The sequence below is a fragment of the Ovis canadensis genome, chromosome 17 (genome assembly GCF_042477335.2).
Source record: "Ovis canadensis isolate MfBH-ARS-UI-01 breed Bighorn chromosome 17, ARS-UI_OviCan_v2, whole genome shotgun sequence".
Lineage (NCBI taxonomy): Eukaryota > Metazoa > Chordata > Mammalia > Artiodactyla > Bovidae > Ovis > Ovis canadensis.
Window position 1 is genome coordinate 5788534 of NC_091261.1, and position 69904 is coordinate 5858437.

Here is a 69904-nt window from a genome sequence, read left to right on the forward strand (position 1 = left end):
ATGGTTTTCCCTCGAGTCTTTCCCACAGGCTTTTCCACGAGGCTTTCCCACAGGGCTGTCCCACGTGCACACGTGGTGGGAGTCGATCCTCAGCTTGAACGTCAAGGCAGTGCAGGGAAAACAGGTTCCTCTGGAATGGACTGACACATCCGGGGGACTCTTGGAATGGTGGCACGACCCTGGAGTTCCTCTCGCCTTTCCTGTGGAGAGCGCCTCCTCTTGAGATGCGACGGGAACGCCGGGAATTCTTTCCCTACGAAACAGGGAAAGGATCCCTCATCTCGAGCTAGGAGGCGGAAACGGGTCTCCCCTGGATGTGTGCGGGACCCCACGTACTTCCTCTCGAGTGGAGACGGGTATGTCGCGGAACTGCTTGAGTTGCAGCAAGTGTGTGAAGGACTCTTTGGAAGTTCCAGTGGTTAGATGTGATTGGCCTCGAGAAGCCTCAGCGGAAATGGGCCTCATCTCGCCTGGAGGGCAAAACCTCCTGGATTTTCTCGAGATGCGGTAGGTGCTCTCGAATTACGACGGGGACCTCAGGGATCCGCTCTGGTGGCCTCAGGAAAGGCCAGTCCCCATGCGAGTTCCTCGGGGGCCTCTCGGGATTCCTCTCCCTTCGATGCCGGGGCCTAAGACCTTGTGTGGAGTCGGGGCCGGAACCTGAGGATTCCTCTCCAGTGCTGACATGGATCTTGGGGTACTTCTGGAGTCTCCCCAGGGGAGTCAGTCCTCGTCTCGAATGCGGGCATGCACTTGCGCTTTCCTCCAGAGCGGTAGCAGCAGTGTCACGCAGTCCGCCGCGTGGATCAAAGGATCTATGGTTTTCCCTCGAGTCATTCCCACGAGGCTTTCCCACGAGGCTTTCCCACAGGGCTGTCCCACGTGCACACGTGGTGGGAGTCGATCCTCGGCTTGAACGTCATGGCAGTGCAGGGAAAACAGGTTCCTCTGGAATGGACTGACACATCTGGGGGTCTCTTGGAATGGTGGCACGACCCTGGAGATCCTCTCGCCTTTCCTGTGGAGAGCGCCCCCTCTTGAGATGCGACGGGAACGCCGGGAATTCTTTCCCTACGAAACAGGGAAAGGATCCCTCATCTCGAGCTAGGAGGCGGAAACGGGGCTCCCCTGGATGTGTGCGGGACCCTCGTGCTTCCTCTCGAGTGGAGACGGGTATGTCGGGGAACTTATTGAGTTGCAGCAAGGGTGTGAAGGACCCATTGGAAGTTCCAGTGGTTAGATGTGATTAGCCTCGAGAAACCTCAGCGGAAATGGGCCTCATCTCGCCTGGAGGGCAAAACCTCCTGGATTTTCTCGAGACGCGGCAGATGCTCCCGACTTACGACGGGGACCTCAGGGACCCTCTCTGGTGGCCTCAGGAAAGGCCAGTCCCTATGCGAATTCCTCGGGGGCCTCTCGGGATTCCTCTCCCGTCGATGCCGGGGCCTAAGACCTTGTGTGGAGTCGGGGCCGGAACCTGAGGATTCCTCTCCAGAGCTGACATGGATCTTGGGGTACTTCTGGAGTCTCCCCAGGGGAGTCAGTCCTCGTCTCGAATGCGGGCATGCACTTGCGCTTTCCTCCAGAGCCGTAGCAGCAGTGTCACGGAGTCCGCCCCGTGGATCAAAGGATCTATGGTTTTCCCTCGAGTCTTTCCCACGAGGCTTTTCCACGAGGCTTTCCCACAGGGCTGTCCCACGTGCACACGTGGTGGGAGTCGATCCTCGGCTTGAACGTCAAGGCAGTGCAGGGAAAACAGGTTCCTCTGGAATGGACTGACACATCTAGGGGACTCTTGGAATGGTGGCACGACCCTGGAGTTCCTCTCGCCTTTCCTGTGGAGAGCGCCTCCTCTTGAGATGCGACGGGAACGCCGAGAATTCTGTCCCTACGAAACAGGGAAAGGATCCCTCATCTCGAGCTAGGAGGCGGAAACGGGGCTCGCCTGGATGTGTGCGGGAACCTCCTGCTTCCTCTCGAGTGGAGACGGTTATGTCGGGGAACTTCTTGAGTTGCAGCAAGGGGGTGAAGGACCCTTTGGAAGTTCCAGTGGTTAGATGTGATTAGCCTCGAGAAGCCTCAGTGGAAATGGGCCTCATCTCGCCTGGAGGGCAAACCTCCTGGATTTTCTCGAGTTGCGGTAGGTGCTCTCGACTTACGACGGGGACCTCAGGGACCCGCTCTGGTGGCCTCAGGAAAGGCCAGTCCCCATGCGAGTTCCTCGGGGGCCTCTCGGGATTCCTCTCCCGTCGATGCCAGGGCCTAAGACCTTGTGTGGAGTCAGGGCCGGAACCTGAGGATTCCTCTCCAGTGCTGACATGGATCTTGGGGTACTTCTGGAGTCTCCCCAGGGGAGTCAGTCCTCGTCTCGAATGCGGGCATGCACGTGCGCTTTCCTCCAGAGCGGTAGAAGCAGTGTCACGCAGTCCGCCGCGTTGATCAAAGGATCTATGGTTTTCCCTCGAGTCTTTCCCACGAGGCTGTCCCACAGGGCTGTCCCACGTCCACACGTGGTGGGAGTCGATCCTCGGCTTGAACGTCAAGGCAGTGCAGGGAAAAGAGGTTCCTCTGCAATGGACTGACACATCTGGGAGTCTCTTGGAATGGTGGCACGACTCTGGAGTTCCTCTTCCCTTTCCTGTGGAGAGCGCCTCCTCTTGAGATGCGACGGGAACGCCGGGGATTCTTTTCCTACGAAGCAGGGAAAGGATCCCTCATCTCGAGCTATGAGGCGGAAACGGGGCTCCCCTGGATGTGTGCTGGACCACACGTGCTTCCTCTCGAGTGGAGACGGGTATGTCAGGGAAATTCTTGAGTTGCAGCAAGGGTGTGAAGGACCCTTTGGAAGTTGCAGTGCTTAGACGTGATTAGCCTCGAGAAGCCTCAGCGGAAATGGGCCTCATCTCGCCTGGAGGGAAAAACCTCCTGGATTTTCTCGAGTTGCGGCAGGTGCTCTCGACTTACGACGGGGACCAAAGGAACCCGCTCTGGTGGCCTCAGGAAAGGCCAGTCCCCATGCGAGTTCCTCGGGGGCCTCTCGGGATTCCTCTCCCGTCGATGCCGGGGCCTAAGACCTTGTGTGGAGTCGGGGCCGGAACCTGAGGATTCCTCTCCAGTGCTGACATGGATCTTGGGGTACTTCTGGAGTCTCCCCAGGGGAGTCAGTCCTCGTCTCGAATGCGGGCATGCACTTGCGCTTTCCCCCTGAGCGGTAGCAGCAGTGTCACGCAATCCGCCGCGTGGATCAAAGGATCTATGGTTTTCCCTCGAGTCTTTCCCACGAGGCTTTCCCACGAGGCTTTCCCAGAGGGCTGTCCCACGTGCACACGTGGTGGGAGTCGATCCTCGGCTTGAACGTCAAGGCAGTGCAGGGAAAACAGGTTCCTCTGGAATGGACTGACACATCTGGGGGTCTCTTGGAATGGTGGCACGACCCTGGAGTTCCTCTCGCCTTTCCTGTGGAGAGCGCCTCCTCTTGAGATGCGACGGGAACGCCGGGAATTCTTTCCCTACGAAACAGGGAAAGGATCCCTCATCTCGAGCTAGGAGGCGGAATCGGGGCTCCCCTGAATGTGTGCGGGACCCTCGTGCTTCCTCTCGAGTGGAGACGGGTATGTCGGGGAACTTCTTGAGTTGCAGCAAGGGTGTGAAGGACCCTTTGGAAGTTCCAGTGGTTAGATGTGATTAGCCTCGAGAAACCTCAGCGGAAATGGGCCTCATCTCTCCTGGAGGGCAAAACCTCCTGGATTTTCTCGAGTCGCGGCAGGTGCTCTCGACGTAAGACGGGGACCTCAGGGACCCGCTCTGGTGGCCTCAGGAAAGGCCAGTCCCTATGCGAATTCCTCGGGGGCCTCTCGGGATTCCTCTCCCATCGATGCCGGGGCCTAAGACCTTGTGTGGAGTCGGGGCCGGAACCTGAGGATTCCTCTCCAGAGCTGACATGGATCTTGGGGTACTTCTGGAGTCTCCCCAGGGGAGTCAGTGCTCGTCTCGAATGCGGGCATGCACTTGCGCTTTCCTCCAGAGCGGTAGCAGCAGTGTCACGCAGTCCGCCACAGGGATCAAAGGATCTATGGTTTTCCCTCGAGTCTTTCCCACGAGGCTTTCCCACGAGGCTTTCCCACAGGGCTGTCCCACGTGCACGTGTGGTGGGAGTCGATCCTCGGCTTGAACGTCAAGGCAGTGCAGGGAAAAGAGGTTCCTCTGTAATGGACTGACACATCTGTGGGTCTCTTGGAATGGTGGCACGACTCTGGAGATCCTCTCCCCTTTCCTGTTGAGAGCGCCTCCTCTTGAGATGCGACGGGAACGCGGGGAATTCTTTCCCTACGAAACAGGGAAAGGATCCCTCATCTCGAGCTAGCAGGCGGAAACGGGGTTCCCCTGGATGTGTGCTGGACCCCACGTGCTTCCTCTCGAGTGGAGACGGGTACGTCGGGGAACTTCTTGAGTTGCAGCAAGGGTGAGAAGGACCCTTTGGAAGTTCCAGGGGTTAGACGTGATTAGCATCGAGAAGCCTCAGCGTAAATGGGCCTCATCTCGCCTGGAGGGTAAAACCTCCTGGATTTTCTCGAGTTGCGGCAGGTGCTCTCGACTTACGACGGGGACCTCAGGGACCCGCTCTGGTGGCCTCAGGAAAGGCCAGTCCCCATGCGAGTTCCTCGGGGGCCTCTCGGGATTCCTCTCCCGTCGATGCCGGTGCCTAAGACCTTGTGTGGAGTCGGGGCCGGAACCTGAGGATTCCTCTCCAGTGCTGACATTGATTTTGGGGTACTTCTGGAGTCTCCCCAGGGGAGTCAGCCCTCGTCTCGAATGCGGGCATGCACTTGCGCTTTCCTCCAGAGCGGTAGCAGCAGTGTCACACATTCCGCCCCGTGGATCAAAGGATCTATGGTTTTCCCTCGAGTCTTTCCCACGAATCTTTTCCACGAGGCCTTCCCACAGGGCTGTCCCACGTGCACACGTGGTGGGAGTCGATCCTCGGCTTGAACGTCAAGGCAATGCAGGGAAAACATGTTCCTCTGGAATGGACTGACACATCTGGGGGACTCTTGGAATGGTGGCACGACCCTGGAGTTCCTCTCGCCTTTCCTGTGGAGAGCGCCTCCTCTTGAGATGCGACGGGAACGCCGGGAATTCTTTCCCTACGAAACAGGGAATGGATCCCTCATCTCGAGCTAGGAGGCGGAAACGGGGCTCCCCTGGATGTGTGCTCTACCCTCGTGCTTCCTCTCGAGTGGAGACGGGAATGTCGGGGAACTTCTTGAGTTGCAGCAAGGGTGTGAAGGACCCTTTGAAAGTTCCAGTGGTTAGATGTGATTAGCCTCGAGATGCCTCAGTGGAAATGGGCCTCATCTCGCCTGGAGGGCAAACCTCCTGGATTTTTTCGAGTTGCGGCAGGTGCTCTCGACTTACGACGGGGACCTCAGGGACCCGCTCTGGTGGCCTCAGGAAAGGCCAGTCCCCATGCGAGTTCCTCGGGGGCCTCTCGGGATTCCTCTCCCGTCGATGCCGGGGCCTAAGATCTTGTGTGGAGTCAGGGCCGGAACCTGAGGATTCCTCTCCAGTGCTGACATGGATCTTGGGGTACTTCTGGAGTCTCCCCAGGGGAGTCAGTCCTCGTCTCGAATGCGGCCATGCACTTGCGCTTTCCTCCAGAGCGGTAGCAGCAGTGTCACGCAGTCCGCCGCGTGGATCAAAGGATCTATGGTTTTCCCTCGAGTCTTTCCCACGAGGCTGTCCCACAGGGCTGTCCCACGTGCACACGTGGTGGGAGTCGATCCTCGGCTTGAACGTCAAGGCAGTGCAGGGAAAACAGGTTCCTCTGGAATGGACTGACACATCTGGGGGACTCTTGGAATGGTGGCACGACCCTGGAGTTTCTCTCGCCTTTCCTGTGGAGAGCGCCTCCTCTTGAGATGCGACGGGAACGCCGGGAATTCTTTCCCTACGAAACAGGGAAAGGATCCCTCATCTGGAGCTAGGAGGCGGAAACGGGTTCTCCCCTGGATGTGTGCGGGACCCCACGTGCTTCCTCTCGAGTGGAGACGGGTATGTCGGGGAACTTCTTGAGTTGCAGCAAGGGTGTGAAGGACCCTTTGGAAGTTCCAGTGGTTAGACGTGATTAGCCTCGAGAAGCCTCAGCGGATATGGGCCTCATCTCGCCAGGAGGGCAAAACCTCCTGGAATTTCTCGAGATGCGGCAGGTGCTCTCGACTTACGACGGGGACCTCAGGGACCCGCTCTGGTGGCCTCATGAAAGGCCAGTCCCCATGCGAGTTCCTCGGGGGCGTCTCGGGATTCCTCTCCCGTCGATGCCGGGGCCTAAGACGTTGTGTGGAGTCGGGGCCGGAACCTGAGGATTCCTCTCCAGTGCTGACATGGACCTTGGGGTACTTCTGGAGTCTCACCAGGGGAGTCAGTCCTCGTCTCGAATGCGGGCATGCACTTGCGCTTTTCTCCAGAGCGGTATCAGCAGTGTCACGCAGTCCGCCGCGTGGATCAAAGGATCTATGGTTTTCCCTCGAGTCTTTCCCACGAGGCTTTCCCACGAGGCTTTCCCAGAGGGCTGTAGCACGTGCACACGTGGTGGGAGTCGATCCTCGGCTTGAACGTCAAGGCAGTGCAGGGAAAATAGGTTCTTCTGCAATGGACTGACACATTTGGGAGTCTCTTGGAATGGTGGCACGACTCTGGAGTTCCTCTTCCCTTTCCTGTGGAGAGCGCCTCCTCTTGAGATGCGACGGGAACGCCGGGGATTCTTTTCCTACGAAGCAGGGAAAGGATCCCTCATCTCGAGCTATGAGGCGGAAACGGGGCTCCCCTGGATGTGTGCTGGACCACACGTGCTTCCTCTCGAGTGGAGACGGGTATGTCGGGGAACTTCTTGAGTTGCAGCAAGGGTGTGAAGGACCCTTTGGAAGTTCCAGTGGTTAGACGTGATTAGCCTCGAGAAGCCTCAGCGGAAATGGGCCTCATCTCGCCTGGAGGGCAAAACCTCCTGGATTTTCTCGAGTTGCGGCAGGTGCTCTCGACTTACGACGGGGACCTCAGGGACCCGCTCTGGTGGCCTCAGGAAAGGCCAGTCCCCATGCGAGTTCCTCGGGGGCCTCTCGGGATTCCTTTCCCGTCGATGCCGGGGCCTAAGACCTTGTGTGGAGTCGGCGCCGGAACCTGAGGATTCCTCTCCAGTGCTGACATGGATCTTGGGGTACTTCTGGAGTCTCCATAGGGGAGTCAGTCCTCGTCTCGAATGCGGCCATGCACTTGCGCTTTCCTCCAGAGCGGTAGCAGCAGTGTCACGCAGTCCGCCGCGTGGATCAAAGGATCTATGGTTTTCCCTCGAGTCTTTCCCACAGGCTTTCCCATGAGGCTTTCCCACAGGGCTGTCCCACGTGCACACGTGGTGTGAGTCGATCCTCAGCTTGAACGTCAAGGCAGTGCAGGGAAAACAGGTTCCTCTGGAATGGACTGACACATCCGGGGGACTCTTGGAATGGTGGCACGACCCTGGAGTTCCTCTCGCCTTTCCTGTGGAGAGCGCCTCCTCTTGAGATGCGACGGGAACGCCGGGAATTCTTTCCCTACGAAACAGGGAAAGGATCCCTCATCTCGAGCTAGGAGGCGGAAACGGGGCTCCCCTGGATGTGTGCGGGAACCTCGTGCTTCCTCTCGGGTGGAGACGGTTATGTCGGGGAACTTCTTGAGTTGCAGCAAGGGTGTGAAGGACCCTTTGGAAGTTCCAGTGGTTAGATATGATTAGCCTCGAGAAGCCTCAGCGGAAATGGGCCTCATCTCGCCTGGAGGGCAAAACCTCCTGGATTTTCTCGAGTTGCGGCAGGTGCTCTCGACTTACGACCGGGACCTCAGGGACCCGCTCTGGTGGCCTCAGGAAAGGCCAGTCCCCATGCAAGTTCCTCGGGGGCCTCACGGGATTCCTCTCCCGTCGATGCCGGGGCCTAAGACCTTGTGTGGAGTCGGGGCCGGAACCTGAGGATTCCTCTCCAGTGCTGACATGGATCTTGGGGTACTTCTGGAGTCTCCCCAGGGGAGTCAGTCCTCGTCTCGAATGCGGGCATGCACTTGCGCTTTCCCCCTGAGCGGTAGCAGCAGTGTCACGCAATCCGCCGCGTGGATCAAAGGATCTATGGTTTTCCCTCGAGTCTTTCCCAGGAGGCTTTCCCACGAGGCTTTCCCAGAGGGCTGTCCCACGTGCACACGTGGTGGGAGTCGATCCTCGGCTTGAACGTCAAGGCAGTGCAGGGAAAACAGGTTCCTCTGGAATGGACTGACACATCTGGGGGGCTCTTGGAATGGTGGCACGACCCTGGAGTTCCTCTCGCCTTTCCTGTGGAGAGCGCCTCCTCTTGAGATGCGACGGGAACGCCGGGAATTCTTTCCCTACGAAACAGGGAAAGGATCCCTCATCTCGAGCTATGAGGCGGAAACGGGGTTCCCCTGGATGTGTGCGGGAACCTCGTGCTTCCTCTCGAGTGGAGACGGGTATGTCGGGGAACTTCTTGAGTTGCAGCAAGGGTGTGAAGGACCCTTTGGAAGTTCCAGTGGTTAGATGTGATTAGCCACGAGAAGCCTCAGTGGAAATGGGCCTCATCTCGCCTGGAGGGCAACCCTCCTGGATTTTCTCGAGTTGCGGCAGGTGCTCTCGACTTACGACGGGGACCTCAGGGACCCGCTCTGGTGGCCTCAGGAAAGGCCAGTCCCCATGCGAGTTCCTCGGGGGCCTCTCGGGATTCCTCTCCCGTCGATGCCGGGGCCTAACACCTTGTGTGGAGTCAGGGCCGGAACCTGAGTATTCCTCTCCAGTGCTGACATGGATCTTGGGGTACTTCTGGAGTCTCCCCAGGGGAGTCAGTCCTCGTCTCGAATGCGGGCATGCACTTGCGCTTTCCTCCAGAGCGGCAGCAGCAGTGTCACGCAGTCCGCCGCGTGGATCAAAGGATCTATGGTTTTCCCTCGAGTCTTTCCCACGAGGCTTTCCCACGAGGCTTTCCCACAGGGCTGTCCCACGTGCACACGTGGTGGGACTCGATCCTCGGCTTGAACGTCAGGCAGTGCAGGGAAAAGAGGTTCCTCTGCAATGGACTGACACATCTGGGAGTCTCTTGGAATGGTGGCACGACTCTGGAGTTCCTCTTCCCTTTCCTGTGTAGAGCGCCTCCTCTTGAGATGCGACGGGAACGCCGGGGATTCTTTTCCTACGAAGCAGGGAAAGGATCCCTCATCTCGAGCTAGGAGGCGGAAACGGGTCTCCCCTGGATGTGTGCGGGACCCCACGTACTTCCTCTCGAGTGGAGACGGGTATGTCGCGGAACTGCTTGAGTTGCAGCAAGGGTGTGAAGGACCCTTTGGAAGTTCCAGTGGTTAGATGTGATTGGCATCGAGAAGCCTCAGCGGAAATGGGCCTCATCTCGCCTGGAGGGCAAAACCTCCTGGATTTTCTCGAGATGCGGTAGGTGCTCTCGAATTACGACGGGGACCTCAGGGACCCGCTCTGGTGGCCTCAGGAAAGGCCAGTCCCCATGCGAGTTCCTCGGGGGCCTCTCCGGATTCCTCTCCCTTCGATGCCGGGGCCTAAGACCTTGTGTGGAGTCGGGGCCGGAACCTGAGGATTCCTCTCCAGTGCTGACATGGATCTTGGGGTACTTCTGGAGTCTCCCCAGGGGAGTCAGTCCTCGTCTCGAATGCGGGCATGCACTTGCGCTTTCCTCCAGAGCGGTAGCAGCAGTGTCACGCAGTCCGCCGCGTGGATCAAAGGATCTATGGTTTTCCCTCGAGTCTTTCCCACGAGGCTTTCCCACGAGGCTTTCCCAGAGGGCTGTCCCACGTGCACACGTGGTGGGAGTCGATCCTCGGCTTGAACGTCATGGCAGTGCAGGGAAAACAGGTTCCTCTGGAATGGACTGACACATCTGGGGGTCTCTTGGAATGGTGGCACGACCCTGGAGTTCCTCTCGCCTTTCCTGTGGAGAGCGCCCCCTCTTGAGATGCGACGGGAACGCCTGGAATTCTTTCCCTACGAAACAGGGAAAGGATCCCTCATCTCGAGCTAGGAGGCGGAAACGGGGCTCCCCTGGATGTGTGCGGGACCCTCGTGCTTCCTCTCGAGTGGAGACGGGTATGTCGGGGAACTTATTGAGTTGCAGCAAGGGTGTGAAGGACCCATTGGAAGTTCCAGTGGTTAGATGTGATTAGCCTCGAGAAACCTCAGCGGAAATGGGCCTCATCTCGCCTGGAGGGCAAAACCTCCTGGATTTTCTCGAGTCGCGGCAGATGCTCCCGACTTACGACGGGGACCTCAGGGACCCGCTCTGGTGGCCTCAGGAAAGGCCAGTCCCTATGCGAATTCCTCGGGGGCCTCTCGGGATTCCTCTCCCGTCGATGCCGGGGCCTAAGACCTTGTGTGGAGTCGGGGCCGGAACCTGAGGATTCCTCTCCAGAGCTGACATGGATCTTGGGGTACTTCTGGAGTCTCCCCAGGGGAGTCAGTGCTCGTCTCGAATGCGGGCATGCACTTGCGCTTTCCTCCAGAGCGGTAGCAGCAGTATCACGCAGTCCGCCCCGTGGATCAAAGGATCTATGGTTTTCCCTCGAGTCTTTCACACGAGGCTTTTCCACGAGGTTTTCCCACAGGGCTGTCCCACGTGCACACGTGGTGGGAGTCGATCCTCGGCTTGAACGTCAAGGCAGTGCAGGGAAAACAGGTTCCTCTGGAATGGACTGACACATCTAGGGGACTCTTGGAATGGTGGCACGACCCTGGAGTTCCTCTCGCCTTTCCTGTGGAGAGCGCCTCCTCTTGAGATGCGACGGGAACGCCGGGAATTCTTTCCCTACGAAACAGGGAAAGGATCCCTCATCTCGAGCTAGGAGGCGGAAACGGGGCTCGCCTGGATGTGTGCGGGAACCTCCTGCTTCCTCTCGAGTGGAGACGGTTATGTCGGGGAACTTCTTGAGTTGCAGCAAGGGGGTGAAGGACCCTTTGGAAGTTCCAGTGGTTAGATGTGATTTGCCTCGAGAAGCCTCAGTGGAAATGGGCCTCATCTCGCCTAGAGGGCAAACCTCCTGGATTTTCTCGAGTTGCGGCAGGTGCTCTCGACTTACGACGGGGACCTCAGGGACCCGCTCTGGTGGCCTCAGGAAAGGCCAGTCCCCATGCGAGTTCCTCGGGGGCCTCTCGGGATTCCTCTCCCGTCGATGCCGGGGCCTAAGACGTTGTGTGGAGTCGGGGCCGGAACCTGAGGATTCCTCTCCAGTGCTGACATGGACCTTGGGGTACTTCTGGAGTCTCCCCAGGGGAGTCAGTCCTCGTCTCGAATGCGGTCATGCACTTGCGCTTTTCTCCAGAGCGGTAGCAGCAGTGTCACGCAGTCCGCCGCGTGGATCAAAGGATCTATGGTTTTCCCTCGAGTCTTTCCCACGAGGCTTTCCCACGAGGCTTTCCCACAGGGCTGTCCCACGTGCACACGTGGTGGGAGTCGATCCTCGGCTTGAACGTCAGGCAGTGCAGGGAAAAGAGGTTCCTCTGCAATGGACTGACACATCTGGGAGTCTCTTGGAATGGTGGCACGACTCTGGAGTTCCTCTTCCCTTTCCTGTGGAGAGCGCCTCCTCTTGAGATGCGACGGGAACGCCGGGGATTCTTTTCCTACGAAGCAGGGAAAGGATCCCTCATCTCGAGCTATGAGGCGGAAACGGGGCTCCCCTGGATGTGTGCTGGACCACACGTGCTTCCTCTCGAGTGGAGACGGGTATGTCAGGGAACTTCTTGAGTTGCAGCAAGGGTGTGAAGGACCCTTTGGAAGTTCCAGTGGTTAGACGTGATTAGCCTCGAGAAGCCTCAGCGGAAATGGGCCTCATCTCGCCTGGAGGGAAAAACCTCCTGGATTTTCTCGAGTTGCGGCAGGTGCTCTCGACTTACGACGGGGACCAAAGGAACCCGCTCTGGTGGCCTCAGGAAAGGCCAGTCCCCATGCGAGTTCCTCGGGGGCCTCTCGGGATTCCTCTCCCGTCGATGCCGGGGCCTAAGACCTTGTGTGGAGTCGGGGCCGGAACCTGAGGATTCCTCTCCAGTGCTGACATGGATCTTGGGGTACTTCTGGAGTCTCCCCAGGGGAGTCAGTCCTCGTCTCGAATGCGGCCATGCACTTGCGCTTTCCTCCAGAGCGGTAGCAGCAGTATCACGCAGTCCGCCGCGTGGATCAAAGGATCTATGGTTTTCCCTCGAGTCTTTCCCACAGGCTTTCCCACGAGGCTTTCCCACAGGGCTGTCCCACGTGCACACGTGGTGGGAGTCGATCCTCGGCTTGAACGTCAAGGCAGTGCAGGGAAAACAGCTTCCTCTGGAATGGACTGACACATCCGGGGGACTCTTGGAATGGTGGCACGACCCTGGAGTTCCTCTCGCCTTTCCTGTGGAGAGCGCCTCCTCTTGAGATCTGACGGGAACGCCGGGAATTCTTTCCCTACGAAACAGGGAAAGGATCCCTCATCTCGAGCTAGGAGGCGGAAACGGGTCTCCCCTGGATGTGTGCGGGACCCCACGTGCTTCCTCTCGAGTGGAGACGGGTATGTCGGGGAACTGCTTGAGTTGCAGCAAGTGTGTGAAGGACCCTTTGGAAGTTCCAGTGGTTAGATGTGATTGGCCTCGAAAAGCCTCAGCGGAAATGGGCCTCATCTCGCCTGGAGGGCAAAACCTCCTGGATTTTCTCGAGTTGCGGCAGGTGCTCTCGACTTACGACGGGGACCTCAGGGACTCGCTCTGGTGGCCTCAGGAAAGGCCAGTCCCCATGCGAGTTCCTCGGGGGCCTCTCGGGATTCCTCTCCCTTCAATGCCGGGGACTAAGACATTGTGTGGAGTCGGGCCCGGCACCTGAGGATACCTCTCCAGTGTTGACATGGATCTTGGGGTATTTCTGGAGTCTCCCCAGGGGAGTCAGTCCTCGTCTCGAATGCGGGCATGCACTTGCGCTTTCCTCCAGAGGGGTAGCAGCAGTGTCACGCAGTCCGCCGCGTGGATCAAAGGATCTATGGTTTTCCCTCGAGTCTTTCCCACGAGGCTTTCCCACGAGGCTTTCCCACAGGGCTGTCCCACGTGCACACGTGGTGGGAGTCGATCCTCGGCTTGAACGTCAAGGCAGTGCAGGGAAAACAGCTTCCTCTCTAATGGACTGACACATCTGGGGGATTCGTGGAATGGTGGCACGACCCTGGAGTTCCTCTCGCCTTTCCTGTGGAGAGCGCCTCCTCTTGAGATGCGACGGGAACCCCGGGAATTCTTTCCCTACGAAACAGGGAAAGGATCCCTTATCTCGAGATAGGAGGCCGAAACGGGGCTCCCCTGGATGTGTGCGGGACCCTCCTGCTTCCTCTCGAGTGGAGACGGGTATGTCGGGGAACTTCTTGAGTTGCAGCAAGGGTGTGAAGGACCCTTTGAAAGTTCCAGTGCTTAGATGTGATTAGCCTCGAGAAGCCTCAGCAGAAATGGGCCTCATCTCGCCTGGAGGGCAAAATCTCCTGGATTTTCTCGAGTTGCGGCGGGTGCTCTCGACTTACGACGGGGACCTCAGGGACCAGCTCAGGTGGCCTCAGGAAAGGCCAGTCCCCATGCGAGTTCCTCGGGGGGGTCTCGGGATTCCTCTCCCGTCGATGCCGGGGCCTAAGACCTTGTGTGGAATCGGGGCCGGAACCTGAGGATTCCTCTCCAGTGCTGACATGGATCTTGGGGTAATTCTGGAGTCTCCCCAGGGTAGTCAGTCCTCGTCTCGAATGCGGGTATGCACTTGCGCTTTCCTCCAGAGCGGTAGCAGCAGTGTCACGCAGTCCGCCGCGTGGATCATAGGATCTATGGTTTTCCCTCGAGTCTTTCCCACGAGGCTTTCCCACGAGGCTTTCCCACAGGGCTGTCCAACGTGCACACGTGGTGGTAGTCGATCCTCGGCTTGAACGTCAAGGCAGTGCAGGGAAAACAGGTTCCTCTAGAATGGACTGACACATCTGGGGGACTCTTGGAATGGTGGCACGACCCTGGAGTTCCTCTCGCCTTTCCTGTGGAGAGCGCCTCCTCTTGAGATGCGACGGGAACGCCGGGAATTCTTTCCCTACGAAACAGGGAAAGGATCCCTCATCTCGAGCTAGGAGGCGGAAACGGGTCTCCCCTGGATGTGTGTTTGACCCTCGTGCTTCCTCTCGAGTGGAGACGGGTATGTCGGGGAACTTCTTGAGTTGCAGCAAGGGTGTGAAGGACCCTTTGGAAGTTCCAGTGGTTAGAAGTGATTAGCCTCGAGAAGCCTCAGCGGAAATGGACCTCATCTTGCCTGGAGGGCAAAACCTCCTGGATTTTCTCGAGTTGCGGCAGGTGCTCTCGACTTACGACGGGGACCTCAGGGACCCGCTCTGGTGGCCTCAGGAAAGGCCAGTCCCCATGCGAGTTCCTCGGGGGCCTCTCGGGATTCCTCTCCCGTCGATGCCGGGGCCTAAGACCTTGTGTGGAGTCGGGGCCGGAAACTTAGGATTCCTCTCCAGTGCTGACATGGATCTTGGGGTACTTCTGGAGTCTCCCCAGGGGAGTCAGTCCTCGTCTCGAATGCGGGCATGCACTTGCGCTTTCCTCCAGAGCGGTAGCAGCAGTGTCACGCAGTCCTCCGCGTGGATCAAAGGATCTATGGTTTTCCCTCGAGTCTTTCCCACGAGTCTTTCCCACGAGGCTTTCCCACAGGGCTGTCCCACGTGCACACGTGGTGGGAGTCGATCCTCGGCTTGAACGTCAAGGCAGTGCAGGGAAAACAGGTTCCTCTGGAATGGACTGACCCATCTGGGGGACTCTTAGAATGGTGGCACGACCCTGGAGGTCCTCTCGCCTTTCCTGTGGAGAGCGCCTCCTCTTGAGTTGCGACGGGAACGCCGGGAATTCTTTCCCTACGAAACAGGGAAAGGATCCCTCATCTCGAGCTAGGAGGTGGAAACGGGGCTCCCCTGGATGTGTGCGGGAACCCACGTGATTCCTCTCGAGTGGAGACGGTTATGTCGGGTAAATTCTTGAGTTGCAGCAAGGGTGTGAAGGACCCTTTGGAAGTTCCAGTGGTGAGATGTGATTAGCCTCGAGAAGCCTCAGCGGAAATGGGCCTCATCTCGCATGGAGGGCAAAACCTCCTGGATTTTCTGGAGTTGCGGCAGGTGCTCTCGACTTACGATGGGGACCTTAGGGACCCGCTCTGGTGGCCTCAGGAAAGGCCAGTCCCCATGCGAGTTCCTCGGGGGCCTCTCGGGATTCCTGTTCCGTTGATGCCAGGGCGTAAGACCTTGTGTGGAGTAGGGGCCGGAACCTAAGGATTCCTCTCCAGTGCTGACATGGATCTTGGGTACTTCTGGAGTCTCCCCAGGGGAGTCAGTCCTCGTCTCGAATGCGGGCATGCACTTGCGCTTTCCTCCAGAGCGGTAGCAGCAGTGTCACGCAGTCCGCCGCGTGGATCAAAGGATCTATGGTTTTCCCTCGAGTCTTTCCCACGAGGCTTTCCCACGAGGCTTTCCCACAGGGCTATCCCACGTGCACACGTGGTGGGGGTCGATCCTCGGCTTGAACGTCATGGCAGTGCAGGGAAAACAGGTTCCTCTGGAATGGACTGACCCATCTGGGGGACTCTTGGAATGGTAGCACGACCCTGGAGTTCCTCTCGCCTTTCCTGTGGAGAGCGCCTCCTCTTGAGTTGCGACGGGAACGCCGGGAATTCTTTCCCTACGAAACAGGGAAAGGATCCCTCATCTCGAGCTAGGAGGCGGAAACGGGGCTCCCCTGGATGTGTGCTTGACCCTCGTGCTTCCTCTCGAGTGGAGACGGGTATGTCGCGGAACTGCTTGAGTTGCAGCAAGGGTGTGAAGGACCCTTTGGAAGGTCCAGTGGTTAGATGTGATTAGCCTCGAGAAGCCTCAGCGGAAATGGGCCTCATCTCGCCTGGAGGGCAAAACCTCCTGGATTTTCTCGAGTTGCGGCAGGTGCTCTCGACTTAAGACGGGGACCTCAGGGACCCGCTCTGGTGGCCTCAGGAAAGGCCAGTCCCCATGCGAGTTCCTCGGGGGCCTCTCGGGATTCCTCTCCCGTCGATGCCGGGGCCTAAGACCTTGTGTGGAGTCGGGGCCGGAACCTGAGGATTCCTCTCCAGTGCTGACATGGATCTTGGGGTACTTCTGGAGTCTCCCCAGGGGAGTCAGTCCTCGTCTCGAATGCGGGCATGCACTTGCGCTTTCCTCCAGAGCGGTAGCAGCAGTGTCACGCAGTCCGCCGCGTGGATCAAAGGATCTATGGTTTTCCCTCGAGTCTTTCCCATGAGGCTTTCCCACGAGGCTTTCCCACAGGGCTGTCCCACGTGCACACGTGGTGGGAGTCGATCCTCGGCTTGAACGTCAAGGCAGTGCAGGGAAAACAGGTTCCTCTGGAATGGACTGACACATCTGGGGGACTCTTGGAATGGTGGCACGACCCTGGAGTTCCTCTCGCCTTTCCTGTGGAGAGCGCCTCCTCTTGAGATGCCACGGGAACACCGGGAATTCTTTCCCTACGAAACAGGGAAAGGATCCCTCATCTCGAGCTAGGAGGCGGAAACGGGGCTCCCCTGGATGTGTGCGGGACCCTCGTGCTTCCTCTCGAGTGGAGACGGGTATGTCGGGGAACTTCTTGAGTTGAAGCAAGGGTGTGAAGGACCCTTGGGAAGTTCCAGTGGTTAGATGTGATTAGCCTAGAGAAGCCTCAGCGGAAATGGGCCTCATCTCGCCTGGAGGGCAAAACCTCCTGGATTTTCTCGAGTTGCGCAGGTGCTCTCGACTTATGACGGGGACCTCAGGGACCCGCTCTTGTGGCCTCAGGAAAGGCCAGTCCACATGCGAGTTCCTCGGGGGCCTCTCGGGATTCCTCTCCCGTCGATTCCGGGGCCTAAGACCTTGTGTGGAGTCGGGGCCGGAACCTGAGGATTCCTCTCCAGTGCTGACATGGATCTTGGGGTACTTCTGGGGTCTCCCCAGGGGAGTCAGTCCTCGTCTCGAATGCGGGCATGCACTTGCGCTTTCCTCCAGAGCGGTAGCAGCAGTGTCACGAAGTCCACCGCGTGGATCAAAGGATCTATGGTTTTCCCTCGAGTCTTTCCCACGAGGCTTTCCCACGAGGCTATCCCACAGGGCTGTCCCACGTGCACACGTGGTGGGACTCGATCTTCGGCTTGAACGTCAAGGCAGTGCAGGGAAAACATGTTCCTATTGAATGGACTGTCACATCTGGGGGACTCTGGAATGGTGGCACGACCCTGGAGTTCCTCTCGCCTTTCCTGTGGAGAGCGCCTCCTCCTGAGATGCGACGGGAACGCCGGGAATTCTTTCCCTACGAAACAGGGAAAGGATCCCTCATCTCGAGCTAGGAGGCGGAAACGGGGCTCCCCTGGATGTGTGCCGGACCCCACGAGCTTCCTCTCGAGTGGAGACGGGTATGTCGGGGAACTTCTTGAGTTGCAGCAAGGGTGTGAAGGACCCTTTGGAAGTTCCAGTGGTTAGATGTGATTAGCCTCGAGAAGCCTCAGCCGAAATGGGCCTCATCTCGCCTGGAGGGCAAAACCTCCTGTATTTTCTCGAGTTGCGGCAGGTGCTCTCGACTTACGACGGCGACCTCAGGGACCGGCTCTGGTGGCCTCAGAAAAGGCCAGTCCCCATGCGAGTTCCTCGGGGGCCTCTCGGGATTCCTCTCCCGTGGATGCCGGGGCCTAAGACCTTGTGTGGAGTCGGGGCCGGAACCTGAGGATTCCTCTCCAGTGCTGACATGGATCTTGGGGTACTTCTGGAGTCTCCCCAGGGGAGTCAGTCCTCGTCTCGAATGCGGGCATGCACTTGCGCTTTCCTCCAGAGGGGTAGCAGCAGTGTCACGCAGTCCGCCGCGTGGATCAAAGGATCTATGGTTTTCCCTCGAGTCTTTCCCACGAGTCTTTCCCACGAGGCTTTCCCACAGGGCTGTCCCACGTGCACACGTGGTGGGAGTCGATCCTCGGCTTGAACGTCAAGGCAGTGCAGGGAAAACAGGTTCCTCTGGAATGGACTGACACATCTGGGGGACTCGTGGAATGGTGGCACGACCCTGGAGTTCCTCTGGCCTTTCCTGTGGAGAGCGCCTCCTCTTGAGATGCGACGGGAACGCCCGGAATTCTTTCCCTACGAAACAGGGAAAGGATCCCTCATCTCGAGCTAGGAGGCGGAAACGGGGCTCCCCTGGATGTGTGCGGGACCCTCGTGCTTCCTCTCGAGTGGAGACGGGTATGTCGGGTTACTTCTTGAGTTGCAGCAAGGGTGTGAAGGATCCTTTGAAAGTTCCAGTGGTTAGATGTGATTAGCCTCGAGAAGCCTCAGCGGAAATGGGCCTCATCTCGCCTGGAGGGCAAAACCTCCTGGATATTCTCGAGTTGCGGCAGGTGCTCTCGACTTACGACGGGGACTTCAGGGACCCGCTCTGGTGGCCTCAGGAAAGGCCAGTCCCCATGCGACTTCCTCGGGGGCCTCCCGGGATTCCTCTCCCGTCGATGCCGGGGCCTAAGACCTTGTGTGGAGTCGGGGCCGGAACCTGAGGATTCCTCTCCAGTGCTGACATGGATCTTGGGGTACTTCTGGAGTCTCCCCAGGTGAGTCAGTCCTCGTCTCAAATGCGGGCATGCACTTGCGCTTTCCTCCAGAGCGGTAGCAGCAGTGTCACGCAGTCCGCCACGTGGATCAAAGGATCTATGGTTTTCCCTCGAGTCTTTCCCACGAGGCTTTCCTACGAGGCTTTCCCACAGGGCTGTCCCACGTGCACACGTGGTGGGAGTCTATCTTCGGCTTGAACGTCAAGGCAGTACATGGAAAACAGGTTCCTCTGGAATGGACTGACACATCTGTGGTCTCTTGGAATGGTTGCACGACCCTGGAGTTCCTCTCGCCTTTCCTGTGGAGAGCGCCTCCTCCTGAGATGCGACGGGAACGCCGGGAATTCTTTCCCTACGAAACAAGGAAAGGATCCCTCATCTCGAGCTAGGAGGCGGAAACGGGGCTCCCCTGGATGTGTGCGGGACCCTCGTGCTTCCTCTCGATTGGAGACGGGTATGTTGGGGAACTTCTTGAGTTGCAGCAAGGGTGTGTAGGACCCTTTGGAAGTTCCATTGGTTTGATGTGATTAGCCTCGAGAAGCCTCAGCGGAAATGGGCCTCATCTCGCCTGGAGGGAAAAACCTCCTGGATTTTCTCGAGTTGCGGCAGGTGCTCTCGACTTACGACGGGGACCTCAGGGACCCGCTCTGGTGGCCTCAGGAAAGGCCAGTCCCCATGCGAGTTCCTCGGGGGCCTCTCGGGATTCCTCTCCCGTCGATGCCGGGGCCTAAGACCTTGTGTGGAGTCGGGGCCGGAACCTGAGGATTCCTCTCCAGTGCTGACATGGATCTTGGGGTACTTCTGGAGTCTCCCCAGGGGAGTCAGTCCTCGTCTCGAATGCGGGCATGCACTTGCGCTTTCCTCCAGAGCGGTAGCAGCAGTGTCACGCAGTCCGCCGCGTGGATCAAAGGATCTATGGTTTTCCCTCGAGTCTTTCCCACGAGGCTTTCCCACGAGGCTTTCCCACAGGGCTGTCCCACGTGCACACGTGGTGGGAGTCGATCCTAGGCTTGAACGTCAAGGCAGTGCAGGGAAAACAGGTTCCTCTGGAATGGACTGACACATCTGGGGGACTCCTGGAATGGTGGCACGACCCTGGAGTTCCTCTCGCCTTTCCTGTGGAGAGCGCCTCCTCTTGAGATGCGACGGGAACGCCGGGAATTCTTTCCCTACGAAACAAGGAAAGGATCCCTCATCTCGAGCCAGGAGGCGGAAACGGGGCTCCCCTGGATGTGTGCGGGACCCCACGTGCTTCCTCTAGAGTGGAGACGGGTATGTCGCGGAACTTCTTGAGTTGCAGCAAGGGTGTGAAGGACCCTTTGGAAGTTCCAGTGGTTAGATGTGATTAGCCTCGAGAAGCCTCAGCGGAAATGGGCCTCATCTCGCCTGGAGGGCAAAACCTCCTGGATTTTCTCGAGTTGCGGCAGGTGCTCTCGACTTACGACGGGGACCTCAGGGACCCGCTCTGGTGGCCTCAGGAAAGGCCAGTCCCCATGCGAGTTCCTCCGGGGCCTCTCGGGATTCATCTCCGGTCGATGCCGGGGCCTAGGACCTAGTGTGGAGTCGGGGCCGGAACCTGAGGATTCCTCTCCAGTGCTGACATGGATCTTGGGGTACTTCTGGAGTCTCCCCAGGGGAGTCAGTCCTCGTCTCGAATGCGGGCATGCACTTGTGCTTTCCTTCAGAGCGGTAGCAGCAGTGTCACGCAGTCCGCCGCGTGGATCAAAGGATCTATGGTTTTCCCTCGAGTCTTTCCCACGAGGCTTTCCCACGAGGCTTTCCCACAGGGCTGTCCCACGTGCACACGTGGTGGGAGTCGATCCTCGGCTTGAACGTCAAGGAAGTGCAGGGAAAACAGGTTCCTCTGGAATGGACTGACACATCTGGGGGACTCTTGGAATGGTGGCACGACCCTGGAGTTCCTCTCGCCTTTCCTGTGGAGAGCGCCTCCTCTTGAGATGCGACGGGAACGCCGGGAATTCTTTCCCTACGAAACAGGGAAAGGATCCCTCATTTCGAGCTAGGAGGCGGAAACAGGGCTCCTCTGGATGTGCGCGGGACCCTCGTGCTTCCTCTCGAGTGGAGACGGGTATGTCGGGTTACTTCTTGAGTTGCAGCAAGGGTGTGAAGGACCCTTTGGAAGTTATAGTTGTTAGATGTGATTAGCCTCGAGAAGCCTCAGCGGAAATGGACCTCATCTCGCCTGGAGCGCAAAACCTCCTGGATTTTCTCGAGTTGCGGCAGGTGCTCTCGACTTACGACGGGGACCTCAGGGACCCGCTCTGGTGGCCTCAGGAAAGGCCAGTCCCCATGCGAGTTCCTCGGGGGCCTCTCGGGATTCCTCTCCCGTCGATGCCGGGGCCTAAAACCTTGTGTGGAGTCGGGGCCGGAACCTGAGGATTCCTCTCCAGTGCTGACATGGATCTTGGGGTACTTCTGGAGTCTCCCCAGGGGAGTCAGTCCTCGTCTCGAATGCGGGCATGCACTTGCGCTTTCCTCCAGAGCGGTAGCAGCAGTGTCACGCAGTCCGCCGGGTGGATCAAAGGATCTATGGTTTTCCCTCGAGTCTTTCCCATGAGGCTTTCCTACGAGGCTTTCCCACAGGGCTGTCCCACGTGCACACGTGGTGGGAGTCTATCTTCGGCTTGAACGTCAAGGCAGTACATGGAAAACAGGTTCCTCTGGAATGGACTGACACATCTGGGGTCTCTTGGAATGGTGGCACGACCCTGGAGTTCCTCTCGCCTTTCCTGTGGAGAGCGCCTCCTCTTGAGATGCGACGGGAACGCCGGGAATTCTTTCCCTACGAAACAAGGAAAGGATCCCTCATCTCGAGCTAGGAGGCAGAAACGGGGCTCCCCTGGATGTGTGCGGGACCCTCGTGCTTCCTCTCGAGTGGAGACGGGTATGTTGGGGAACTTCTTGAGTTGCAGCAAGGGTGTGAAGGACTCTTTGGAAGTTGCATTGGTTAGATGTGATTAGCCTCGAGAAGCCTCAGCGGAAATGGGCCTCATCTCGCCTGGAAGGCAAAACCTCCTGGATTTTCTCGAGTTGCGGGAGGTGCTCTCGACTTACGACGGGGACCTCAGGGACCCGCTCTGGTGGCCTCAGGAAAGGCCAGTCCCCATGCGAGTTCCTCGGGGGCCTCTCGGGATTCCTCTCCCGTCGATGCCGGTCCCTAAGACCTTGTGTGCAGTCGGGGCCGGAACCTGAGGATTCCTCTCCAGTGCTGACATGGATCTTGGGGTACTTCTGGAGTCCCCCAGGGGAGTCAGTCCTCGTCTCGAATGCGGGCATGCACTTGCGCTTTCCTCCAGACCAGTAGCAGCAGTGTCACGCAGTCCGCCGCGTGGATCAAAGGATCTATGGTTTTCCCTCGAGTCTTTCCCACGAGGCTTTCCCACGAGGCTTTCCCACAGGGCTGTCCCACGTGCACACGTGGTGGGAGTCGATCCTCGGCTTGAACGTCAAGGCAGTGCAGGGAAAACAGGTTCCTCTGGAATGGACTGACACATCTGGGGGACTCCTCGAATGGTGGCACGACCCTGGAGTTCCTCTCGCCTTTCCTGTGGAGAGCGCCTCCTCTTGAGATGCGACGGGAACGCCGGGAAATCTTTCCCTACGAAACAAGGAAAGGATCCCTCATCTCGAGCCAGGAGGCGGAAACGGGGCTCCCCTGGATGTGTGCGGGACCCCACGTGCTTCCTCTAGAGTGGAGACGGGTATGTCGCGGAACTTCTTGAGTTGCAGCAAGGGTGTGAAGGACCCTTTGGAAGTTCCAGTGGTTAGATGTGATTAGCCTCGAGAAGCCTCAGCGGAAATGGGCCTCATCTCGCCTGGAGGGCAAAACCTCCTGGATTTTCTCGAGTTGCGGCAGGTGCTCTCGACTTACGACGGGGACCTCAGGGACCCGCTCTGGTGGCCTCAGGAAAGGCCAGTCCCCATGCGAGTTCCTCCGGGGCCTCTCGGGATTCCTCTCCCGTCGATGCCGGGGCCTAAGACCTTGTGTGGAGTCGGGGCCGGAACCTGAGGATTCCTCTCCAGTGCTGACATGGATCTTGGGGTACTTCTGGAGTCTCCCCAGGGGAGTCAGTCCTCGTCTCGAATGCGGGCATGCACTTGTGCTTTCCTTCAGAGCGGTAGCAGCAGTGTCACGCAGTCCGCCGCGTGGATCAAAGGATCTATGGTTTTCCCTCGAGTCTTTCCCACGAGGCTTTCCCACGAGGCTTTCCTACAGGGCTGTCCCACGTGCACACGTGGTGGGAGTCGATCCTCGGCTTGAACGTCAAGGAAGTGCAGGGAAAACAGGTTCCTCTGGAATGGACTGACACATCTGGGGGGCTCTTGGAATGGTGGCACGACCCTGGAGTTCCTCTCGCCTTTCCTGTGGAGAGCGCCTCCTCTTGAGATGCGACCGGAACGCCGGGAATTCTTTCCCTACGAAACAGGGAAAGGATCCCTCATTTCGAGCTAGGAGGCGGAAACAGGGCTCCTCTGGATGTGTGCGGGACCCTCGTGCTTCCTCTCGAGTGGAGACGGGTATGTCGGGGAACTTCTTGAGTTGCAGCAAGGGTGTGAAGGACCCTTTGGAAGTTATAGTTGTTAGATGTGATTAGCCTCGAGAAGCCTCAGCGGAAATGGACCTCATCTCGCCTGGAGCGCAAAACCTCCTGGATTTTCTCGAGTTGCGGCAGGTGCTCTCGACTTACGACGGGGACCTCAGGGACCCGCTCTGGTGGCCTCAGGAAAGGCCAGTCCCCATGCGAGTTCCTCGGGGGCCTCTCGGGATTCCTCTCCCGTCGATGCCGGGGCCTAAAACCTTGTGTGGAGTCGGGGCCGGAACCTGAGGATTCCTCTCCAGTGCTGACATGGATCTTGGGGTACTTCTGGAGTCTCCCCAGGGGAGTCAGTCCTCGTCTAGAATGCGGGCATGCACTTGCGCTTTCCTCCAGTGCGGTAGCAGCAGTGTCACGCAGTCCGCCGGGTGGATCAAAGGATCTATGGTTTTCCCTCGAGTCTTTCCCATGAGGCTTTCCTACGAGGCTTTCCCACAGGGCTGTCCCACGTGCACACGTGGTGGGAGTCTATCTTCGGCTTGAACGTCAAGGCAGTACATGGAAAACAGGTTCCTCTGGAATGGACTGACACATCTGGGGTCTCTTGGAATGGTGGCACGACCCTGGAGTTCCTCTCGCCTTTCCTGTGGAGAGCGCCTCCTCTTGAGATGCGACGGGAACGCCGGGAATTCTTTCCCTACGAAACAAGGAAAGGATCCCTCATCTCGAGCTAGGAGGCAGAAACGGGGCTCCCCTGGATGTGTGCGGGACCCTCGTGCTTCCTCTCGAGTGGAGACGGGTATGTTGGGGAACTTCTTGAGTTGCAGCAAGGGTGTGAAGGACCCTTTGGAAGTTCCATTGGTTAGATGTGATTAGCCTCGAGAAGCCTCAGCGGAAATGGGCCTCATCTCGCCTGGAAGGCAAAACCTCCTGGATTTTCTCGAGTTGCGGGAGGTGCTCTCGACTTACGACGGGGACCTCAGGGACCCGCTCTGGTGGCCTCAGGAAAGGCCAGTCCCCATGCGAGTTCCTCGGGGGCCTCTCGGGATTCCTCTCCCGTCGATGCCGGTCCCTAAGACCTTGTGTGCAGTCGGGGCCGGAACCTGAGGATTCCTCTCCAGTGCTGACATGGATCTTGGGGTACTTCTGGAGTCTCCCCAGGGGAGTCAGTCCTCGTCTCGAATGCGGGCATGCACTTGCGCTTTCCTCCAGACCAGTAGCAGCAGTGTCACGCAGTCCGCCGCGTGGATCAAAGGATCTATGGTTTTCCCTCGAGTCTTTCCCACGAGGCTTTCCCACGAGGCTTTCCCACAGGGCTGTCCCACGTGCACACGTGGTGGGAGTCGATCGTCGGCTTGAACGTCAAGGCAGTGCAGGGAAAACAGGTTCCTCTGGAATGGACTGACCCATCTGGGGGACTCTTGGAATGGTGGCACGACCCTGGAGTTCCTCTCGCCTTTCCTGTGGAGAGAGCCTCCTCTTGAGATGCGACGGGAACGCCGGGAATTCTTTCCCTACGGAAGAGGGAAAGGATCCCTCATCTCGAGCTAGGAGGCGGAAACGGGGCTCCCCTGGATGTGTGCGGGACCCCACGTGCTTCCTCTCGAGTGGAGACGGGTATGTCGCGGAAATTCTTGTGTTGCAGCAAGGGTGTGAAGGACCCATTGGAAGTTCCAGTGGTTAGATATGATTAGCCTCGAGAAGCCTCAGCGGAAATGGGCCTCATCTCGCCTGGAAGGCAAAACCTACTGGATTTTCTCGAGTTGCAGGAGGTGCTCTCGACTTACGACGGGGACCTCAGGGACCCGCTCTGGTGGCCTCAGGAAAGGCCAGTCCCCATGCGAGTTCCTCGGGGGCCTCTCGGGATTCCTCTCCCGTCGATGCCGGGGCCTAAGACCTTGTGTTGAGTCGGGTCCGGAAGCTGAGGATTCCTCTCCAGTGCTGACATGGATCTTGGGGTACTTCTGGAGTCTCCCCAGGGGAGTCAGTGCTCGTCTCGAATGCGGGCATGCACTTGTGCTTTCCTCCAGAGCGGTAGCAGCAGTGTCACGGAGTCCGCCGCGTGGATCAAAGGATCTATGGTTTTCCCTCGAGTCTTTCCCACGAGGCTTTCCCACGGGGCTTTCCCACAGGGCTGTCCCACGTGCACACGTGGTGGGAGTCGATCGTCGGCTTGAACGTCAAGGCAGTGCAGGGAAAACAGGCTCCTCTGGAATGGACTGACACATCTGGGGGACTCTTGGAATGGTGGCACGACCCTGGAGTTCCTCTCCCCTTTCCTGTGGAGAGCACCTCCTCTTGAGATTCGACGGGAACACCGGGAATTCTTTCCCTACGAAACAGGGAAAGGATCCCTCATCTCGAGCTAGGAGGCGGAAACGGGGCTCCCCTGGATGTGTGCGGGACCCCACGTGCTTCCCCTCGAGTGGAGTCGGGTATGTTGGGGAACTTCTTGAGTTGCAGCAAGGGTGTGAAGGACCCTTAGGAAGTTCCAGTGGTTAGATGTGATTAGCCTCGAGAAGCCTCAGCTGAAATGGGCCTCATCTCGCCTGGAGGGCAAAACCTCCTGGAATTTCTCGAGTTGCGTCAGGTGCACTCAACTTACGACAGGGACCTCAGGGACCCGCTCTGGTGGCCTCAGGAAAGGCCAGTCCCCATGCGAGTTCCTCGGGGGCCTCTCGGGATTCCTCTCCCGTCGATTCCGGGGCCTAAGACTTTGTGTGGAGTCGGGGCCGGAACATGAGGATTCCTCTCCAGTGCTGACATGGAATTCGGGGTACTTCTGGAGTCTCCCCAGGGGAGTCAGTCCTCGTCTCGAATGCGGGCATGCACTTGCGCTTTCCTCCAGAGCGGTAGCAGCAGTGTCACGCAGTCCGCCACGTGGATCAAAGGATCTATGGTTTTCCCTCGAGTCTTTCCCACGAGTCTTTCCCACGAGGCTTTCCCACAGGGCTGTCCCTCGTGCACACGTGGTGGGAGTCGATCCTCGGCTTGAACGTCAAGGCAGTGCAGGGAAAACAGGTTCCTCTGGAATGGACTGACACATCTGGGGGACTCTTGGAATGGTGGCACGACCCTGGAGTTCCTCTCGCCTTTCCTGTGGAGAGCGCCTCCTCTTGATATGCGACGGGAATGCGGGAATTCTTTCCCTACGAAACAAGGAAAGGATCCCTCATCTCGAGCTAGGAGGCGGAAACGGGGCTCCCCTGGATGTGTGCGGGACCCAACGTGCTTCCTCTCGAGTGGAGACGGGTATGTAGCGGAACTGCTTGAGTTTCAGCAAGGGTGTGAAAGACCCTTTGGAAGTTAAGTTGTTAGATGTGATTAGCCTCGAGAAGCCTCAGCGGAAATGGACCTCATCTCGCCTGGAGCGCAAAACCTCCTGGATTTTCTCGAGTTGCGGCAGGTGCTCTCGACTTACGACGGGGACCTCAGGGACCCGCTCTGGTGGCCTCAGGAAAGGCCAGTCCGCATGCGAGTTCCTCGGGGGCCTCTCGGGATTCCTCTCCCGTCGATGCCGGGGCCTAAGACCTTGTGTGGAGTCGGGGCCGGAACCTGAGGATTCCTCTCCAGTGCTGACATGGATCTTGGGGTACTTCTGGAGTCTCCCCAGGTGAGTCAGTCCTCGTCTCGAATGCGGGCATGCACTTGCGCTTTCCTCCAGATCGGTAGCAGCAGTGTCACGCAGTCCGCCGCGTGGATCAAAGGATCTATGGTTTTCCCTCGAGTCTTTCCCACGAGTCTTTCCCACGAGGCTTTCCCACAGGGCTGTCCCTCGTGCACACGTGGTGGGAGTCGATCCTCGGCTTGAACGTCAAGGCAGTGCAGGGAAAACAGGTTCCTCTGGAATGGACTGACACATCTGGGGGACTCTTGGAATGGTGGCACGACCCTGGAGTTCCTCTCGCCTTTCCTGTGGAGAGCGCCTCCTCTTGATATGCGACGGGAATGCGGGAATTCTTTCCCTACGAAACAAGGAAAGGATCCCTCATCTCGAGCTAGGAGGCGGAAACGGGGCTCCCCTGGATGTGTGCGGGACCCAACGTGCTTCCTCTCGAGTGGAGACGGGTATGTCGCGGAACTGCTTGAGTTGCAGCAAGGGTGTGAAAGACCCTTTGGAAGTTAAGTTGTTAGATGTGATTAGCCTCGAGAAGCCTCAGCGGAAATGGGCCTCGTCTCGCCTGGAGGGCAAAACCTCCTGAATTTTCTCGAATTGCGGCAGGTGCTCTTGACTTACGACCGGGACCTCAGGGACCCGCTCTGGAGGCCTCAGGAAAGGCCAGTCCCCATGCGAGTTCCTCGGGGGCCGCTCGGGATTCCTCTCCCGTCGATGCCGGGGCCTAAGACCTTGTTTGGAGTCAGGGCCGGAACCTGAGGATTCCTCTCCAGTGCTGATATGGATCTTGGGGTACTTCTGGTGTCTCCCCAGGGGAGTCAGTCTTCGTCTCGAATGCGGGCATGCACTTGCGCTTTCCTCCAGAGCGGTAGCAGCAGTGTCATGCAGTCCGCCGCGTGGATCAAAGGATCTATGGTTTTCCCTCCAGTCTTTCCCACGTAGCTTTCCCACGAGGCTTTCCCACGAGGCTTTCCCACAGGGCTGTCCCACGTGCACACGTGGTGGGAGTCGATCCTCGACTTGAACGTCAAGGCAGTGCAGGGAAAACAGGTTCCTCTGGAATGGACTGACACATCAGGGGGACTCTTGGAATGGTGGCACGACCCTGGAGTTCCTCTCGTCTTTCCTGTGGAGAGCGCCTCCTCTTGAGATGCGACGGAAAGGCCGGGAATTCTTTCCCTACGAAACAGGGAAAGGATCCCTCATCTCGAGCTAGGAGGCGGAAACGGGGCTCCCCTGGATGTGTGCGTGACCCTCGTGCTTCCTCTCGTGAGAAGACGGGTATGTCGGGGAACTTCTTGAGTTGCAGCAAGGGTGTGAAGGACCCTTTGGAAGTTCCGGTGGTTAGATGTGATTAGAGTCGAGAAGCCTCAGCGGAAATGGGCCTCATCTCGCCTGGAGGGCAAAAACTCCTGGATTTTCTCGAGTTGCGGCAGGTGCTCTTGACTTACGACGGGGACCTCAGGGACCCGCTCTGGTGGCCTCAGGAAAGGCCAGTCCCCATGCGAGTTCCTAGAGGGCCTCTCGGGATTCCTCTCCCGTCGATCCCGGGGCCTAAGACCTTGTGTGGAGTCGGGGCCGGAACCTGAGGATTCCTCTCCAGTGCTGACATGGATCTTGGGGTACTTCTGGAGTCTCCCCAGGGGAGTCAGTCCTCGTCTCGAATGCGGGCATGCACTTGCGCTTTCCTCCAGAGCGGTAGCAGCAGTGTCAGGCAGTCCGCCGCGTGGATCAAAGGATCTATGGTTTTCCCTCGAGTCTTTCCCACGAGGCTTTCCCATGAGGCTTTCCCACAGGGCTGTCCCACGTGCACACGTGGTGGGAGTCGATCCTCGGCTTGAACGTCAAGGCAGTGCAGGGTAAACAGGTCCCTCTGGAATGGACTGACACATCTGGGGGACTCTTGGAATGGTGGCACGACCCTGGAGTTCCTCTCGCCTTTCCTGTGGAGAGCGCCTCCTCTTGAGATGCGACGGGAACGCCGGGAATTCTTTCCCTACGAAACAGGGAAAGGATCCCTCATCTCGAGCTAGGAGGTGGAAACGGGACTCCCCTGGATGTGTGCGGGACCCTCGTGCTTCCTCTCGAGTGGAGACGGGTGTGTCGGGGAACTTCTTGAGTTGCAGAAAGGGTGTGTAGGACCCTTTGGAAGTTCCAGTGGTTAGATGCGATTAGCCTGGAGAAGCCTCAGCGGAAATGGGCCTCATCTCGCCTGGAGGGCAAAACCTCCTGGATTTTTCGAGTTGCGGCAGGTGCTATCGACTTATGACGGTGACCTCAGGGACCCGCTCTGGTGGCCTCAGGAAAGGCCAGTCCCCATGCGAGGTCCTCGGTGGCCTCTCGGGATTCCTCTCCCGTCGATGCCGGTGCCTAAGACCTTGTGTGGAGTCGGGGCCGGAACCTGAGGATTCCTCTCCAGTGCTGACATGGATCTTGGGGTACTTCTTGAGTCTCCCCAGGGGAGTCAGTCCTGGTCTCGAATGAGGGCATGTACTTGCGTTTTCCTCCAGAGCGGTAGCAGCAGTGTCACGCAGTCCGCCGCGTGGATCAAAGGATCTATGTTTTTCCCTCGAGTCTTTCACACGAGTCTTTCCCACGAGGCTTTCCCACAGGGTTGTCCCACGTGCACACGTGGTGGGAGTCGATCCTCGGCTTGAACGTCAAGGCAGTGCAGGGAAAACAGTTTCCTCTGGAATGGACTGACATATCAGGGGAACTCTTGGAATGGTAGCACGACCCTGGAGTTCCTCTCGCCTTTCCTGTGGAGAGCGCCTCCTCTTGAGATGCGACGGGAATGCCGGGAATTCTTTCCCTACGAATCAGGGATAGGATCCCTCATCTCGAGCTAGGAGGCGGAAACGGGTCTCCCATGGAAGTGTGCGGGACCCTCGTGCTTCCTCTCTAGTGGAGACGGCTATATCGGGGAACTTCTTGTGTTGCAGCAAGGGTGTGAAGGACCCTTGGGAAGTTCCAGTGGTTAGATGTGATTAGCCTCGGGAAGCCTCAGCGGAAATGGGCCTCATCTCGCCTGGAGGGCAAAACCTCATGGATTTACTCAAGTTGCGGCAGGTGCTCTCGACTTACGACGGGGACCTCAGGGACCCGCTCTGGTGGCCTCAGGAAAGGCCAGTCCCCATGCGAGTTCCTCGGGGGCCTCTCAGGTTTCCTCTCCCGGCGATGCCGGGGCCTAAGACCTTGTGTGGAGACGGGGCCGGAACCTGAGGATTCCTCTCCAGTGCTGACATGGATCTTGGGGTACTTTTGGAGTCTCCCCAGGGGAGTCAGTCCTCGTCTCGAATGCGGGCATGCACTTGCGCTTTCCCCCAGAGCGGTAGCAGCAGTTTCACGCAGTCCGCCGCCTGGATCAATGGATCTATGGTTTTCCCTCGAGTCTTTCCCACGAGGCTTTCCCACGAGGCTTTCCCACAGGGCTGTCCCACGTGCACACGTGGTGGGAGTCGATCCTCGGCTTGAACGTCAAGGCAGCGCAGGGAAAACAGGTTCCTCAGGAATGGACTGACACATCTGGGGGACTCTTGGAATGGTGACACGACCCTGGAGTTCCTCTCGCCTTTCCTGTGGAGAGCGCCTCCTCTTGAGATGCGACGGTAATGCCGGGAATTCTTTCCCTAAGAAACAGGGAAAGGATCCCTCATCTCGAGCTAGGAGGCGGAAACGGGGCTCCCCTGGATGTGTGCGGGACCCTCGTGCTTCCTCTCGAGTGGAGACGGGTATGTCGGGGAACTTCTTGAGTTGCAGCAAGGGTGTGAAGGACCCTTTGGAAGTTCCAGTGGTTAGATGTGATTAGCCTGGAGAAGCCTCAGCGGAAATGGGCCTCATCTCGCCTCGAGGGCAAAACCTCTTGGAATTTCTCGAGTTGCGGCAGGTGCTCTGGACTTACGACAGGGACTTCCGGGACACGCTCTAGAGGCTGCAGGAAAGGCCAGTCCCCATGCGAGTTCCTCGGGGGCCTCTAGGGATTCCTCTCCCGTCGATGCCGGGGCCTAAGACCTTGTGTGGCTCGGGGCCGGAACCTGAGGATTCCTCTCCAGTGCTGACATGGATCTTGGGCTACTTCTGGAGTCTCCCCAGGGGAGTCAATCCTCGTCTCGAATGTGGGCATGCACTTGCGCTTTCCTCCAGAGCGGTAGCAGCAGTGTCACGCAGTCCGCCGTGTGGATCAAAGGATCTATGGATTTCCCTCGAGTCTTTCCCACGAGGCTTTCCCACGAGGCTTTCCCACAGGGCTTTCCACGTGCACACGTGGTGGGAGTCGATCCTCGGCTTGAACGTCAAGGCAGTGCAGGGAAACAGGTTCCTCTCGAATGGACTGACACATCTGGGCGTCTCTTGGAATGGTGGCACGACCCTGGAGTTCCTCTCCCCTTTCCTGTGGAGAGCGCCTCCTCTTGAGATGCGACGGGAATGCCGGGAATTCTTTCCCTACGAAACAGGGAAAGGATCCCTCATCTCGAGCTAGGAGTCGGAAACGGGGCTCCCCTGGATGTGTGCGGGACCCTCGTGCTTCCTCTCGAGTGGAGACGGTTATGTCGGGGAACTTCTTGAGTTGCAGCAAGGGTGTGAGGGACCCTTGGGAAGTTCCAGTGGTTAGATGTGATTAGCCTCAAGAAGCCTCAGCGGAAATGGGCCTCATCTCGCCTGGAGGGCAAAAACTCCTGGAATTTCTCGAGTTGCGGCAGGTGCTCTCGACTTACGACGGGGAATTCGGGGAGACGCTCTGGAGGCTGCAGGAAAGGCCAGTCCCCATGCGAGTTCCTCGGGGGCCTCTCGGGATTCCTCTCCCGTCGATGCCGGGGCCTAAGACCTTGTGTGGAGTCGGGGCCGGAACCTGAGAATTCCTCTCCAGTGCTGACATGGATCTTGGGGTACTTCTGGAGTCTCCCCAGGGGAGTCAGTCCTCGTCTCGAATGCGGGCATGCACTTGCGCTTTCCTCCAGAGCGGAGCAGCAGTGTTACCCAGTCCGCCGCGTGGATCAAAGGATCTATGGTTTTCCCTCGAGTCTTTCCCACGAGGCTTTCCCACTAGGCTTTCCCACAGGGCTGTCCCACGTGCACACGTGGTGGAAGTCGATCCTCGGCTTGAACGTCAAGGCAGTGCAGGGAAAACAGGTTCCTCTGGAATGGACTGACACATCTGGGGGACTCTTGGAATGGTGGCCCGACCCTGGAGTTCCTCTCGCCTTTTCTGTGGAGAGCGCTTCATCTTGAGATGCGACGGGAACGCCGGGAATTCTTTCCCTACGAAACAGGGAAAGGATCCCTCATCTCGAGCTAGGAGGCGGAAACGGGGCTCCCCTGGATGTGTGTGGGACCCTCGTGCATCCTCTCGAGTGGAGACGGGTATGTCGGGGAACTTCTTGAGTTGCAGCAAGGGTGTGAAGGACCCTTTGGAAGGTCCAGTGGTTAGATCTGATTAGCCTCGAGAAGCCTCAGTGGAAATGGGCCTCATCTCGCGTGGAGAGCAAAATCTCCTGGATTTTCTCGAGTTGCGTCAGGTTCTCTCGGCTTACGACGGGGACCTCGGGGACCCGCTCTGGTGGCCTCAGGAAAGGCCAGTCCCCATGCGATTTCCTCGGGGGCCTCTCGGGATTCCTCTCCGGTCGATGCCGGGGCCTAAGACCTTGTGTGGAGTCGGGGCCGGAACCTGAGGATTCCTCTCCAGTGCTGACATGGATCTTGGGGGTCTTCTGGAGTCTCCCCAGGAGAGTCAGTCCTCGTCTCGAATGTGGGCATGCACTTGCGCTTTCCCCCAGAGCGGTAGCAGCAGTGTCACGCAGTCCTTCGCCTGGATCAAAGGATCTATGGTTTTCCCTCGAGTCTTTCCCACGAGGCTTTCCCACGAGGCTTTCCCACAGGGCTGTCCCACGTGCACACGTGGTGGGAGTCGATCCTCGGCTTGAACGGCAAGGCAGTGCAGGGAAAACAGTTTCCTCTGGAATGGAATGAAACATCTGGGGGACTCTTGGAATGGTGGCACGTCCCTGGAGTTCCTCTCGCCTTTCCTGTGGAGAGCACCTCCTCTTGAGATGCGACGGGAATGCCGGGAATTCTTTCCCTTCGGAACAGGGAAAGGATCCCTCATCTCGAGCTAGGAGGCGGAAACGGGGCTCCCCTGGATGTGTGCGGGACCCTCGTGCATCCTCTCGAGTGGAGACGGTTATGTCGGGGAACTTCTTGAGTTGCAGCAAGGGTGTGAAGGACCCTTTGGAAGTTCCAGTGGTTAGATGTGATTAGCCTCGGGAAGCCTCAGCGGAAATGGGCCTCATCTTGCCTGGAGGGCAAAACCTCCTGGAATTTCTCGAGTTGCGGCAGGTGCTCTCGACTTACGACGGGGACTTCGGGGACACGCTCTGGAGGCTGCAGGAAAGGCCAGTCCCCATGCGAGTTCCTCGGGGGCCTCTCGGGATTCCTCTCCCGTCGATGCCGGGGCGTAAGACCTTGTGTGGAGTCGGGGCCGGAACCTGAGTATTCCTCTCCAGTGCTGACATGGATCTTGGGGTACTTCTGGAGTCTCCCCAGGGGAGTCAGTCCTCGTCTCGAATGCGGGCATGCACATGCGCTTTCCTCCAGAGCGGTAGCAGCAGTGTCACCCAGTCCGCCGCCTGGATCAAAGGATCTATGGTTTTCCCTCGAGTCTTTCCCACGAGGCTTTCCCACGAGGCTTTCCCACAGGGCTGTCCCACGTGCACACGTGGTGGGAGTCGATCCTCGGCTTGAACGTCAAGGCAGTGCAGGGAAAACATGTTCCTCTGGAATGGACTGACACATCTGGGGGCTCTTGGAATGGTGGCACGACCTTTGAGTTCCTCTCGCCTTTTCTGTGGAGAGCGCTTCATCTTGAGATGCGACGGGAACGCCGGGAATTCTTTCCCAACGAAACAGGGAAAGGATCCCTCATCTCGAGCTATTAGGTGGAAACGGGGCTCCCCTGGATGTGTGCGGGATCCTCATGCTTCCTCTCGAGTGGAGACGGGTATGTCGGGGAACTTCTTGAGTTGCAGCAAGGGTGTGAAGGACCCTTTGGAAGTTCCAGTGGTTAGATGTGATTAGCAACGAGAAGCCTCATAGGAAATGGGCCTCATCTCGCCTGGAGGGCAAAACCTCCTGGATTTTCTCGAGTTGCGGCAGGTGATCTCGACTTACGACGGGGACTTCGGGGACCCGCTCTGGTGGCCTCAGGAAAGGCCAGTCCCCATGCGAGTTCCTCGGGGGCCTCTCGGGATTCCTCTCCCGTCGATGCCGGGGCCTAAGACCTAGTGTGGAGTCGGGGCCGGAACCTGAGGATTCCTCTCCAGTGCTGACATGGATCTTGGGATATTTCTGGAGTCTCCCCAGGGGAGTCAGTCCTCGTCTCGAATGCGGGCATGAACTTGCACATTCCCACAGAGCGGTAGCAGCAGTGTCACGCAGTCCGCCGCGTGGATCAAAGGATCTATGGTTTTCCCTCGAGTCTTTCCCACGAGGCTTTCCCACGAGGCTTTCCCACAGGGGTGTCCCACGTGCACACGTGGTGGGAGTCGATCCTCGGCTTGAACGGCAAGGCAGTGCATGGAAAACAGGTTCCTCTCGAATGGACTGTCACATCTGGGGGACTCTTGGAATGGTGGCACGACCCTGGAGTTCCTCTCGCCTTTCCTGTGGAGAGCGCCTCCTCTTGAGATGCGAGGGGAACGCCGGGAATTCTTTCCCTACGAAACAGGGAAAGGATCCCTCATCTCGAGCAAGGAGGCGGAAACGGGGCTCCCCTGGATGTGTGCGGGACCCTCGTGCTTCCTCTGGAGTGGACACGGGTATGTCGGGGAACTTCTTGAGTTGCAGCAAGGGTGTGAAGGACCCTTTGGAAGTTCCAGTGGTTAGATGTGATTAGCCTCGAGAAGCTTCAGCGGAAATGGGCCTCATCTCGCCTGGAGGGCAAAACCTCCTGGATTTCTCGAGTTGCGGCAGGTGCTCTCGACTTACGACGGGGACCTCGGGGACCCGCTCTGGTGGCCTCAGGAAAGGCCAGTCCCCATGCGAGTTCCTCGGGGGCCTCTCGGGATTCCTCTCCCGTCGATGCCGGGGCCTAAGACCTTGTTTGGAGTCGGGGCCGGAACCTGAGGATTCCTCTCCAGTGCTGACATGGAATTCGGGGTACTTCTGGAGTCTCCCCAGGGGAGTCAGTCCTCGTCTCGAATGCGGGCATGCACTTGCGCTTTCCTCCAGAGCGGTAGCAGCAGTGTCACGCAGTCCGCCACGTGGATCAAAGGATCTATGGTTTTCCCTCGAGTCTTTCCCACGAGTCTTTCCCACGAGGCTTTCCCACAGGGCTGTCCCTCGTGCACACGTGGTGGGAGTCGATCCTCGGCTTGAACGTCAAGGCAGTGCAGGGAAAACAGGTTCCTCTGGAATGGACTGACACATCTGGGGGACTCTTGGAATGGTGGCACGACCCTGGAGTTCCTCTCGCCTTTCCTGTGGAGAGCGCCTCCTCTTGATATGCGACGGGAATGCGGGAATTCTTTCCCTACGAAACAAGGAAAGGATCCCTCATCTCGAGCTAGGAGGCGGAAACGGGGCTCCCCTGGATGTGTGCGGGACCCAACGTGCTTCCTCTCGAGTGGAGACGGGTATGTCGCGGAACTGCTTGAGTTGCAGCAAGGGTGTGAAAGACCCTTTGGAAGTTAAGTTGTTAGATGTGATTAGCCTCGAGAAGCCTCAGCGGAAATGGACCTCATCTCGCCTGGAGCGCAAAACCTCCTGGATTTTCTCGAGTTGCGGCAGGTGCTCTCGACTTACGACGGGGACCTCAGGGACCCGCTCTGGTGGCCTCAGGAAAGGCCAGTCCGCATGCGAGTTCCTCGGGGGCCTCTCGGGATTCCTCTCCCGTCGATGCCGGGGCCTAAGACCTTGTGTGGAGTCGGGGCCGGAACCTGAGGATTCCTCTCCAGTGCTGACATGGATCTTGGGGTACTTCTGGAGTCTCCCCAGGTGAGTCAGTCCTCGTCTCGAATGCGGGCATGCACTTGCGCTTTCCTCCAGATCGGTAGCAGCAGTGTCACGCAGTCCGCCGCGTGGATCAAAGGATCTATGGTTTTCCCTCGAGTCTTTCCCACGAGTCTTTCCCACGAGGCTTTCCCACAGGGCTGTCCCTCGTGCACACGTGGTGGGAGTCGATCCTCGGCTTGAACGTCAAGGCAGTGCAGGGAAAACAGGTTCCTCTGGAATGGACTGACACATCTGGGGGACTCTTGGAATGGTGGCACGACCCTGGAGTTCCTCTCGCCTTTCCTGTGGAGAGCGCCTCCTCTTGATATGCGACGGGAATGCGGGAATTCTTTCCCTACGAAACAAGGAAAGGATCCCTCATCTCGAGCTAGGAGGCGGAAACGGGGCTCCCCTGGATGTGTGCGGGACCCAACGTGCTTCCTCTCGAGTGGAGACGGGTATGTCGCGGAACTGCTTGAGTTGCAGCAAGGGTGTGAAAGACCCTTTGGAAGTTAAGTTGTTAGATGTGATTAGCCTCGAGAAGCCTCAGCGGAAATGGGCCTCGTCTCGCCTGGAGGGCAAAACCTCCTGAATTTTCTCGAATTGCGGCAGGTGCTCTTGACTTACGACCGGGACCTCAGGGACCCGCTCTGGAGGCCTCAGGAAAGGCCAGTCCCCATGCGAGTTCCTCGGGGGCCGCTCGGGATTCCTCTCCCGTCGATGCCGGGGCCTAAGACCTTGTTTGGAGTCAGGGCCGGAACCTGAGGATTCCTCTCCAGTGCTGATATGGATCTTGGGGTACTTCTGGTGTCTCCCCAGGGGAGTCAGTCTTCGTCTCGAATGCGGGCATGCACTTGCGCTTTCCTCCAGAGCGGTAGCAGCAGTGTCATGCAGTCCGCCGCGTGGATCAAAGGATCTATGGTTTTCCCTCCAGTCTTTCCCACGTAGCTTTCCCACGAGGCTTTCCCACGAGGCTTTCCCACAGGGCTGTCCCACGTGCACACGTGGTGGGAGTCGATCCTCGACTTGAACGTCAAGGCAGTGCAGGGAAAACAGGTTCCTCTGGAATGGACTGACACATCAGGGGGACTCTTGGAATGGTGGCACGACCCTGGAGTTCCTCTCGTCTTTCCTGTGGAGAGCGCCTCCTCTTGAGATGCGACGGAAAGGCCGGGAATTCTTTCCCTACGAAACAGGGAAAGGATCCCTCATCTCGAGCTAGGAGGCGGAAACGGGGCTCCCCTGGATGTGTGCGTGACCCTCGTGCTTCCTCTCGTGAGAAGACGGGTATGTCGGGGAACTTCTTGAGTTGCAGCAAGGGTGTGAAGGACCCTTTGGAAGTTCCAGTGGTTAGATGTGATTAGAGTCGAGAAGCCTCAGCGGAAATGGGCCTCATCTCGCCTGGAGGGCAAAAACTCCTGGATTTTCTCGAGTTGCGGCAGGTGCTCTCGACTTACGACGGGGACCTCAGGGACCCGCTCTGGTGGCCTCAGGAAAGGCCAGTCCCCATGCGAGTTCCTAGAGGGCCTCTCGGGATTCCTCTCCCGTCGATCCCGGGGCCTAAGACCTTGTGTGGAGTCGGGGCCGGAACCTGAGGATTCCTCTCCAGTGCTGACATGGATCTTGGGGTACTTCTGGAGTCTCCCCAGGGGAGTCAGTCCTCGTCTCGAATGCGGGCATGCACTTGCGCTTTCCTCCAGAGCGGTAGCAGCAGTGTCAGGCAGTCCGCCGCGTGGATCAAAGGATCTATGGTTTTCCCTCGAGTCTTTCCCACGAGGCTTTCCCATGAGGCTTTCCCACAGGGCTGTCCCACGTGCACACGTGGTGGGAGTCGATCCTCGGCTTGAACGTCAAGGCAGTGCAGGGTAAACAGGTCCCTCTGGAATGGACTGACACATCTGGGGGACTCTTGGAATGGTGGCACGACCCTGGAGTTCCTCTCGCCTTTCCTGTGGAGAGCGCCTCCTCTTGAGATGCGACGGGAACGCCGGGAATTCTTTCCCTACGAAACAGGGAAAGGATCCCTCATCTCGAGCTAGGAGGTGGAAACGGGACTCCCCTGGATGTGTGCGGGACCCTCGTGCTTCCTCTCGAGTGGAGACGGGTGTGTCGGGGAACTTCTTGAGTTGCAGAAAGGGTGTGTAGGACCCTTTGGAAGTTCCAGTGGTTAGATGCGATTAGCCTGGAGAAGCCTCAGCGGAAATGGGCCTCATCTCGCCTGGAGGGCAAAACCTCCTGGATTTTTCGAGTTGCGGCAGGTGCTATCGACTTATGACGGTGACCTCAGGGACCCGCTCTGGTGGCCTCAGGAAAGGCCAGTCCCCATGCGAGGTCCTCGGTGGCCTCTCGGGATTCCTCTCCCGTCGATGCCGGTGCCTAAGACCTTGTGTGGAGTCGGGGCCGGAACCTGAGGATTCCTCTCCAGTGCTGACATGGATCTTGGGGTACTTCTTGAGTCTCCCCAGGGGAGTCAGTCCTGGTCTCGAATGAGGGCATGTACTTGCGTTTTCCTCCAGAGCGGTAGCAGCAGTGTCACGCAGTCCGCCGCGTGGATCAAAGGATCTATGTTTTTCCCTCGAGTCTTTCACACGAGTCTTTCCCACGAGGCTTTCCCACAGGGTTGTCCCACGTGCACACGTGGTGGGAGTCGATCCTCGGCTTGAACGTCAAGGCAGTGCAGGGAAAACAGTTTCCTCTGGAATGGACTGACATATCAGGGGAACTCTTGGAATGGTAGCACGACCCTGGAGTTCCTCTCGCCTTTCCTGTGGAGAGCGCCTCCTCTTGAGATGCGACGGGAATGCCGGGAATTCTTTCCCTACGAATCAGGGATAGGATCCCTCATCTCGAGCTAGGAGGCGGAAACGGGTCTCCCATGGAAGTGTGCGGGACCCTCGTGCTTCCTCTCTAGTGGAGACGGCTATATCGGGGAACTTCTTGTGTTGCAGCAAGGGTGTGAAGGACCCTTGGGAAGTTCCAGTGGTTAGATGTGATTAGCCTCGGGAAGCCTCAGCGGAAATGGGCCTCATCTCGCCTGGAGGGCAAAACCTCATGGATTTACTCAAGTTGCGGCAGGTGCTCTCGACTTACGACGGGGACCTCAGGGACCCGCTCTGGTGGCCTCAGGAAAGGCCAGTCCCCATGCGAGTTCCTCGGGGGCCTCTCAGGTTTCCTCTCCCGGCGATGCCGGGGCCTAAGACCTTGTGTGGAGACGGGGCCGGAACCTGAGGATTCCTCTCCAGTGCTGACATGGATCTTGGGGTACTTTTGGAGTCTCCCCAGGGGAGTCAGTCCTCGTCTCGAATGCGGGCATGCACTTGCGCTTTCCCCCAGAGCGGTAGCAGCAGTTTCACGCAGTCCGCCGCCTGGATCAATGGATCTATGGTTTTCCCTCGAGTCTTTCCCACGAGGCTTTCCCACGAGGCTTTCCCACAGGGCTGTCCCACGTGCACACGTGGTGGGAGTCGATCCTCGGCTTGAACGTCAAGGCAGCGCAGGGAAAACAGGTTCCTCAGGAATGGACTGACACATCTGGGGGACTCTTGGAATGGTGACACGACCCTGGAGTTCCTCTCGCCTTTCCTGTGGAGAGCGCCTCCTCTTGAGATGCGACGGTAATGCCGGGAATTCTTTCCCTAAGAAACAGGGAAAGGATCCCTCATCTCGAGCTAGGAGGCGGAAACGGGGCTCCCCTGGATGTGTGCGGGACCCTCGTGCTTCCTCTCGAGTGGAGACGGGTATGTCGGGGAACTTCTTGAGTTGCAGCAAGGGTGTGAAGGACCCTTTGGAAGTTCCAGTGGTTAGATGTGATTAGCCTCGAGAAGCCTCAGCGGAAATGGGCCTCATCTCGCCTCGAGGGCAAAACCTCTTGGAATTTCTCGAGTTGCGGCAGGTGCTCTGGACTTACGACAGGGACTTCCGGGACACGCTCTAGAGGCTGCAGGAAAGGCCAGTCCCCATGCGAGTTCCTCGGGGGCCTCTAGGGATTCCTCTCCCGTCGATGCCGGGGCCTAAGACCTTGTGTGGCTCGGGGCCGGAACCTGAGGATTCCTCTCCAGTGCTGACATGGATCTTGGGCTACTTCTGGAGTCTCCCCAGGGGAGTCAATCCTCGTCTCGAATGTGGGCATGCACTTGCGCTTTCCTCCAGAGCGGTAGCAGCAGTGTCACGCAGTCCGCCGTGTGGATCAAAGGATCTATGGATTTCCCTCGAGTCTTTCCCACGAGGCTTTCCCACGAGGCTTTCCCACAGGGCTTTCCACGTGCACACGTGGTGGGAGTCGATCCTCGGCTTGAACGTCAAGGCAGTGCAGGGAAACAGGTTCCTCTCGAATGGACTGACACATCTGGGCGTCTCTTGGAATGGTGGCACGACCCTGGAGTTCCTCTCCCCTTTCCTGTGGAGAGCGCCTCCTCTTGAGATGCGACGGGAATGCCGGGAATTCTTTCCCTACGAAACAGGGAAAGGATCCCTCATCTCGAGCTAGGAGTCGGAAACGGGGCTCCCCTGGATGTGTGCGGGACCCTCGTGCTTCCTCTCGAGTGGAGACGGTTATGTCGGGGAACTTCTTGAGTTGCAGCAAGGGTGTGAGGGACCCTTGGGAAGTTCCAGTGGTTAGATGTGATTAGCCTCAAGAAGCCTCAGCGGAAATGGGCCTCATCTCGCCTGGAGGGCAAAAACTCCTGGAATTTCTCGAGTTGCGGCAGGTGCTCTCGACTTACGACGGGGAATTCGGGGAGACGCTCTGGAGGCTGCAGGAAAGGCCAGTCCCCATGCGAGTTCCTCGGGGGCCTCTCGGGATTCCTCTCCCGTCGATGCCGGGGCCTAAGACCTTGTGTGGAGTCGGGGCCGGAACCTGAGAATTCCTCTCCAGTGCTGACATGGATCTTGGGGTACTTCTGGAGTCTCCCCAGGGGAGTCAGTCCTCGTCTCGAATGCGGGCATGCACTTGCGCTTTCCTCCAGAGCGGAGCAGCAGTGTTACCCAGTCCGCCGCGTGGATCAAAGGATCTATGGTTTTCCCTCGAGTCTTTCCCACGAGGCTTTCCCACTAGGCTTTCCCACAGGGCTGTCCCACGTGCACACGTGGTGGAAGTCGATCCTCGGCTTGAACGTCAAGGCAGTGCAGGGAAAACAGGTTCCTCTGGAATGGACTGACACATCTGGGGGACTCTTGGAATGGTGGCCCGACCCTGGAGTTCCTCTCGCCTTTTCTGTGGAGAGCGCTTCATCTTGAGATGCGACGGGAACGCCGGGAATTCTTTCCCTACGAAACAGGGAAAGGATCCCTCATCTCGAGCTAGGAGGCGGAAACGGGGCTCCCCTGGATGTGTGTGGGACCCTCGTGCATCCTCTCGAGTGGAGACGGGTATGTCGGGGAACTTCTTGAGTTGCAGCAAGGGTGTGAAGGACCCTTTGGAAGGTCCAGTGGTTAGATCTGATTAGCCTCGAGAAGCCTCAGTGGAAATGGGCCTCATCTCGCGTGGAGAGCAAAATCTCCTGGATTTTCTCGAGTTGCGTCAGGTTCTCTCGGCTTACGACGGGGACCTCGGGGACCCGCTCTGGTGGCCTCAGGAAAGGCCAGTCCCCATGCGATTTCCTCGGGGGCCTCTCGGGATTCCTCTCCGGTCGATGCCGGGGCCTAAGACCTTGTGTGGAGTCGGGGCCGGAACCTGAGGATTCCTCTCCAGTGCTGACATGGATCTTGGGGGTCTTCTGGAGTCTCCCCAGGAGAGTCAGTCCTCGTCTCGAATGTGGGCATGCACTTGCGCTTTCCCCCAGAGCGGTAGCAGCAGTGTCACGCAGTCCTTCGCCTGGATCAAAGGATCTATGGTTTTCCCTCGAGTCTTTCCCACGAGGCTTTCCCACGAGGCTTTCCCACAGGGCTGTCCCACGTGCACACGTGGTGGGAGTCGATCCTCGGCTTGAACGGCAAGGCAGTGCAGGGAAAACAGTTTCCTCTGGAATGGAATGAAACATCTGGGGGACTCTTGGAATGGTGGCACGTCCCTGGAGTTCCTCTCGCCTTTCCTGTGGAGAGCACCTCCTCTTGAGATGCGACGGGAATGCCGGGAATTCTTTCCCTTCGGAACAGGGAAAGGATCCCTCATCTCGAGCTAGGAGGCGGAAACGGGGCTCCCCTGGATGTGTGCGGGACCCTCGTGCATCCTCTCGAGTGGAGACGGTTATGTCGGGGAACTTCTTGAGTTGCAGCAAGGGTGTGAAGGACCCTTTGGAAGTTCCAGTGGTTAGATGTGATTAGCCTCGAGAAGCCTCAGCGGAAATGGGCCTCATCTTGCCTGGAGGGCAAAACCTCCTGGAATTTCTCGAGTTGCGGCAGGTGCTCTCGACTTACGACGGGGACTTCGGGGACACGCTCTGGAGGCTGCAGGAAAGGCCAGTCCCCATGCGAGTTCCTCGGGGGCCTCTCGGGATTCCTCTCCCGTCGATGCCGGGGCGTAAGACCTTGTGTGGAGTCGGGGCCGGAACCTGAGTATTCCTCTCCAGTGCTGACATGGATCTTGGGGTACTTCTGGAGTCTCCCCAGGGGAGTCAGTCCTCGTCTCGAATGCGGGCATGCACATGCGCTTTCCTCCAGAGCGGTAGCAGCAGTGTCACCCAGTCCGCCGCCTGGATCAAAGGATCTATGGTTTTCCCTCGAGTCTTTCCCACGAGGCTTTCCCACGAGGCTTTCCCACAGGGCTGTCCCACGTGCACACGTGGTGGGAGTCGATCCTCGGCTTGAACGTCAAGGCAGTGCAGGGAAAACATGTTCCTCTGGAATGGACTGACACATCTGGGGGCTCTTGGAATGGTGGCACGACCTTTGAGTTCCTCTCGCCTTTTCTGTGGAGAGCGCTTCATCTTGAGATGCGACGGGAACGCCGGGAATTCTTTCCCAACGAAACAGGGAAAGGATCCCTCATCTCGAGCTATTAGGTGGAAACGGGGCTCCCCTGGATGTGTGCGGGATCCTCATGCTTCCTCTCGAGTGGAGACGGGTATGTCGGGGAACTTCTTGAGTTGCAGCAAGGGTGTGAAGGACCCTTTGGAAGTTCCAGTGGTTAGATGTGATTAGCAACGAGAAGCCTCATAGGAAATGGGCCTCATCTCGCCTGGAGGGCAAAACCTCCTGGATTTTCTCGAGTTGCGGCAGGTGATCTCGACTTACGACGGGGACTTCGGGGACCCGCTCTGGTGGCCTCAGGAAAGGCCAGTCCCCATGCGAGTTCCTCGGGGGCCTCTCGGGATTCCTCTCCCGTCGATGCCGGGGCCTAAGACCTAGTGTGGAGTCGGGGCCGGAACCTGAGGATTCCTCTCCAGTGCTGACATGGATCTTGGGATATTTCTGGAGTCTCCCCAGGGGAGTCAGTCCTCGTCTCGAATGCGGGCATGAACTTGCACATTCCCACAGAGCGGTAGCAGCAGTGTCACGCAGTCCGCCGCGTGGATCAAAGGATCTATGGTTTTCCCTCGAGTCTTTCCCACGAGGCTTTCCCACGAGGCTTTCCCACAGGGGTGTCCCACGTGCACACGTGGTGGGAGTCGATCCTCGGCTTGAACGGCAAGGCAGTGCAGGGAAAACAGGTTCCTCTCGAATGGACTGTCACATCTGGGGGACTCTTGGAATGGTGGCACGACCCTGGAGTTCCTCTCGCCTTTCCTGTGGAGAGCGCCTCCTCTTGAGATGCGAGGGGAACGCCGGGAATTCTTTCCCTACGAAACAGGGAAAGGATCCCTCATCTCGAGCAAGGAGGCGGAAACGGGGCTCCCCTGGATGTGTGCGGGACCCTCGTGCTTCCTCTGGAGTGGACACGGGTATGTCGGGGAACTTCTTGAGTTGCAGCAAGGGTGTGAAGGACCCTTTGGAAGTTCCAGTGGTTAGATGTGATTAGCCTCGAGAAGCTTCAGCGGAAATGGGCCTCATCTCGCCTGGAGGGCAAAACCTCCTGGATTTCTCGAGTTGCGGCAGGTGCTCTCGACTTACGACGGGGACCTCGGGGACCCGCTCTGGTGGCCTCAGGAAAGGCCAGTCCCCATGCGAGTTCCTCGGGGGCCTCTCGGGATTCCTCTCCCGTCGATGCCGGGGCCTAAGACCTTGTTTGGAGTCGGGGCCGGAACCTGAGGATTCCTCTCCAGTGCTGACATGGATCTTGGGCTACTTCTGGAGTCTCCCCAGGGGAGTCAGTCCTCGTCTCGAATGCGGACATGCACTTGCGCTTTCCTCCCGAGCGGTAGCAGCCGTGTCACGCAGTCCGCCGCGTGGATGAAAGGATCTATGGTTTTCCCTCGAGTCTTTCCCACGAGTCTTTCCCACGAGGCTTTCCCAGAGGGCTGTCCCACGTGCACACGTGGTGGGAGTCGATCCTCGGCTTGAACGTCAAGGCAGTGCAGGGAAAACAGGTTCCTCTGGAATGGACTGACACATCTGGGGGACTCTTGGAATGGTGGCACGACCCTTGAGTTCCTCTCGCCTTTCCTGTGGAAAGCGCCTCCTCTTGAGATGCGACGGGAACGCCGGGAATTCTTTCCCTACGAAACAGGGAAAGGATCCCTCATCTCGAGCAAGGAGGCGGAAACGGGGCTCCCCTGGATGTGTGCGGGACCCTCGTGCTTCCTCTCGAGTGGAGACGGGTATGTCCGGGAACTTCTTGAGTTGCAGCAAGGGTGTGAAGGACCCTTTGGAAGTTCCAGTGGTTAGACGTGATTGGCCTCGAGAAGCCTCAGCGGAAATGGGCCTCATCTCGCCTGGAGGGCAAAACCTCCTGGATTTTTTCGAGTTGCGGCAGGTGCTCTCGACTTACGACGGGGACCACAGGGACCCCCTCTGGTGGCCTCAGGAAAGGCCAGTCCCCATGCGAGTTCCTCGGGGGCCTCTCGGGATTCCTCTCCCGTCGATGCCGGGGCCTAAGACCTTGTGTGGAGTGGGGGCCGGAACCTGAGGATTCCTCTCCAGTGCTGACATGGATCTTGGGGTACTTCTGGAGTCTCCCCAGGGGAGTCATTCCTCGTCTCGAATGCCGGCATGCACTTGCGCTTTCCTCCAGAGCGGTAGCAGCAGTGTCACGCAGTCCGCCGCGTGGATCAAAGGATCTATGGCTTTCCCTCGATTCTTTCCCACGAGGCTTTCCCACGAGGTTTTCCCACAGGGCTGTCCCACGTGCACACGTGGTGGGAGTCGATCCTCGGCTTGAACGTCAAGGCAGTGCAGGGAAAACAGGTTCCTCTGGAATGGACTGACACATCTGGGGGCTCTTGGAATGGTGGCACTACCCTGGAGTTCCTCTCGCCTTTCCTGTGGAGAGCGCCTCCTCTTGAGATGCGACGGGAAAGCCGGGAATCTTTCCCTACGAAACAGGGAAAGGATCCCTCATCTCGAGCTAGGAGGCGGAAACGGGGCTCCCCTGGATGTGTGCGGGACCCTCGTGCTTCCTCTGGAGTGGACACGGGTATGTCGGGGAACTTCTTGAGTTGCAGCAAGGGTGTGAAGGACCCTTTGGAAGTTCCAGTGGTTAGATGTGATTAGCCTCGAGAAGCTTCAGCGGAAATGGGCCTCATCTCGCCTGGAGGGCAAAACCTCCTGGATTTCTCGAGTTGCGGCAGGTGCTCTCGACTTACGACGGGGACCTCGGGGACCCGCTCTGGTGGCCTCAGGAAAGGCCAGTCCCCATGCGAGTTCCTCTGGGGCCTCTCGGGATTCCTCTCCCGTCGATGCCGGGGCCTAAGACCTTGTTTGGAGTCGGGGCCGGAACATGAGGATTCCTCTCCAGTGCTGACATGGATCTTGGGCTACTTCTGGAGTCTCCCCAGGGGAGTCAGTCCTCGTCTCGAATGCGGACATGCACTTGCGCTTTCCTCCCGAGCGGTATCAGCCGTGTCACGCAGTCCGCCACGTGGATCAAAGGATCTATGGTTTTCCCTCGAGTCTTTCCCACGAGTCTTTCCCACGAGGCTTTCCCACAGGGCTGTCCCACGTGCACACGTGGTGGGAGTCGATCCTCGGCTTGAACGTCAAGGCAGTGCAGGGAAAACAGGTTCCTCTGGAATGGACTGACACATCTGGGGGACTCTTGGAATGGTGGCACGGCCCCGGAGTTCCTCTCGCCTTTCCTGTGGAGAGCGCCTCCTCTTGAGATGCGACGGGACCGCCGGGAATTCTTTCCCTACGGAACAGGGAAAGGATCCCTCATCTCGAGCAAGGAGGCGGAAACGGGGCTCCCCTGGATGTGTGCGGGACCCTCGTGCTTCCTCTCGAGTGGAGACGGGTATGTCGGGGAACTTCTTGAGTTGCAGCAAGGGTGTGAAGGACCCTTTGGAAGTTCCAGTGGTTTGACGTGATTGGCCTCGAGAAGCCTCAGCGGAAATGGGCCTCATCTCGCCTGGAGGGCAAAACCTCCTGGATTTTTTCGAGTTGCGGCAGGTGCTCTCGACTTACGACGGGGACCACAGGGACCCCCTCTGGTGGCCTCAGGAAAGGCCAGTCCCCATGCGAGTTCCTCGGGGGCCTCTCGGGATTCCTCTCCCGTCGATGCCGGGGCCTAAGACCTTGTGTGGAGTGGGGGCCGGAACCTGAGGATTCCTCTCCAGTGCTGACATGGATCTTGGGGTACTTCTGGAGTCTCCCCAGGGGAGTCATTCCTCGTCTCGAATGCGGGCATGCACTTGCGCTTTCCTCCAGAGCGGTAGCAGCAGTGTCACGCAGTCCGCCGCGTGGATCAAAGGATCTATGGCATTCCCTCGATTCTTTCCCACGAGGCTTTCCCACGAGGTTTTCCCACAGGGCTGTCCCACGTGCACACGTGGTGGGAGTCGATCCTCGGCTTGAACGTCAAGGCAGTGCAGGGAAAACAGGTTCCTCTGGAATGGACTGACACATCTGGGGGCTCTTGGAATGGTGGCACGACCCTGGAGTTCCTCTCGCCTTTCCTGTGGAGAGCGCCTCCTCTTGAGATGCGACGGGAATGCCGGGAATCTTTCTCTACGAAACAGGGAAAGGATCCTTCATCTCGAGCTAGGAGGCGGAAACGGGGCTCCCCTGGATGTGTGCGGGACCCCACGTGCTTCCTCTCGACTGGAGACGGGTATGTTGGGGAACTTCTTGAGTTGCAGCAAGGGTGTGAAGGACCCTTTGGAAGTTCCAGTGGTTAGACGTGATTGGCCTCGAGAAGCCTCAGCGGAAATGGGCCTCATCTCGCCTGGAGGGCAAAACCTCCTGGATTTTCTGGAGTTGCGGTAGGTGCTCTCGACTTACGACTGGGACCTCAGGGACCCGCTCTGGTGGCCTCAGGAAAGGCCAGTCCGCATGCGAGTTCCTCGGGGGCCTCTCGGGATTCCTCTACCGTCGATGCCGAGGCCTAAGTCCTTGTGTGGAGTCGGGGCCAGAACCTGAGGATTTCTCTCCAGTGCTGACATGGATCTTGGGGTACTTCTGGAGTCTCCACAGGGGAGTCAGTCCTCGTCTCGAATGCGGGCATGCACTTGGGCTTTCCTCCAGAGCGGTAGCAGCGGTGTCACGCAGTCCGCCGCGTGGATCAAAGGATCTATGGTTTTCCCTCGAGTCTTTCGCACGAGGCTTTATCACGAGGCTTTCCCACAGTGCTGTCCCACGTGCACACGTGGTGGGAGTCGATCCTCGGCTGAACGTCAAGGCAGTGCAGGGAAAACAGGTTCCTCTGGAATGGCCTGACACATCTGGGGGACTCTTGGAATGGTGGCACGACCCTGGAGTTCCTCTCGCCTTTCCTGTGGAGAGCGCCTCCTCTTGAGATGCGACGGGAACGCCGGGAATTCTTTCCCTACGAAACAGGGAAAGGATCCCTCATCTCGAGCTAGGAGGCGGATACGGGGATTCCCTGGATGTGTGCGGGACCCCCGTGCTTCCTCTCGAGTGGAGACGGGTATGTCGGGGACCTTCTTGAGTTGCAGCAAGGGTGTGAAAGACCCTTTGGAAGTTCCAGTGGTTAGATGTGATTAGCCTCGAGAAGCCTCAGTGGAAATGGGCCTCATCTCGCCTGGAGAGCAAAACCTCCTGGATTTTCTCGAGTTGCGGCAGGTGCTCTCGGCTTACGACGGGGACCTCGGGGACCCGCTCTGGTGGCCTCAGGAAAGGCCAGTCCCCATGCGATTTCCTCGGGGGCCTCTCGGGATTACTCTCCCGTCGATGCCGGGGCCTAAGACCTTGTGTGGAGTCGGGGCCGGAACCTGAGGATTCCTCTCCAGTGCTGACATGGATCTTGGGGTTCTTCTGGAGTCTCCCCAGGGGAGTCAGTCCTCGTCTCGAATGCGGGCATGCACTTGCGCTTTCCCCCAGAGCGGTAGCAGCAGTGTCACGCAGTCCGCCGGGTGGATCAAAGGATCTATGGTTTTCCCTCGAGTCTTTCCCACGAGGCTTTCCCACGAGGCTTTCCCACAGGGCTGTCCCACGTGCACACGTGGTGGGAGTCGATCCTCGGCTTGAACGTCAAGGCAGTGCAGGGAAAACAGGTTCCTCTGGAATGGACTGACACATCTGGGGGACTCTTGGAATGGTGGCACGACCCTGGAGTTCCTCTCGCCTTTCCTGTGGAGAGTGCCTCCTCTTGAGATGCGACGGGAACGCCGGGAATTCTTTCCCTACGAAACAGGGAAAGGATCCCTCATCTCGAGCTAGGAGGCGGAAACGGGGCTCCCCTGGATGTGTGCGGGACCCCACGTGCTTCCTCTCGAGTGGAGACGGGTATGTCGGGGAACTTCTTGAGTTGCAGCAAGGGTGTGAACGACCCTTTGGAAGTTCCAGTGGTTAGACGTGATTAGCCTCGAGAAGCCTCAGCGGAAATGGGCCTCATCTCGCCTGGAGGGCAAAACCTCCTGGATTTTCTCGATTTGCGGCAGGTGCTCTCGACTTACGACGGGGACCTCAGGGACCCGCTCTGGTGGCCTCAGGAAAGGCCAGTCCCCATGCAAGTTCCTCAGGGGCCTCTCGGGATTCCTCTCCCGTCGATGCCGGGCCCTAAGACCTTGTGTGGAGTCGAGGCCGGAACCTGAGGATTCCTCTCCAGTGCTGACATGGATCTTGGGGTACTTCTGGAGTCTCCCCAGGGGAGTCAGTCCTCGTCTCGAATGCGGCATGCACTTGCGCTTTCCTCCAGAGCGGTAGCAGCCGTGTCAGGCAGTCCGCCTCTTAGATCAAAGGATCTATGGTTTTCCCTCGAGTCTTTCCCACGAGGCTTTCCCACGAGGCTTTCCCACAGGGCTGTCCCACGTGCACACGTGGTGGGAGTCGATCCTCGGCTTGAACGTCAAGGCAGTGCAGGGAAAACAGGTTCCTCTGGAATGGACTGACACATCTGCGGGACTCTTGGAATGGTGGCAGGACCCTGGAGTTCCTTTCAGCTTTCCTGTGGAGTGCGCCTCCTCTTGAGATGGGACGGGAACGCCGGGAATTCTTTCCCTACGAAACAGGGAAAGGATCCCTCATCTCGAGCTAGGAGGCGGAAACGGGGCTCCCCTATATGTGTGCGGGAACCTCGTGCTTCCTCTCGAGTGGAGACGGGTATGTCGGGGAACTTCTTGAGTTGCAGCAAGGGTGTGAAGGACCCTTTGGAAGTTCCAGTGGTTAGATGTGATTAGCCTCGAGAAGCCTCAGTGGAAATGGGCCTCATCTCGCCTGGAGGGCAAAACCCCCTGGAATTTCTCGAGTTGGGGCAGGTGCTCTCGACTTACGACGGGGACCTCAGGGACCCGCTCTGGTGGCCTCAGGAAAGGCCAGTCCCCATGCGAGTTCCTCGGGGGCCTCTCGGGATTCCTCTCCCGTTGATGCCGGGGACTAAGACCTTGTGTGGAGTCGGGGCCGGAACCTGAGGATTCCTTTCCAGTGCTGACATGGACCTTGGGGTACTTCTGGAGTCTCCCCAGGGGAGTCAGTCCTCGTCTCGAATGCGGGCATGCACTTGCGCTTTCCTCCAGAGCGGTAGCAGCAGTGTCACGCAGTCCGCCACGTGGATCAAAGGATCTATGGTTTTCCCTCGAGTCTTTCCCACGAGGCTTTCCCACGAGGCTTTCCCACAGGGCTGTCCCACGTGCACACGTGGTGGGAGTCGATCCTCGGCTTGAACGTCAAGGCAGTGCAGGGAAAACAGGTTCCTCTGGAATGGACTGACACATCTGGGGGACTCTTGGAATGGTGGCACGACCCTGGAGTTCCTCTCGCCTTTCCTGAGAAGAGCGCCTCCACTTGAGATGGGACGGGAACGCCGGGAATTCTTTCCCTACGAATCAGGGAAAGGATCCCTTATCTCCAGCTAGGAGGCGGAAACGGGGCTCCCCTGGATGTGTGCGGGACCCTCGTGCTTCCTCTCGAGTGGAGACGGGTATGTCGGGGAACCTCTTGAGTTGCAGCAAGCGTGTGAAGGACCTTTTGGAAGTTCCAGTGGTTAGATGTGATTAGCCTCGAGAAGCCTCAGCGGAAATGGGCTTCATCTCGCCTGGAGGGCAAAACCTCCTGGAATTTCTCGAGTTGCGGCAGGTGCTCTCGACTTACGACGGGGACCTCAGGGACCCGCTCTGGTGGCCTCAGGAAAGGCCAGTCCCCATGCGAGTTCCTCGGGGGCCTCTCGGGATTCCTCTCCCGTCGATGCCGGTGCCTAAGACCTTGTGTGGAGTCGTGGCCAGAACCTGAGTATTCCTCTCCAGTGCTGACATGGACCTTGGGGTACTTCTGGAGTCTCCCCAGGGGAGTCAGTCCTCGTCTCGAATGCGGGCATGCACTTGGGCTTTCCTCCAGAGCGGTAGCAGCAGTGTCACGCAGTCCGCCGCATGGATCAAAGGATCTATGGTTTCCCCTCGAGTCTTTCCCACGAGGCTTTCCCACGAGGCTTTCCCACGAGGCTTTCCCACAGGGCTGTCCCACGTGCACACGTGGTGGGAGTCGATCCTCGGCTTGAACGTCAAGGCAGTGCAGGGAAAACAGGTTCCTCTGGAATGGACTGACCCATCTGGGGGTCTCTTGGAATGGTGGCACGACCCTGGATTTCCTCTCCCCTTTCCTGTGGAGAGCGCCTCCTCTTGAGATGGGATGGGAACGCCGGGAATTCTTTCCCTACGAAAGAGGGAAAGGATCCCTCATCTCGAGCTAGGAGGCGGAAACGTGGCTCCCCTGGATGTGTGCGGGACCCCACGTGCTTCCTCTCGAGTGGAGACGGGTATGTCGGGGAACTTCTTGAGTTGCAGCAAAGTTGTGACGGACCCTTTGGAAGTTCCAGTGGTTAGATGTGATTAGCCTCGAGAAGCCTCAGCGGAAATGGGCCTCATCTCGCCTGGAGGGCAAAACCTCCTGGATTTTCTCGAGTTGCGGCAGGTGCTCTCGACTTACCACGGGGACCTTAGGGACCCGCTCTGGTGGCCTCAGGAAAGGCCAGTCCCCATGCGAGTTCCTCGGGGGCCTCTCGGGATTCCTCTCCCTTCGATGCCGGGGACTAAGTCCTTGTGTGGAGTCGGGGCCGGAACCTGAGGATTCCTCTCCAGTGCTGACATGGATCTTGGGGTATTTCTGGAGTCTCCCCAGGGGAGTCAGTCCTCGTCTCGAATGCGGGCATGAACTTGCGCTTTCCTCCAGAGCAGTAGCACCACTGTCACGCAGTCCGCCGCGTGGATCAAAGGATCTATGGTTTTCCCTCGAGTCTTTCCCACGAGGATTTCCCACGAGGCTTTCCCACAGGGCTGTCCCACGTGCACACGTGGTGGGAGTCGATTCTCGGCTTGAACGTCAAGGCAGTGCAGGGAAAACAGGTTCCTCTGGAATGGACTGACACATCTGGGGGACTCTTGGAATGGTGGCACGACCCAGGAGTTCCTCTCGACTTTCCTGTGGAGATCGCCTCCTCTTGAGATGCGACGGGAACGCCGGGAATTCTTTCCCTACGAAAGAGAGAAAGGATCACTCATCTCGAGCTAGGAGTCGGAAACGGGGCACCCCTGGATGTGTGCGGGACCCTCGTGCTTCCTCTCGAGTGGAGACGGGTATGTCGGGGAACTTCTTGAGTTGCAGCAAGGGTGTGAAGGACCCTTTGGAAGTTCCAGTGGTTAGATGTGATTAGCCTCGAGAAGCCTCAGCGGAAATGGGCCTCATCTCGCCTGGAGGGCAAAACCTCCTGGATTTTCTCAAGTTGCGGCAGGTGCTCTCGACTTACGACGGGGACCTCAGGGACCCGCTCTGCTGGCCTCAGGAAAGGCCAGTCCCCATGCTAGTTCCTCGGGGGCCTCTTGGGATTCCTCTCCCGTCGATGCCGGGGCCTAAGGCCTTGTGTGGAGTCGGGGCCGGAACCTGAGGATTCCTCTCCAGTACTGACATGGATCTTGGGGTACTTCTGGAGTCTCCCCAGGGGAGTCAGTCCTCGTCTCGAATGCGGGCATGCACTTGCGCTTTCCTCCAGAGCAGTAGCACCACTGTCACACAGTCCGCCGCGTGGATCAAAGGATCTATGGTTTTCCCTCGAGTTTTTCCCACGAGGCTTTCCCACGAGGCTTTCCCACAGGGCTGTCCCACGTGCACACGTGGTGGGAGTCGATCCTCGGCTTGAACGTCAAGGCAGTGCAGGGAAAACAGGTTCCTCGGAATGGACTGACACATCTGGTGGTCTCTTGGAATGGTGCCACGACCCTGGAGTTCCTCTCGCCTTTCCTGTGGAGAGCGCCTCCTCTTGAGATGCGACGGGAACGCCGGGAATTCTTTCCCTACTAAACAGGGAAAGGATCTCTCATCTCAAGCTGGGAAGCGGAAACGGGGCACCCCTGGATGTGTGCGGGACCCCACGTGCTTCCACTCGAGTGGAGACGGGTTGTCGGGGAACTTCTCCACTTGCAGCAAGGGTGTGAAGGACCCTTTGGAAGTTCCAGTGGTTAGATGTGATTAGCCTCGAGAAGCCTCAGCGGAAATGGGCCTCATCTCGCCTGGAGGGCAAAACCTCCTGGATTTTCTCAAGTTGCGGCAGGTGCTCTCGACTTACGACGGGGACCTCAGGGACCCGCTCTGGTGGCCTCAGGAAAGGCCAGTCCCCATGCGAGTTCCTCGGGGGCCTCTCGGGATTCCTCTCCCGTCGATGCCGGGGCCTAAGGCCTTGTGTGGAGTCGGGGCCGGAACCTGAGGATTCCTCTCCAGTGCTGACATGGATCTTGCGGTACTTCTGGAGTCTCCCCAGGGGAGTCAGTCCTCGTCTCGAATGCGGGCATGCACTTGCGCTTTCCTCCAGAGCAGTAGCACCACTGTCACACAGTCCGCCGCGTGGATCAAAGGATCTATGGTTTTCCATCGAGTTTTTCCCACGAGGCTTTCCCACGAGGCTTTCCCACAGGGCCGTCCCACGTGCACACGTGGTGGGACTCGATCCTCGGCTTGAACGTCAAGGCAGTGCAGGGAAAACAGGTTCCTCTGGAATGGACTGACTCATCTCGGGGTCTCTTGGAATGGTGGCACGACCCTGGAGTTCCTCTCGCCTTTCCTGTGGAGAGCGCCTCCTCTTGAGATGCGACGGGAACGCCGGGAATTCTTTCCCTACGAAACAGGGAAAGGATCCCTCATCTCGAGCTAGGAGGCGGAAACGGGGCTCCCCTGGATGTGTGCGGGACCCTCGTGCTTCCTCTCGAGTGGAGACGGGTATGTCGGGGAACTTCTTGAGTTGCAGCAAGGGTGTGAAGGACCCTTTGGAAGTTCCAGTGGTTAGATGTGATTAGCCTCGAGAAGCCTCAGCGGAAATGGGCCTCATCTCGCCTGGAGGGTAAAACCTCCTGGATTTTCTCGAGTTGCGTCAGGTGCTCTCGACTTACGACGGGGACCTCAGGGACCCGCTCTGGTGGCCTCAGGAAAGGCCAGTCCCCATGCGAGTTCCTCGGGGGCCTCTCGGGATTCCTCTTCCGTCGATGCCGGTGCCTACGACCTTGTGTGGAGTCGGGGCCGGAACCTGAGGATTCCTCTCCAGGGCTGACATGGATCTTGGGGTACTTCTGGAGTCTCCCCAGGGGAGTCAGTCCTGGTCTGGAATGCGGGCATGCACTTGCGCTTTCCTCCAGAGCGGTAGCAGCAGTGTCACGCAGTCCGCCGCGTGGATCAAAGGATCTATGGTTTTCCCTCGAGTCTTTCCCACGAGGCTTTCCCACAGGGCTGTCCCACGTGCACACGTGGTGGGAGTCGATCCTCGGCTTGAACGTCAAGGCAGTGCAGGGAAAACAGGTTCCTCTGTAATGGACTGACCCATCTGGGGGTCTCTTGGAATGGTGGCACGACCCTGGAGTTCCTCTCCCCTTTCCTGTGGAGAGCGCCTCCTCTTGAGATGCGATGGGAACGCCGGGAATTCTTTCCCTACGAAAGAGGGAAAGGATCCCTCATCTCGAGCTAGGAGGCGGAAACGTGGCTCCCCTGGATGTGTGCGGGACCCCACGTGCTTCCTCTCGAGTGGAGACGGGTATGTCGGGGAACTTCTTGAGTTGCAGCAAAGGTGTGACGGACCCTTTGGAAGTTCCAGTGGTTAGATGTGATTAGCCTCGAGAAGCCTCAGCGGAAATGGGCCTCATCTCGCCTGGAGGGCAAAACCTCCTGGATTTTCTCGAGTTGCGGCAGGTGCTCTCGCCTTACGACGGGGACCTTAGGGACACGCTCTGGTGGCCTCAGGAAAGGCCAGTCCCCATGCGAGTTCCTCGGGGGCCTCTCGGGATTCCTCTCCCTTCGATGCCGGGGCCTAAGACCTTGTGTGGAGTCGGGGCCGGAACCTGAGGATTCCTCTCCAGTGCTGACATGGATCTTGGGGTACTTCTGGAGTCTCCCCAGGGGAGTCAGTCCTCGTCTCGAATGCGGGCATGAACTTGCGCTTTCCTCCAGAGCAGTAGCAACACTGTCACGCAGTCCGCCGCGTGGATCAAAGGATCTATGGATTTCCCTCGAGTCTTTCCCACGAGGCTTTCCCACGAGGCTTTCCCTCAGGGCTGTCCCACGTGCACACGTGGTGGGAGTCGATCCTCGGCTTGAACGTCAAGGCAGTGCAGGGAAAACAGGTTCCTCTGGAATGGACTGACACATCTGGGGGACTCTTGGAATGGTGGCACGACCCAGGAGTTCCTCTCGACTTTCCTGTGGAGAGCGCCTCCTCTTGAGATGCGACGGGAACGCCGGGAATTCTTTCCCTACGAAAGAGAGAAAGGATCACTCATCTCGAGCTAGGAGGCGGAAACGGGGCACCCCTGGATGTGTGCGGGACCCTCGTGCTTCCTCTCGAGTGGAGACGGGTATGTCGGGGAACTTCTTGAGTTGCAGCAAGGGTGTGAAGGACCCTTTGGAAGTTCCAGTGGTTAGATGTGATTAGCCTCGAGAAGCCTCAGCGGAAATGGGCCTCATCTCGCCTGGAGGGCAAAACCTCCTGGATTTTCTCAAGTTGCGGCAGGTGCTCTCGACTTACGACGGGGACCTCAGGGACCCGCTCTGGTGGCCTCAGGAAAGGCCAGTCCCCATGCGAGTTCCTCGGGGGCCTCTCGGGATTCCTCTCCCATCGATGCCGGGGCCTAAGGCCTTGTGTGGAGTCGGGGCCGGAACCTGAGGATTCCTCTCCAGTACTGACATGGATCTTGGGGTACTTCTGGAGTCTCCCCAGGGGAGTCAGTCCTCGTCTCGAATGCGGGCATGCACTTGCGCTTTCCTCCAGAGCAGTAGCACCACTGTCACACAGTCCGCCGCGTGGATCAAAGGATCTATGGTTTTCCCTCGAGTTTTTCCCACGAGGCTTTCCCACGAGGCTTTCCAACAGGGCTGTCCCACGTGCACACGTGGTGGGAGTCGATCCTCGGCTTGAACGTCAAGGCAGTGAAGGGAAAACAGGTTCCTCTGTAATGGACTGACACATCTGGTGGTCTCTTGGAATGGTGCCACGACCCTGGAGTTCCTCTCGCCTTTCCTGTGGAGAGCGCCTCCTCTTGAGATGCGACGGGAACGCCGGGAATTCTTTCCCTACTAAACAGGGAAAGGATTCCTCATCTCAAGCTGGGAAGCGGAAACGGGGCACCCCTGGATGTGTGCGGGACCCCACGTGCTTCCTCTAGAGTGGAGACGGGTTGTCGGGGAACTTCTCCACTTGCAGCAAGGGTGTGAAGGACCCTTTGGAAGTTCCAGTGGTTAGATGTGATTTGCCTCGAGAAGCCTCAGCGGAAATGGGCCTCATCTCGCCTGGAGGGCAAAACCTCCTGGATTTTCTCAAGTTGCGGCAGGTGCTCTCGACTTACGACGGGGACCTCAGGGACCCGCTCTGGTGGCCTCAGGAAAGGCCAGTCCCCATGCGAGTTCCTCGGGGGCCTCTCGGGATTCCTCTCCCGTCGATGCTGGGGCCTAAGGCCTTGTGTGGAGTCGGGGCCGGAACCTGAGGATTCCTCTACAGTGCTGACATGGATCTTGGGGTACTTCTGGAGTCTCCCCAGGGGAGTCAGTCCTCGTCTCGAATGCGGTCATGCGCTTGCGCTTTCCTCCAGAGCGGTAGCAGCAGTGTCACGCAGTCCGCCGCGTGGATCAAAGGATCTATGGTTTTCCCTCGAGTTTTTCCCACGAGGCTTTCCCACGAGGCTTTCCAACAGGGCTGTCCCACGTGCACACGTGGTGGGAGTCGATCCTCGGCTTGAACGTCAAGGCAGTGAAGGGAAAACAGGTTCCTCTGTAATGGACTGACACATCTGGTGGTCTCTTGGAATGGTGCCACGACCCTGGAGTTCCTCTCGCCTTTCCTGTGGAGAGCGCCTCCTCTTGAGATGCGACGGGAACGCCGGGAATTCTTTCCCTACTAAACAGGGAAAGGATTCCTCATCTCAAGCTGGGAAGCGGAAACGGGGCACCCCTGGATGTGTGCGGGACCCCACGTGCTTCCTCTAGAGTGGAGACGGGTTGTCGGGGAACTTCTCCACTTGCAGCAAGGGTGTGAAGGACCCTTTGGAAGTTCCAGTGGTTAGATGTGATTTGCCTCGAGAAGCCTCAGCGGAAATGGGCCTCATCTCGCCTGGAGGGCAAAACCTCCTGGATTTTCTCAAGTTGCGGCAGGTGCTCTCGACTTACGACGGGGACCTCAGGGACCCGCTCTGGTGGCCTCAGGAAAGGCCAGTCCCCATGCGAGTTCCTCGGGGGCCTCTCGGGATTCCTCTCCCGTCGATGCTGGGGCCTAAGGCCTTGTGTGGAGTCGGGGCCGGAACCTGAGGATTCCTCTACAGTGCTGACATGGATCTTGGGGTACTTCTGGAGTCTCCCCAGGGGAGTCAGTCCTCGTCTCGAATGCGGTCATGCGCTTGCGCTTTCCTCCAGAGCGGTAGCAGCAGTGTCACGCAGTCCGCCGTGTGGATCAAAGGATCTATGGTTTTCCCTCGAGTCTTTCCCAGGAGGCTTTCCCACAGGGCTGTCCCACGTGCACACGTGGTGGGAGTCGATCCTCGGCTTGAACGTCAAGGCAGTGCAGGGAAAACAGGTTCCTCTGGAATGGACTGACACATCTGGGGGACTCTTGGAATGGTGGCACGACCCTGGAGTTCCTCTCGCCTTTCCTGTGGAGAGTGCCTCCTCTTGAGATGCGATGGGAACGCCGGGAATTCTTTCCCTACGAAACAGGGAAAGGATCCCTCATCTCGAGCTAGGAGGCGGAAACGGGTCTCCCCTGTATGTGTGCGGGACCCCACGTGCTTCCTCTCGAGTGGAGACGGGTATGTCGGGGAACTTCTTGAGTTGCAGCAAGGGTGTGAATGACCTTTGGAAGTTCCAGTGGTTAGAGGTGATTAGCCTCGAGAAGCCTCAGCGGAAATGGGCCTCATCTCGCCTGGAGGGCAAAACCACCTGGATTTTCTCGAGTTGCGGCAGGTGCTCTCGACTTACGACGGGGACCTCAGGGACCCGCTCTGGAGGCCTCAGGAAAGGCCAGTCCCCATGCGAGTTCCTCGAGGGCCTCTCTGGATTCCTCTCCCGTCGATGCCGGGGCCTAAGACCTTGTGTGGAGTCGGGGCCGGAACCTGAGGATTCCTCTCCAGTGCTGACATGGATCTTGGGGTACTTCTGGAGTCTCCCCAGGGGAGTCAGTTCTCGTCTCGAATGCGGGCATGCACTTGAGCTTTCCTCCAGGGCGGTAGCAGCAGTGTCACGCAGTACACCGCGTGGATCAAAGGATCTATGGTTTTCCCTCGAGTCTTTCCCACGAGGCTTTCCCACGAGGCTTTCCCACGAGGCTTTCCCACAGGGCTGTCCCACGTGCACACGTGGTGGGAGTCGATCCTCGGCTTGAACGTCAAGGCAGTGCAGGGAAAACAGGTTCCTCTGGAATGGACTGACACATCGGGGGACTCTTGGAATCGTGGCACGACCCTGGAGTTCCTCTCTCCTTTCCTGTGGAGAGCGCCTCCTCTTGAGATGCGAAGGAAACGCCGGGAATTCTTTCCCTACGAAACAGGGAAGGGATCCCTCATTTTCAGCTAGGAGGCGGAAACGGGGCTCCCCTGGATGTGTGCGGCACCGCACGGGCTTCCTCTCGAGTGGAGACGGGTATGTCGCGGAACTGCTTGAGTTGCAGCAAGGGTGTGAAGAACCCTTTGGAAGTTCCAGTGGTTAGATGTGATTAGCCTCGAGAAGCCTCAGCGGAAATGGGCCTCATCTCGCCTGGAGGGCAAAACCTCATGGATTTTCTCGAGTTGCGGCAGGTGCTCTCGACTTACGACGCGACCTCAGGGACCCGCTCTGGTGGCCTCAGGAAAGGCCAGTCCCCATGCGAGTTCCTCGGTGGCCTCTCCGGATTCCTCTCCCGTCGATGCCGGGGCCTAAGACCTTGTGTGGAGTCGGGGCCGGAACCTGAGGATTCCTCTCCAGTGCTGACATGGCTCTTGGGGTACTTCTGGAGTCTCCCCAGGGGAGTCAGTCCTCGTCTCGAAGGCGGGCATGCACTTGCGCTTTCCTCCAGAGCGGTAGCAGCAGTGTCACGCAGTCCGCCGCGTGGATCAAAGGATCTATGGTTTTCCCTCGAGTCTTTCCCACGAGGCTTTCCCACGAGGCTTTCCCACAGGGCTGTCCCACGTGCGCACGTGGTGGGAGTCGATCCTCGGCTTGAACGTCAAGGCAGTACAGGGAAAAGAGGTTCCTCTGGAATAGACTGACACATCTGGGGTCTCTTGGAATGGTGGCACGACCCTGGAGTTCCTCTCGCCTTTCCTTTGGAGAGCGCCTCCTCTTGAGGTGCGACGGGAAAGCCGGGAATTCTTTCCCTACGAAACAGGGAAGGGATCCCTCATTTTGAGCTACGAGGCGGAAACGGGGCTCCTCTGGATGTGTGCGGGACCCTCGTGCTTCCTCTCGAGTTTAGACGGGTATGTCGGGGAACTTCTTGAGTTGCAGCAAGGGTGTGAAGGACCCTTTGGAAGTTCCAGTGGTTAGATGTGATTAGCCTCGAGAAGCCTCAGCGGAAATGGCCCTCGTCTCGCCTGGAGGGCAAAACCTCCTGGGTTTTCTCGAGTTGCGGCAGGTGCTCTCGACTTACGACGGGGACCTCAGGGACCCGCTCTGGTGGCCTCAGGAAAGGCCAGTCCCCATGCGAGTTCCTCGGGGGCCTCTTGGGATTCCTCTCCCTTCGATGCCGGGGCCTAAGACCTTGTGTGGAGTCGGGGCCGGAAACTGAGGATTCCTCTCCAGTGCTGACATGGATCTTGGGGTACTTCTGGAGTCTCCCCAGGGGAGTCAGTCCTCGTCTCGCATGCGGGCATGCACTTGCGCTTTCCTCCAGAGCGGTAGCAGCAGTGTCACGCAGTCCGCCGTGTGGATCAAAGGATCTATGGTTTTCCCTCGAGTCTTTCCCATTAGGCTTTCCCACAGGGCTGTCCCACGTGCACACGTGGTGGGAGTCGATCCTCGGCTTGAACGTCAAGGCAGTGCAGGGAAAACAGGTTCCTCTGGAATGGACTGACACATCTGGGGGACTCTTGGAATGGTGGCACGACCATGGAGTTCCTCTCGCCTTTCCTGTGGAGAGTGCCTCCTCTTGAGATGCGATGGGAACGCCGGGAATTCTTTCCCTACGAAACAGGGAAAGGATCCCTCATCTCGAGCTAGTAGGCGGAAACGGGTCTCCCCTGTATGTGTGCGGGACCCCACGTGCTTCCTCTCGAGTGGAGACGGGTATATCGGGGAACTTCTGGAGTTGCAGCAAGGGTGTGAAGGACCCTTAGGAAGTTCCAGTGGTTAGACGTGATTAGCCTCGAGAAGCCTCAGCGGAAATGGGCCTCATCTCGCCTGGAGGGCAAAACCTCCTGGATTTTCTCGAGTTGCGGCAGGTGCTCTCGACTTATGACGGGGACCTCAGCGACCCGCTCTGGTGGCCTCAGGAAAGGCCAGTCCCCATGCAAGTTCCTCAGGGGCCTCTCGGGATTCCTCTCCCGTCGATCGCTGGGACTAAGACCTTGTGTGGAGTCGGGGCCGGAACCTGAGGATTCCTCTCCAGTGCTGACATGGATCTTGGGGTACTTCTGGAGTCTCCCCAGGGGAGTCAGTCCTCGTCTCGAATGCGGGCATGCACTTGCGCTTTCCTCCAGAGCGGTAGCAGCAGTGTCACGCAGTCCGCCGCGTGGATCAAAGGATCTATGGTTTTCCTTCGAGTCTTTCCCAGGAGGCTTTCCCACGAGGCTTTCCCACAGGGCTGTCCCACGTGCACACGTGGTGGGAGTCTATCCTCGGATTGAACGTCAAGGCAGTGCAGGGAAAACAGGTTCATCTGGAATGGACTGACACATCTGGGGGACTCTTGGAATGGTGGCACGACCCTGGAGTTCCTCTCGCCTTTCCTGTGGAGAGCGCCTCCTCTTGAGATGCGACGGGAACTCCGGGAATTCTTTCCCTATGAAACAGGGAAAGGATCCCTCATCTCGAGCTAGGAGGCGGAAACGGGGCTCCCCTGGATGTGTGCGGGACCCCACGTGCTTCCTCTCGAGTGGAGACGGGTATGTCGGGGAACTTCTTGATTTGCAGCAAGGGTGTGAAGGACCCTTTGGAAGTTCCAGTGGTTAGACGTGATTAGCCTCGAGAAGCCTCAGCGGAAATGGGCCTCATCTCGCCTGGAGGGCAAAACCTCCTGGATTTTCTCGAGTTGCGGCAGGTGCTCTCGACTTACGACCGGGACCTCAGGGACCCGCTCTGGTGGCCTCAGGGAAGGCCAGTCCCCATACGAGTTCCGCGGGGGCCTCTCGGGATTCCTCTCCCGTCGATGCCGGGGCCTAAGACCTTGTGTGGAGTCGGGGCCGGAACATGAGGATTCCTCTCCAGTACTGACATGGATCTTGGGGTACTTCTGGAGTCTCCCCAGGGGAGTCAGTCCTCGTCTCGAATGCGGGCATGCACTTGCGCTTTCCTCCAGAGCGGTAGCAGCAGTGTCCCGCAGTCCGCCGCGTGGATCAAAGGATCTATGGTTTTCCCTCGAGTCTTTCCCACGAGGATTTCCCACGAGGCTTTCCCACAGGGCTGTCCCACGTGCACACGTTGTGGGACTCGATCCTCGGCTTGAACGTCAAGGCAGTGCAGGGAAAACAGGTTCCTCTGGAATGGACTGACCCATCTCGGGGTCTCTTGGAATGGTGGCACGACCCTGGAGTTCCTCTCGCCTTTCCTGTGGAGAGAGCCTCCTCTTGAGATGCGACGGGAACGCCGGGAATTCTTTCCCTACGAAACAGGGAAAGGATCCCTCATCTCGAGCTAGGAGGCGGAAACGGGGCTCCCCTGGATGTGTGCGGGACCCCACGTGCTTCCTCTCGAGTGGAGACGGGTATGTCGCGGAACTGCTTGAGTTGCAGCAAGGTTGTGAAGGACCCTTTGGAAGTTCCGGTGGTTAGATATGATTTGCCTCCAGAAGCCTCAGCGGAAATGGGCCTCATCTCGCCTGGAGGGCAAAACCTCCTGGATTTACTAGTGTTGCGGCAGGTGCTCTCGAATTACGACGGAGACCTCAGGGACCCGCTCTGGTGGCCTCAGGAAAGGCCAGTCCCCATGCGAGTTCCTCGGGGGCCTCTCGGGATTCCTCTCCCATCGATGCCGGGGCCTAAGACCTTGTGTGGAGTCGGGGCCGGAACCTGAGGATTCCTCTCCAGTGCTGACATGGATCTTGGGCTACTTCTAAGTCTCCCCAGGGAAGTCAGTCCTCGTCTCGAAGGCGGGCATGCACTTGCGCTTTCCTCCAGAGCGGTAGCAGCAGTGTCACGCAGTCCGCCGTGTGGATCAAAGGATCTATGGTTTTCCCTCGAGTCTTTCCCACGAGGCTTTCCCACTAGTCTATCCCACAGGGCTGTCCCACGTGCACACGTGGTGGGGCTCGATCCTCGGCTTGAACGTCAAGGCAGTGCAGGGAAAACAGGTTCCTCTGGAATGGACTGACACATCTGGGGGACTCTTGGAATGGTGGCACGACCCTGGAGTTCCTCTCCCCTTTCCTGTGGAGAGCGCCTCCTCTTGAGATGCGACGGGAACGCCGGGAATTCTTTCCCTACGAAACAGGGAAAGGATCCCTCATCTCGAGCTAGGAGGCGGAAAAGGGGCTCCCCTGGATGTGTGCGGGACCCCACGTGCTTCCTCTCGAGTGGAGACGGGTATGTCGGGGAACTTCTTGAGTTGCAGCAAGGGTGTGAAGGACCCTTAGGAAGTTCCAGTGGTTAGACGTGATTAGCCTCGAGAAGCCTCAGCTGAAATGGCCTCATCTCGCCTGGAGGGCAAAACCTCCTGGATTTTCTCGAGTTGCGGCAGGTGCTCTCGACTTACGACGGGGACCTCATGGACCCGCTCTGGTGGCCTCAGGAAAGGCCAGTCCCCATGCGAGTTCCTCGGGGGCCTCTCGGGATTCCTCTCCCGTTGATGCCGGGGCCTAAGACCTTGTGTGGAGTCGGGGCCGGAACCTGAGGATTCCTCTCCAGTGATGACATGGATCTTGGGGTACTTCTGGAGTCTCCCCAGGGGAGTCAGTCCTCGTCTCGAATGCGGGCATGCACTTGCGCTTTCCTCCAGAGCGGTAGCAGCAGTGTCACGCAGTCCGCCGCGTGGATCAAAGGATCTATGGTTTTCCCTCGAGTCTTTCCCACGAGGCTTTCCCACGAGGCTTTCCCACAGGGCTGTCCCACGTACACACGTGGTGGGAGTCGATCCTCGGCTTGAACGTCAAGGCAGTGCAGGGAAAACAGGTTCCTCTGGAATGGACTGACACATCTGTGGGTCTCTTGGAATGGTGGCACGACCCTGGAGTTCCTCTCGCCTTTCCTGTGGAGAGCGCCTCCTCTTGAGATGCGACGGGAACGCCGGGAATTCTTTCCCTACGAAACAGGGAAAGGATCCCTCATCTCGAGCTAGGAGGCAGAAACGGGGCTCCCCTGGATGTGTGCGGGACTCCACGTGCTTCCTCTCGAGTGGAGACGGGTATGTCGGGGAACTTCTTGAGTTGCAGCAAGGGTGTGAAGGACCCTTTGGAAGTTCCAGTGGTTAGACGTGATTAGCCTCGAGAAGCCTCAGCGGAAATGGGCCTCATCTCGCCTGGAGGGCAAAACCTCCTGGATTTTCTCGAGTTGCGGCAGGTGCTCTCGACTTACGATGGGGACCTCAGGGACCCGCTCTGGTGGCCTCAGGAAAGGCCAGTCCCCATGCGAGTTCCTCGGGGGCCTCTCGGGATTCCTCTCCCGTCAATGCTGGGGACTAAGACCTTGTGTGGAGTCGGGGCCGGAACCTGAGGATTCCTCTCCAGTGCTGACATGGATCTTGGGATACTTCTGGAGTCTCCCCAGGGGAGTCAGTCCTCGTCTCGAATGCGGGCATGCACTTGTGCTCTCCTCCGGAGCGTTAGCAGCAGTGTCACGCAGTCCGCCGCGTGGATCAAAGGTTCTATGGTTTTCCCTCGAGTCTTTCCCACGAGGCTTTTCCACGAGGCTTTCCCACAGGGCTGTCCCACGTGCACACGTGGTGGGAGTCTATCCTCGGCTTGAACGTCAAGGCAGTGCAGGGAAAACAGGTTCCTCTGGAATGGACTGACACATCTGGGGGACTCTTGGAATGGTGGCACGACCCTGGAGTTCCTCTCCCCTTTCCTGTGGAGAGAGCCTCCTCTTGAGATGCGACGGGAATGCCGGGAATTCTTTCCCTACGAAACAGGGAAAGGATCCCTCATCTCGAGCTAGGAGGCGGAAACGGGGCTCCCCTGGATGTGTGCGGGACCCCACGTGCTTCCTCTCGAGTGCAGACGGGTATGTCGGGGAACTTCTCGAGTTGCAGCAAGGGTGTGAAGGACCCTTTGGAAGTTCCAGTGGTTAGATGTGATTAGCCTCGAGAAGCGTCAGCGGAAATGGGCCTCATCTCGCCTGGAGGGCAAAACCTCCTTGATTTTGTCGAGTTGCGGCAGGTGCTCTCGACTTACGACGGGGACCTCAGGGACCCGCTCTGGAGGCCTCAGGAAAGGCCAGTCCCCATGCGAGTTCCTCGGGGGCCTCTTGGGATTCCTCTCCCGTCGATGCCGGGGCCTAAGACCTTGTGTGGAGTCGGGGCCGGAACCTGAGGATTCCTCTCCAGTGCTGACATGGATCTTGGGCTACTTCTGGAGTCTCCCCAGGGGAGTCAGTCCTCGTCTCGAATGCGGGCATGCACTTGCGCTTTCCTCCAGAGCGGTAGCAGCAGTGTCACGCAGTCCGCCGCGTGGATCAAAGGATCTATCGTTTTCCCTCGAGTCTTTCCAACGAGGCTTTCCCACGAGGCTTTCCCACAGGGCTGTCCCACGTGCACACGTGGTGGGACTCGATCCTCGGCTTGAACGTCAAGGCAGTGCAGGGAAAAAAGGTTCCTCTGGAATGGACTGACCATTCTGGGGGACTCTTGGAATGGTGGCACGACCCTTGAGTACCTCTCGCCTGTCCTGTGGAGAGCGCCTCCTCTTGAGATGCGACGGGAACGCCGGGAATTCTTTCCCTACGAAACAGGGAAAGGATCCCTCATCTCGAGCTAGGAGGCGGAAACGGGGCTCCCCTGGATGTGTGCGGAACCCTCGTGCTTCCTCTCGAGTGGAGACGGGTATGTCGTGGAACTGCTTGTTTTGCAGCAAGGGTGTGAAGGACCCTTTGGAAGTTCCAGTGGTCATATGTGATTAGCCTCGAGAAGCCTCAGCGGAAATGGGCCTCATCTCGCCTGGAGGGCAAAACCTCCTGGATTTTCTCGAGTTGCGGCAGGTGCTCTCGACTTACGACGGGGAACTCTGGGACCCGCTCTGGAGGCCTCAGGAAAGGCCAGTCCCCATGCGAGTTCCTCGGGGGCCTCTCGGGATTCCTCTCCCCTCGATGCCGGGGCCTAAGACCTTGTGTGGAGTCGGGGCCGGAACCTGAGGATTCCTCTCCAGTGCTGACTTGGATCTTGGGGTACTTCTGGAGTCTCCCCAGGGGAGTCAGTCCTCGTCTCGAATGCGGGCATGCACTTGCGCTTACCTCCAGAGCGGTAGCAGCAGTGTCACGCAGTCCGCCGCCTGGATCAAAGGATCTATGGTTTTCCCTCGAGTCTTTCCCACGAGGCTTTCCCACGAGTCTTTCCCACAGGGCTGTCCCACGTGCACACGTGGTGGGAGTCGATCCTCGGCTTGAACGTCAAGGCAGTGCAGGGAAAACAGGTTCCTCTGGAATGGACTGACACATCTGGGGGACTCTTGAAATGGTGGCACGACCCTGGAGTTCCTCTCGCCTTTCCTGTGGAGAGCGCCTCCTCTTGAGATGCGACGGGAACGCCGGGAATTCTTTCCCTACGAAACAGGGAAAGGATCCCTCATCTCGAGCTAGGAGGCGGAAACGGGGCTCCCCTGGATGTGTGCGGGACCCCACGTGCTTCCTCTCGAGTGGAGACGGGTATGTCGGGGAACTTCTTGAGTTGCAGCAAGGGTGTGAAGGACCCTTAGGAAGTTCCAGTGGTTAGACGTGATTAGCCTCGAGAAGCCTCAGCGGAAATGGCCTCATCTCGCCTGGAGGGCAAAACCTCCTGGATTTTCTCGAGTTGCGGCAGGTGCTCTCGACTTACGACGGGGACTTCATGGACTCGCTCTGGTGGCCTCAGGAAAGGCCAGTCCCCATGCGAGTTCCTCGGGGGCCTCTCGGGATTCCTCTCCCGTCGATGCCGCGGCCTAAGACCTTGTGTGGAGTCTGGGCCGGAACCTGAGGATTCCTCTCCAGTGCTGACATGGATCTTGGGGTACTTCTGGAGTCTCCCCAGGGGAGTCAGTCCTCGTCTCGAATGCGGGCATGCACTTGCTCTTTCCTCCAGAGCGGTAGCAGCAGTGTCACGCAATCCGCCGCGTGGATCAAAGGATCTATGGTTTTCCCTCGAGTCTTTCCCACGAGGCTTTCCCACAGGGCTGTCCCACGTGCACACGTTGTGGGAGTCGATCCTCGGCTTGAACGTCAAGGCAGTGCAGGGAAAACAGGTTCCTCTGGAATGGACTGACACATCTGGTGGACTCTTGGAATGGTGGCACGACCCTGGACTTCCTCTCGCCTTTCCTGTGGATAGCGCCTCCTCTTGAGATGCGACGGGAACGCCGGGAATTCTTTCCCTACGAAACAGGGAAAGGATCACTCATCTCGAGCTAGGAGGCGGAAACGGCGCTCCCCTGGATGTGTGCGGGACCCCACGTGCTTCCTCTCGAGTGGAGACTGGTATGTCGGGGAACTTCTTGAGTTGCAGCAAGGGTGTGAAGGACCCTTTGGAAGTTCCAGTGGTTAGATGTGATTAGCCTCGAGAAGCCTCAGCGGAAATGGGCCTCATCTCGCCTGGAGGGCAAAACCTCCCGGATTTTCTCGAGTTGCGGCAGGTGCTCTCGACTTACGACGGGGACCTCAGGGACCCGCTCTGGTGGCCTCAGGAAAGGCCAGTCCCCATGCGAGTTCCTCGGGGGCCTCTCGGGATTCCTCTCCCGTCGATGCCGGGGCCTAAGACCTTGTGTGGAGTCGGGGCCGGAACCTGAGGATTCCTCTCCAGTGCTGACATGGATCTTGGGATACTTCTGAAGTCTCCCCAGGGGAGTCAGTCCTCGTCTCGAATGCGGGCATGCACTTGCGCTTTCCTCCAGAGCAGTAGCAGCAGTGTCACGCAGTACGCCGCGTGGATCAAAGGATCTATGGTTTTCCCTCGAGTCTTTCCCACGAGGCTTTCCCACGAGGCTTTCCCACAGGGCTGTCCCACGTGCACACGTGGTGGGAGTCGATCCTCGGCTTGAACGTCAAGGCAGTGCAGGGAAAACAGGTTCCTCTGGAATGGACTGACACATCTGGGGGTCTCTTGGATGGTGGCACGACCCTGGAGTTCCTCTCGCCTTTCCTGTGGAGAGCGCCTCCTCTTGAGATGCAATGGGAACGCCGGGAATTCTTTCCCTACGAAACAGGGAAAGGATCCCTCATCTCGAGCTAGGAGGCGGAAACGGGGCTCCCCTGGATGTGTGCGGGACCCCACGTGCTTCCTCTCCAGTGGAGACGGGTATGTCGTGGAACTGCTTGTGTTGCAGCAAGGGTGTGAAGGACCCTTTGGAAGTTCCAGTGGTGAGATGTGATTAGCCTCGAGAAGCCTCAGCGGAAATGGGCCTCATCTCGCCTGGAGGGCAAAACCTCATGGATTTTCTCGAGTTGCAGCAGGTGCTCTCGACTTACGCCGCGACCTCAGGGACCCGCTCTGGTGGCCTCAGGAAAGGCCAGTCCCCATGCGAGTTCCTCGGGGGCCTCTTGGGATTCCTCTCCCATCGATGCCGGGGCCTAAGACCTTGTGTGGAGTCGGGGCCGGAACCTGAGGATTCCTCTCCAGTGCTGACATGGATCTTGGGGTACTTCTGGAGTCTCCCCAGGGGAGTCAGTCCTCGTCTCGAATGCGGGCATGCACTTGCGCTTTCCTCCAGAGCGGTAGCAGAGTGTCACACAGTCCGCCGCGTGGATCAAAGGATCTATGGTTTTCCCTCGAGTCTTTCCCACGAGGCTGTCCCAGGAGGCTTTCCCACAGGGCTGTTCCACGTGCACACGTGGTGGGAGTCGATCCTCGGCTTGAACGTCAAGGCAGTGCAGGGAAAACAGGTTCCTCTGGAATGGACTGACACATCTGGGGGACTCTTGGAATGGTGGCACGACCCTGGAGTTCCTCTCGCCTTTCCTGTGGAGAGCGCCTCCTCTTGAGTTGCGACGGGAACGCCGGGAATTCTTTCCCTACGAAACAGGGAAAGGATCCCTCATCTCGAGCTAGGAGGCGGAAGCGGGGCTCCCCTGGATGTGTACGGGACCCCACGTACTTCCTCTCGAGTGGAGATGGGTATGTCGCGGAACTGCTTGAGTTGCAGCAAGGGTGTGAAGGACCCTTTGGAAGTTCCAGCGGTTTGATGTGATTATCCTCGAGAAGCCTCAGCGGAAATGGGCCTCATCTCGCCTGGAGGGCAAAACCTCCTGGATTTTCTCGAGTTGCGGCAGGTGCTCTCGACTTACGACGGGGACCTCAGGGACCCGCTCTGGTGGCCTCAGGAAAGGCCAGTCCCCATGCGAGTTCCTCGGGGGCCTCTCGGGATTCCTCTCCCGTCGATGCCGGGGACTAAGACCTTGTGTGGAGTCGGGGCCGAAACCTGAGGATTCCTCTCCAGTGCTGACATGGATCTTGGGGTACTTCTGGAGTCTCCCCAGGGGAGTCAGTCCTCGTCTCGAATGCGGGCATGCACTTGCGCTTTCCTCCAGAGCGGTAGCAGCAGTGTCACGCAGTCCACCGCGTGGATCAAAGGATCTATGGTTTTCCCTCGAGTCTTTCCCACGAGGCTTTTCCACGATGCTTTCCCACAGGGCTGTCCCACGTGCACACGTTGTGGCAGTCGATCCTCGGCTTGAACGTCAAGGCAGTGCAGGGAAAACAGATTCCTTAGTAATGGACTGACACATCTGGGGGTCTCTTGGAATGCTGGCACGACCCTGGAGTTCCTCTCCCCTTTCCTGTGGAGAGCGCCTCCTCTTGAGATGCGACGGGAACGCCGGGAATTCTTTCCCTATGAAACAGGGAAAGGATCCCTCATTTCGAGCTAGGAGGCGGAAACGGGGCTCCTCTGGATGTGTGCGGGACCCTCGTGCTTCCTCTCGAGTGGAGACGGGTATGTCGGGGAACTTCTTGATTTGCAGCAATGGTGTGAAAGACCCTTTGGAAGTTCCAGTGGTTAGATGTGATTAGCCTCGAGAAGCCTCAGCGGAAATGGGCCTCATCTCGCCTGGAGGGCAAAACCTCCTGGATTTTCTCGAGTTGCGGCAGGTGCTCTCGACTTACGACGGGGACCTCAGGGACCCGCTCTGGTGGCCTCAGGAAAGGCCAGTCCCCATGCGAGTTCCTCAGGGGCCTCTCGGGATTCCTCTCCCGTCGATGCCGGGGCCTAAGACCTTGTGTGGAGTCGGGGCCGGAACCTGAGGATTCCTCTCCAGTGCTGACATGGTTCTTTGGGTACTTCTGGAGTCTCCCCAGGGGAGTCAGTCCTCGTCTCGAATGCGGGCATGCACTTGCGCTTTCCTCCAGAGCGGTAGCAGCAGTGTCACGCAGTCCGCCGCGTGGATCAAAGGATCTATGGTTTTCCCTCGAGTCTTTCCCACGAGGCTGTCCCACGAGGCTTTCCCACAGGGCTGTTCCACGTGCACACGTGGTGGGAGTCGATCCTCGGCTTGAACGTCAAGGCAGTTCAGGGAAAACAGGTTCCTCTGGAATGGACTGACACATCTGGGGGACTCTTGGAATGGTGGCACGACCCTGGAGTTCCTCTCGCCTTTCCTGTGGAGAGCGCCTCCTCTTGAGATGCGAAGGGAACGCCGGGAATTCTTTCCCTACGAAACAGGGATAGGATCCCTCATCTCGAGCTAGGAGGCGGAAACGGGGCTCCCCTGGATGTGTGCGGCACCCCACGGGCTTCCTCTCGAGTGGAGACGGGTGTGTCGGGGAACTGCTTGAGTTGCAGCAAGGGTGTGAAGGACCCTTTGGAAGTTCCAGTGGTGAGATGTGATTAGCCTCGAGAAGCCTCAGCGGAAATGGGCCTCATCTCGCCTTGAGGGCAAAACCTCATGGATTTTCTCGAGTTG